The following is a 72089-nucleotide window of genomic DNA, read 5'->3' as shown; positions in this document are numbered from 1 at the left end:
CCTTCGGTTCAGCAGTCAAGGGTGACTTACAGTGTACTACTTTTGTGTGGGCTATAGTTTGCTTTAAATTATGCATGCTAAGTATGGCATTTTGGTGCCAACCACGCATCTCTGGTAGTGCACTGATGTTGTGTTTGCCACATTCCTAATTTATTGCAGTATTTAATTTTAGCATGCATTTATTGTGAGCAGCTCTGGGTAGCGCACTGACGTTTGTCACATTCCTCATTTATTGCAGTATTTTTTATTTGTGTATTTATTCTGAGTTTGTTGTGAAGTTATGATTGTTCCACTTCTTCCACTCTAGAAGGTTGCATACATTTGTAAATAACCCATGACGCCCAACAAGTCACTCTGATACACTTAGGTGTGCAAAGCTTATCTAAGAAGCCCATAGTGTTTATAATGCCTTGGGAAGTGCCTCTTGGTCATAAATTGCTGTCATGATGAGTTTCTTAAAACATTTGTTTTTGCGTTTTTCAGAAATGAATGTACTCTTCATTACCAAAAAAGATGCAGAACAAGTTAAACCTTTTAAAATGTTAATGATGTGTTGAGGCGTTATGGGGTTAAGGCTGATCTGTTAATCTTATTTTTCTTCAACCGCCGACATATGTACGTTGCCAGTTTGAATATTGTCTATGAAGTGCTCTAAACTGTACAGTGTAAATGATAATAAATGAGTAATATTGCAGAGTTTTGTATGCGTGTACATCCAAATTATACCAGCCGTAATATGCTGCATCATACAGGCAATGCAATGGCCTAATTTCTGGTCTGCGTAAAAGGTGGCTACTTATAGGACATATACAGGATGGACACTCTGAGGAGACAGAAAGTCAGCGGCTAAATCGCGACATCTGGGAGACATAAAGGACGGTTACATATGGGATACATACAGGACGGTCACAAATGGGACACATACAGGACGGACACTTGGAGGACACAGAAAGTAAGCGGCCAAATCGCGACATCTGGGAGACATACAGGTTGTGTCCTCATGCTGCCTCGGGGAACCATACAGTACACTTCCAGGACATCACCATTTTCATAAGGGGTGATAGCCAGAAGAGCGTCGCATATTGGATGCAGAACTGGGTATCCATGCTCCGGCCTGTTAAAATGTGATTGAACACCACGGCCGCACTAGAGGGAAACGCAAAGCGCGTCGTGCCGCCCCGGTAGCCCGGGCGAGCGCGTAGGCGGGGAACGCGGTGTTACAGCCAGGTTAGGCAGGCGCGCGTCGCAGAGCTATTTTTGGTTTGATTAGCGTGATGCTATGAGCGAGGCCGACGCTTTTACGACGCTTGCGTTAAGGTCGCCACCTCGCGGTGTGTTAATGATGATGATATGTGGGTTTTAATGGCGCAAGGGCCATGCGTGGCCAAAGAGCGCCATGAAAAATGATAAAAGTCTAGCAATTGTCGGTGGTTTACAATGGTATGTAAGGGATGTGAGCTATGATGGTGTTACGTGGCTGTATATGGGCCTAAAATTCCGCGCCCTAGGGCGGGTAAAACGTATAAGCATTAAAATCATGAGCGTGACGTGATGTGTGTGTAGTGAGAATGAATGTCGGGTTGTTGTAATAATGAAACTAAGGGTATATGGCACGAGCACAAATGTCTCGTCAGCGCCCTTGAGACCAAGGGCTGCGAGGCAGGTGCTTACTTTAAGTGTAACTACCGCAGCAGCAGCCTCTGTTAGGAGGCCGTGCTACGGAATGCCTGGGTAAATCACGTGAAAGTCATGCACATCTTTTAAAAACGCGAACAGTGACTGATGTTTAAAAACAGGTTCCCTACCGATGAACATTGATGGGTGAAATGGTGATTGTTGTCGGTAGGGTAATATAAAATGTTGTTTTCTAAGCGTGTCTAGATCATTACACTGGATTAGAATGTGAAGCACGCTAAGTGCTTCACCACATCGATCACACAATGGTGGGTCGCCGCCAGAGAGAAGGTGTGAGTGTGTACTGTATGTGTGTCCTGTTCTTAGCCTTGTGAGTATTACTTCTGTGTGGCGTGACTTTGACACTGGTGGCCAGTTACCAAGATGAGGCTTGATAACGTATAGTTTGTTATGTGTTTGTCTATCCCATGTGCTCTGCCAATGAGCCCTGAGCTTTCTTTTAAGGAGGGGTTTTAGGTCAAGGGCAGGAACGGAAATGAGTGCACTGGCGGCAGCATTTTCGTGGGCGGATGCAGCTAGCTGATCCGCCAATACGTTTCCTTGTATCTCTCGGTGCCCTGGCACCCAGCATACCACGACATGCTGTTTGAGTGTGTGGACCGTACACAGGAGTGAATAGAGTGACACAAGGACAGGGTTTTTATGCTTTTGAGAGATCGCAGGGCTTTTACTACACTTAGAGAATCAGTGTATATCACAGCACTTTCTAGTTTTAATTCTTTGATGTGTTTGACAGCCGCAAGTATGGCGTAGGCCTCTGCTGTGAAGATGCTTGTATTCGGGTGTAGTATGCCGGCATTGGAAAAGGATGAACCAATAGCTGCGTAAGACACAGAAGTACTGGACTTTGAGGAGTCTGTAAAGAATTCTGGACAAGTGTATTTGTGCTGTAGTTCGAGGAAGTATGTACGGATATGTGCAATAGGTGCGTGTTTTGTAACTTCCACGAAAGATATATCGCAGTCTATAAGCTGCCACTGCCATGGCGGGAGACGAGCAGCGGGGGCCATTAGACTGTGTTCGAGAAGTGGAACACCCATTTCCTCTGCCAAGCCTCTCACACGAAGTGAGTAAGGCTCTCGCACCGAAGGACGGTTGTGAAAAAAGGCAGACGTGGACAAATCATTGATTGTGGCGTGTGAGGGGTGTTCCTTGTTTGCGTTCACTTTGAGAAAATATACAAATGATAAGTAGGATCTCTGTAGATGAAGCGACCACTCGTTTGAGTCGACGTAGAGGCTTTCTACGGGGCTCGTGCGAAAAGCACCCGTAGAAAGACGAATACCTAAATGGTGGACAGGGTCCAGCATTTTCAAGGCGCTTGGGGTCGCGGACTGGTAGATTATTGCCCCGTAATCTAGGCGCGTGCGTATGAGGCTTTTATAGAGGTTCATCAGGCACTTCTTGTCACTACCCCACGTAGTGCGTGACAACACTTTGATGATATTCATAGTTTTTATACACTTGTTTTTTATGTACTTGATGTGTGATATGAATGTTAACTTCGTGTCGAAAATGAGGCCAAGGAATTTATGCTCCGTCTTTAGAGACAGACGGTGGCCACCCAGTTCAATGTCAGGATCGGGATGAAGGCCTCTCTTTCTAGAGAATAATACGCATGTGATTTTTTGTGGGTTAAGGCTGAACCCGTTCTCGTCTGCCCACTTGGTTACCTTGTTCAACCCAAGCTGTACCTGCCGCTCACACAATGCAAGGTTGCACGACTTATAACCGATCTGCACATCATCAACGTATGCGCAATAAAACATATTGCGTGGGATGCATAGATGCAGCGAATTCATTTTTACAATAAAAAGTGTGCAGCTGAGGACACCACCTTGTGGCACTCCAGTTTCTTGAACAAACGGTCGTGAAAGAATGTTTCCCACTCGGACACGGAATGTACGATCTGTAAGGTAACTCTCTATTATGTCCAACATTTTACCTCGTACACCTAAATGGGACAGGTCTCTCAGTATTCCGAACCGCCATGTTGTATCGTAGGCTTTTTCCATGTCAAGGAATACCGAGAGAAAAAATTGCCGATGGACAAATGCTTCACGAATTTGTGCTTCAATCCGTATTAAGTGGTCGGTTGTAGATCGCCCCTCTCGAAATCCGCACTGGTACGGGTCAAGTAACTTGTTTGTTTCGAGGAAATGAATTAGCCTAGAGTTTATCATTTTTTCGAAGAGTTTGCACAGGCAACTCGTTAGCGCGATAGGCCTGTAGCTAGTAACAGCGGTTGGATCCTTGCCCTGTTTCAAAACAGGGATCACTATAGCCTCTTTCCAGGAACTAGGCATCTCGCCGGAAAACCATATGACATTGTAAAGAGAGAGCAGTGTTTCTTGTGTTTCAGAAGGTAGCTGTTTCAACATTTCATATAATACCCGGTCAGAACCTGGGGCGGAATTATTACAGCAGTCTAGCGATGTCTGAAGCTCAGCTAAGGAAAAAGGTTGGTTGTAGGCTTCGTATTTTGTGCATTTGCGTTCTAATTTCTGTTTTTCTATTCTCGTGCTGTACCTCTGGAAAGCCTCGGAGTATTGCGACGAGCTGGACACGTGTTCGAAGTGTGCGCCTAGGAAGTTCGCCTGGTCTTCCAAGCTGTCGCCTTGTGTATTTACTAGAGGGAGTGAATGTGTTGGTCGTCCTGCTACCCTACTAACCCTGTTCCAGACTTTAGCCTCCTGTGTATATGAGTTGATGCCCGATAAAAACTTAACCCAGCTCTCCCTTCTTGCCTGTCGGCGCGTTCTCCTGCCTTGTGACTTTACGTTCTTACAATTTGTAAGATTTTCCGCTGTCGGCGACTCCCGAAGTAACCTCCACGCTTTGTTTTGCCTTTTTCGCGCATTTCGACATTCGGTGTTCCACCATGGGACACGTCGTTTGCCAGACAGTCCACTTGTTTGGGGGATGCATTTGGTGGCAGCGTTAATAAAAAAAGCTGTAAAGTAGTCTACGGCTGCATCTATGCTTAAATCACACATCTCCGACCAACTTAAAAGTGTAATTTTCTTAAACTGTTCCCAATCGGCCTTTTCAATCTGCCATTTAGGAATCTGTGGATGAAAGTCATTTCCTGTTGGTGCGCTTAGAACTATTGGAAAATGGTCGCTTCCGTAAGGATTCCCGATAACTTTCCAATTAAGCAGGGGAAGAAGGGATGGAGATGTAATGCTGAGGTCTATGGACGAGTAGGATTTGTTCGCTAGGCTATAATATGTTGGCTCTTTCCGATTCAATAGACACGCACCGGAAGAGAAAAGGAATTGTTCGATCAGACGACCTCGTGCATCGCAGCGAGAATCACCCCACAGACTTCTATGTGCATTAAAGTCCCCAAGGACGAGATATGGTTCTGGGAGTTCATCTATTAAAGATTGAAATTGATGTTTTTGCAGTTGGTACTGTGGGGGTATGTAAAGAGAGCAAATGGTGACGAGTTTGTTCATAAGAACCGCTCGAACAGCCACTGCCTCAAGGGACGTTTGGAGAGGTAAGTGTGTACATGCAATTCCTTGATTAACGACAACCGCTACACCACCGGATGACGCCACAGCGTCATCCCGGTCCTTCCGGAAAATAATATAACTGCGTAGAAAGTTGGTGTGTTTGGTTTTTAAGTGTGTTTCTTGTACACACAGCACTTTTGGTGAATGTTTATGTAAAAGTTCTTGGATATCGTCGAGGTTTCTGAGGAGTCCTCTGACGTTCCATTGCAGAATTTGTGCTTCCATATTGGAAGTTAAGTAGTGCTGTGTGTACGTACGGGAATTAGTTGTTGTTCAGACAGAAAGTTGGAACTTAGGTAACAGAGCCGTCGGCGGGCCCTGTTATAGGCTTTTTCGTTTTCTTAGCGCGCTCCAAGGAGCTCCGCCGCTCTTTCGGCACCAGGGGTACCGAAGTCGTGTCCATTGCCTCGTGTGAGGCACTGGACGCCCGCGTACGCGAGCTGTTGGCTTGTTTTTCCGACCTCGCCTGGCGAGGCGTGGTCGTGAGACCCGACGACCCTGGAGTAGCCGGGATCTCTGGCTGGGCAGGTGGAGCAGACTTAACTGCTGCCACCGCGGGGGCAGCCGCCACGGCCGGTGGCTCACTTTGTGTGAGCCGGGGCTGTGGCGGTGGCCGATGCGACGCTGCCCCCTGACGCGCCGCATCAGCATAAGTTGGACCGTAAAATGGCGAACACCTTCTTCGTGCTTCTTTAAATGAAATGTTTTCGCGTACTTTCAGTGAAACGATATCTTTTTCTTTTTTCCAGTTTGGACAAGAACGAGAATACGCGGCGTGGTCGCCGTCGCAGTTAACACAGTGTGGGGTTTCGTTGCAGGTGTCCGAGGCATGGCCTTGGACACCGCATTTTGCGCAGGTGGGTCGACCACGGCAGCTCTGAGAGCCATGGCCAAATCTTTGGCACTGAAAGCATCGGCGAGGGTTTGGGATGTAAGGCCTGATGGTTGTCTTTGTGTATCCAGTTTCTATGTTCTGTGGAAGTTCACTAGTGGAAAAGGTCCATATCAAATGTTTAGTTGGGATTTCCTGATTGTTTCTTCTTATTACAATTCGCTTCACATCGGTTACGTACTGGTCCTTCCAGCCTTCGAGGAGTTCACTTTCTGATAGTTCAAGCAGATCTGAGTCTGATACTACTCCGCGTGCGGAGTTCATGGATCGGTGTGGTGTAACGCTAATAGGAATGTCGCCAATAGTTCGGAGGTTCTTTAGTTTATCAAATTGTATTTTGTCATTTAGTTGGACAAGCAGGTCACCACTGGCCATTTTTGTAACTTTATAGCCAGCACCTAATGTGGCTGTCAGTGTTCTGGATACAACAAATGGGGACACGGTTCTAGCTGTTTTGTCAGTCTTGTCACAGTGCACTACGTGATAGTGAGGGAATACTTCTTTGGTTCGAGTGAGAAAGGCGAGTTCATCGGTGCGTACGCGCTTTGAAGCGGTACGATCTTGTAGCAACGGGAATGCTCTATGCATAGTAAATGAATCTGATTCGGCAGCGATGGCAGCCACCCACCACGGAGCCCAACATGGGGACGCTACAAGATTCATGGAATTGAAAGCATGCAGACGCCAGCCGTACACCGCTACTATAACCAAATGCGCATAGAACAAGGTTGCCTATTTGCACATGGTTAACCCTCGCCGCCAAGAAAAAACGGAAGTAAATGGAAGAGAGGAGAGGTCAGGAAAGATTAAAAGTGAGAGAGACAGACGAAGACGTGGGGGAGAGAGAGACAGGAAAAGGCGACTGCCGATTTCCCCTGGGTGGGTCAGTCCAGGGGTGCCGTCTACGTGAAGCCGGGGCCAAAGGGGTTTGTTGCCTCTGGCGGGGGGCCTTAAAGGTCCAAACACCCGGCGTCGGCTCAACCCCCAGGATCCCCTTTTCCCCGGACACGGCACAGCCACGCACGGCTAGGCGTGGGAGGGGTCGAAGCCCCCCATTAGCTCGGGTCCGTGGTGTCGCTACACACCAAACGCCTGCTTCCACAGACGCCCCTGCGGGGTCGCGGTGTGTTAAGGCATTGACAAAATTGCACTTCTATTGAAAACGCGCCGAATGGGACGAACGTGTAACGCGTTGCAGGTACTAACCGCGGAAGCCACAGTAATGATGAATTACTTTAATTTGCCGCTCCCAGAGGGCAACACCACCCCGCCGACCAGGAGAATGGTAGATATAAAAGGCTCGTTTGTGAAGCCTCTAGAGTCTGTGACCGTGGCGCAGTTCCCGTTTATTGGTTAATGTTTAAAAAAGCACACGGCCAAGACGTTCTAAAACGAGTTAAAAACATGTGGATACCGCCTAACGTAAAGACCTTCTTCTTCAAGCTTCATACAGGAACCTTGCCAGTGAAAACGTGGCTGGAGGATAGAGGGATTTAGGTACCATGGGGAAGCATGTGTTTCCTGTGTAATCGGCCTGAAACTGTTGAACATGTATTCATTGACTGTAATAATGCCATATTCTTTTGGGACATATTGGAGAGGACTTTAAAGGTAGAACTACCTCTTAATCCGCACGGAATTCGCTGTTTGCCCTTTGAATACTCTGTTCCGCATTTGGATGTTATCTTTTTACTGGGTCTCCATTCGGTTTGGCGCAGCATGTTAGCGTATAGACACTGTGATGTTAAAGTTCCATCTGTTCATGAGTGTTTCGTGGAAATTGTTGTCAAAGTTCGTGAGGTGTATAAGACGACTGACTGTGATGAAGATGTGATAGCTCTGTTTGATGCATTAACGCACATGAAACGGATATGATGTGCGCTTGTTAGACGATCTTGACCTGTAGTCAAGAAGGCAATAAAGAAAAAAAAAGACCGTGGCGCAGTGGATAGCGCGCCCGGCATCTGTTGTTGCGGACCGAGCGGTCGTGGGTTCGACGCCCGTTGACGGAACTTTTTTTCTTTGCCATCTAATCGCGTACATTTTTTCGACGTCATTTCCGTGACGGAAATACGTCACTGAAGTCTTGGTGGACCCCGGCATAAAACACTTTCGTGTTAATAAAGCCGTAACCGAATGGATCGAACCTCAAGTGCGTACTGCAGGCGGTCACGTTATAACACCTCTCGGCAGGTGCACCGCAAGAGTTGCGATACGGGGCTTCACTTACGTCGGTGACTTTGTCGTCCTGGCCATGTGCTCGAGGGAAGTTATACTGGGAATAGATTTCCTACAAGCTAATGGTGCCATTATCAACTTACAGAGGTCAAGCGTGTCTTTTTTGACGGAACATGCTATAAAGGTAGCAGAAGCAGACGAACTATACACCACTCCACAACGCGTCGTCGATGATGATGTGACCGTACCGCCACAGAGCAGTCTAATGGTTCTTATCAGGAATGATAAATTTTACGACTGCGAAGGTGTGGCTGATAGCAACATGGATGTTTTACTGAAAAGAGGCGTTTGTGCGGCTCGAGGAATTATTCAGTTGCGAAATGAGTGCGCAGATATCCTCCTGACAAACTTCGGGAACGAATTCCAGCACATCACGAAGGGCACAACCATAGCCTTTCTCCATGAGTTCTGTGCAGCGACAGAAATATGCAGTCTCGAAACAACGTCAATGGATGTAAAACCAACACCTGACGTCTGCGACGTAATATCTGTGAATCCGCACCTTTCAGAGATTCAACGGCGACAGTTATACGACCTCGTACGGGAACTTGGCACCTGCTTCTCGAATAGCTCAAAGGTGCGGCGAACTAGCATTGCAAAACCCAGAATCATAACGGACGAGACAACCAGGCCGATATGTCAGCATCCATATCATGTTTCCCCAAAGGAAAGGGAGGTAATCGAGAATCAGGCACGGCAGATGCTTGAAGATGATGTTATCGAGCCTTCTAACAGTCCGTGGGTGCTTGTCAAGAAAAAAGACAACACGCTGCGGTTTTGTGTCGATTATCGGAAACTGAATGCTGTGACTAAACGGGATGTATATCCCCTTCCGCGCATCGACGATGCGTTATACCGACTTAGGTGTGCCACGTTTTTCTCATTACTAGATCTGAAAAGCGGATACTGGAAAATCGAAGTTGATGAACGCGATTGCGAGAAGAATGCATTTGTTACCCCTGACGGACTCTATGAATTTAAGGCTCTCCCATTTGGTCTCTGTTGTGCACCTGCAACGTCCCAGCGCAGGATGGACGCTGTTCTTTCCGGATTGAAGTGGCAGTATTGTTTAGTGTACCTAGATGACGTGGTCATCTTCGCCGCTACATTCGAGGAGCACATCAAGCGTCTGCGGTCAGTGTTAGGCAATCCGTTCGGCAGATTTGAAAATTAAGCCAGAGAAGTGTCAATTCGGTTTCGAAGAACTTCGATTTCTCGGGCACGTCATCAGCGCCCAAGCTGTTCGCCCTGATCCCGATAAGACAGCCGCCGTCGCAAGGTTTCCGGTGCCAACAGACAAAAAGTCAGTACGGAGGTTTCTCGGTCTATGCGCTTATTATAGACGATTTGCCAGAAATTTCTCGAAGCTCGCAGAGCCCTTAACGAAACTTGCGAGAGAAGATGTGCCCTTCTAATGGCAAAACGAGCAACAAAGTGCATTCGACAAATTAAGAAAACAACTGGGAAAGCCCCCAATTCTCTCCCATTTTGACGAGACAGCTGACACACAAATACACACAGACGCCAGTAACATCGGCCTTGGATCCATTCTAATACAGCGGCAGAATGGCGAAGAAAAATTAATAGCTTACGCAAGCCGGACTCTATCGAAAGCGGAAACCAACTATTCAGCCACAGAAATAGAATGCCTTGCCGTCATCGGGGCCATCAGTAAATTTCAGCCGTACCTATATGGTAGGCCTTTCAAGGCGGTCAGCGATCACCATGCCCTTTGCTGGCTGGCGAACCTTAAGGACCCATCTGGACGATTAGCAAGGCGGAGCCTCAGATTGCAGGAATATGACACCACCGTGGTATACCGTTCTGGGAGGAAGCATACCGATGCCGACTGTTTGTCGCGGGCGCCTGCAGACACAGCACTATCAGAGGAAGAGGACTTTCCGTTTGTAGGGGTTTTCGAGACTACTCAAATAGCCGAATGTCAACGCGCAGACGAAGAATTGCTCCAGCTCATTAAACATCTGGAAGGAGCCAACGTACGAATGCCTCGTATGTTTTCTCGAAGCCTCACATCGTTCTGCCTCCGAAGAAATAGTCTTTACAAGAGAAACTTTAAGCCAACCCGTGAAAAGTTCTTGCCTGTCGTTCCTGCAACTATGCGGCAAGAAATACTGCGAGCGTGCCACGATGAGGCCACATCTGGACATTTGGGCGTGACTCGAACGCTTGCTCGAATCAGTCTGCATTAATATTGGCCCAAGCTATTAGCTTCAGCACACCACTATGTTGAGACATGCCGTGAGTGCCAAAGACGAAAAACACCAAGTATTAAACCGGCGCGCGTTCTGCAACCTATATATCCGCGGAAAGCGCCGTTCCAACAAGTTTGAATGGATCTCCTTGGACCCTTCCCACCTCTTCACTCGGCAAGAAATGGATCGTTGTGGCGACGGATTACTTAACCAGATACGCCAAAACAGACTCCTTGCAACGGGGAACGGCGGCTGAAGTGGCCAAGTTTTTGTTGACAGCATAGTCCTCCGGCATGGCGCTCCAACTGTTGTAATCACTGATAGCGGAACGACATTCACGCCGGAACTTATTAAGTGCCTGCTGAATATGACTCGCACTGCTCACAGAAATACCACCGCCTATCATCCCCAAAACAATGGCCTGAATGAACGGCTGAAGAGAACTCTAACCGACATGATGTCTATGTATGTCGATGTCGAGCACAAAAAGTGGGACGGAATTTTACCCTACGTCAACTTCGCCTATAGCACCGCCGTACAAGAGACCACCAAGGCTACCCCGTTTCAACTACAGGTTTTCCCGCTCACTTTAATCCAAGTGCCAGCTAAAATAATCCGCACGTCACAGAAATAGTGTGAGTGCCAAACCATTTAATTCATGTGCCAAACATTTAATCATAGTGCCAACATATTTAATCCAAGCGCCACCGCAAATAGGCCGCGTGCCAGTGAGTTTCATCCAAGTGCCGCCATATTTAATCCAATCGCCAACAATTTTAATTCAAATGCCAGTCAGTTTAATTCCTACACAAGAAACAGAACGTTTGCGAATGTATATAGTCTAAATCTCTGAACAAGGTAAACATGAAGGGAGAGGAATATTTGTTTTTTGCGAATACATGGTAGCGCTTATGAGTCGTTGTCGACGATGCAAAGTCGGACTCATCCGATGTACGGTCTGGAATACCACAAGGATTAGTCTTGGGTCCTCTGTTTTTTTTTACTGTTCATCAACGACATAGTGCACCACATACCAGTTAGCATTCGGTTGTTTGCAGACGACTGCATACTCTACAATGAAATCCGCAGCGAGGCAGGTCAGGCTATCCTAAATTCATCTTTATCTGTTATAGCTACATCTTCGTAAGAAGCGCAAAACCACACACAGGGACAGCTAGAAAGAAAGACACTACACAAGCGCTTGACTGCAACTAAGCTTTTATTCGGAAGCGCGACATATAAAAAGGAAAGAAAGAAGACAAACAAAACAAAAGCCCACGTGTCATATCGGTTATTACTCATCCATTATTGACCAACACACCATCCAAAAAACGAAGTTCCTTCTGCGTAAGCGCGATAGACGGTGCACTGACACAATCAATATCATCCCGTTTCATTTCTGCAGCTTCAACTATTAATCCCGTTAACATATCTCTGTTGCGATACAAAATGCAGGTGTTATCAAAGTATGGCACACAGCCACAATCCTTGCAGTGGATAGCCAGGTGTCCATCCACTCCTTTCTGCACCTTATTATCATGTTCTTTTACTCGCTCATTTATACATCTTTCAGTTTGTCCTACGTATGCGCGGCCACACGACATGGGTATCATATAGACAACAGTCTGTGCGCACTGAACATAGTCATTGTGATGGTTAATTTTACAACACTTTTTTTCTTTCTGAACAGGGCAAGTTTCACTACACAGTTTAGACAACTTCTCTGGTGCAGACATAACCACTCTTACGCCAGCCTTATTTCCAATCTTCTTAAGATTATGTGCTACGCCGTGGATATAAGGAATAACAGCACACTTTTGCTGTTGCAGAGATATATCATCACGTGGTCGATTTTGATTCTTGAGGTCCCGATAGAGTGATTCGGCGACAGCCGCAACGAGTCTAAGTGGGTAACCTGCCGCCTGCAACCGTGCAACCTGTTGCTCAAAGCTTTTCTGCATTAGGTGTAGGCAAGATTTCTTCAAAGAACTGAGAAGGCACATACGTGCCACAGACCTCTTCACTGCTTTTGTGTGTGCAGAGGAGAAAGGCAACAAAGGTTTCCCGCTCCTGGGCTCATAAAACCAACAGACATGGTTATCCAAAAACCGTAATGTCAGGTCAAGAAACTTAAGTGCGTTAGAATTTGGCATTTCGTGTGTTAGCCTTAGGGGCCGACAAGCTGTTTCAAATTCTTTAAAGACAAAATCAGCGCAACCTGGAAACATATTGGAATCACATTTCAAAAGAACCAAATAATCATCCACAAACCTGAAGATTTTCAAAACATTAGTTCCTAGTAACTTGTCATCAAGTATACGATCTAAGTGGGCCATAAAAATTTCACTAAGTACAGGCGCAATAGCAGACCCAATGCAAATTCCCTGCTTCTGAATGTAAATATTGTCGTTCCAATTAACAAACGTAGACGTTAAGTAAAGAGCTAATAAGTCCAAAAAACCTCGAACAGACATTCCACAAGCATTTTGAAAAGACACAGCACCATGTTCAAGAATACACTTCTCAACAAACTCCAGAAGCAAATTGTGGGGTAGGGAATAGCATAAATCTTTTACATCAATGGAAAACCCTTTCACCTGTACCTCGGCATTAGACACTAGAAATTCGACAATCCGCTCTGAATTCATTGTGCGAAAAGGATCATTAGGTTGCAGAACGTTCAACTTTTCTTGCAAGAAAAGCTGAACGTTCTGCAACCTCGACGAGGACGCGAACCTCGAAACTCTAGAGATACGACGCTATGGAGAGAGGCTCAAGATTTTATACCTAATTTATCGTGAACATGTCAAAATAGATAAGAAATTGCATATTAAACCGTGTAGTCGGCGCCCAACCCGTTCATCTCATTCGTTAAAGTTAACCGAATACTCGTGCCGAACCAACACGTTCAAACAATCGTTCTTCCCCCGTACAATCCATGAATGGAACGCATTGCCCGAAAATGTACTGCAGAGCCGAACTATGTCGTCGTTCATGCACGCTCTCGCTCATCTATGACCGGAAGTGTTTCCCATGGCGTCTGTTGCTTTCCAGATGGCGTGCGATATTGAAAGAAAAGCCATTACACCCCACTTTTCGTTGTCGAGCAGACTACTGTGTGAAGATGCGCTCTTTTGCACATTCTTGTCATTTTTTTTTCTTGTAGTTATTTTTATTGTCCTAAACTGCCAAAATTTCACTCTGTGATCCCTGTATATTATTACGAGTATTTTCACCTGTGTTACATTATGTGTTTTACTGCATTCTATTGTTTCCTATGTGTCACATACTGTAAAGATTGTTCACCATTGTTTTTAGTCTTATTTCACAGATTTGTTTCCTATTGTTTTCAAAGATTGCTCAACATTTTCTTTTGTACGATCCCCTCCTGCCTATGGCTTGTAAAACAAGTTGGCAGTAATAAATAAATAAATAAATAAATAAATAAATAAATAAATATAAGGTACTACGGTATTTTGCCCGAAGGATTTGGTGTCATATTTTAGAATTCAAAAAGCAGTGCGGTTTAATTATATATGTTCGGGTAGTAAGTGTATACGCTCATACAGCACGTGGCTTAAGCCCCGAGTCAGCTTATGCTTCCTCGCTGTGACAGAATTTGGGTACTCCGTTGATCGCATCTGGCGTCGTCTGCTAGCAGACGGCATTAACCGTAAAAGAGTTCGCATTCGTCTGCTCGGCCTAGTGAGAGAAATAGTGATTTACAGGCGATACTCGCCCATCCTTGAAATCAAAGAATAACCATTGAAACCTTGCATTTATTAAATGCGAAGCATTTCTTAGCGAACCTCAGGCACTTTGGCCGTTTCTTTCTATCTATCTATCTATCTATCTATCTATCTATCTATCTATCTATCTATCTATCTATCTATCTATCTATCTATCTATCTATCTATCTATCTATCCGCCTACGTCTGGGCGCTCTTCTGGTCGTCTCCATAACTTGTAATATACCAAAATTGGCATAGCAGGGGATCAGGATATGACAAACTCGATTCACTGGTCATGACATGAATAACGCAAAATACCTGTCACGTACGTCATGAAACCCTTTCTCTCAGTCACGTGTGGCACATACCCGTAAACGAGAGTTAGTGTTATGGCGGTATGTGCCACAGGTGATACAGGGTCTCAACCAACACAGTAACCGCACACAAACACATTGACAGGCAAGGAAAGTGATAATAATAACAATTGTTAGGGTTTTATGTCCCAGAAACACGATATGATTATGTGAGACGCCGTAGCGAAGGGCTCCGGAAATTTTGACCATCGAGTATTCTTTAATGTGTAGCGATATCGCACAAAAAAGGGGCATCTAGCATTTTGCCTCCATCGAAATGCGACCACCGCGGCCGGGATCGAACCCGCGTCTTTCGTGTCTGCAGCCGAGCACCTTAATCGCTACACCACCACGGCGGACGCAAGGAAAGTTAGGAAACTGAAGACAGAACACCCCTGGTAGACCACGTAGATTACGCAAAAACCGGCATCAATGCTTCCTACAATAAATCTGCTGAGAGAACCAGACCTCTCATCATTACCATTGACTTTAACATTGGTTTATCAAGACCCAACAACGCTTGCTCCTTATACTGCGTGAAAGACTGATTGGATGTGGAGAGGGCATCAAAAGACCTCGCTGTCACGTCCACGACAGGAGGCATCATAGATCATTTCATCGTAAGAGGCATCCAGGATTTCCACCAGCTGCACTATACCTCGCACTTCACTAAGACTCCTCACAGCCGCGATCACTAAGGGATCCGATTAACAGGTCCGGTCCAGCTACTGGTGCTTACTGATCACGGTGATGATGACCCTGTTCAAGAACTGTTAAGAACCCCTTCTACACATACACACAGGTTCGTGAAACGTGCGTGCTTTCTCCGTTCATAACGGACAAGTATAAGCATAACGACTGTAACTGTGACTGTAACGTACGTACGTGCAGTGCGCCTGCGCGTGCCACTCGGCTGTGTATATATCTAGGGAAACTTTCCTGAATGAAGCTTAGTTGTGAGTAACGCCTGTCCTGTGCATCTGTGTTTCTTCTTTGTCCTGCTCGGATTCGCGCTATCCAGTATTGAAGAAGATAAGCACTACATATCGGCTTACCGGGCCTGGTGCTGGTAACACCCATGTTGCTGCTGCCATTGTTACGCAACTGTAAACAACTGGTTATATAATACATATGCGACTCTTCAGCATAAGAGTGTGTTTATACCACTTTGTCATTCCGTAACGCTGCGCTCAACATGAAAAATTAGGCCACAGTCACCATCCCGCGCATGCTTCGCGTAACATCGATTCCTACGGTACGTGGGATCTGCCAAATTTCGCAGATGACTGTGACGTAATTTTTCACATTGAGCAAAACGTGTCGGAATTACGCTATAGAAATGTGGAAGTGGTATAAACACACTCTTATGCTGAAGAGTAGCACATGTGTTATATAACCAGTTGTTTACCGTTGCGCAACGATCGCAACTGGGTGTTATCGACAACAGACACGGGAAGCTGATATTGGATAGTACGGATTCGAACAGGACAAAGAAGGAGCACAGATGCATAGGACAGGCGCTAAGCGCTACTCAGCTTTCTTCAGAAACATTTCTCTTGATATATACACAGCCGAGCGGCACGTGCAGGCGCCCTGCACGTACGTTGCACTCAGTTACAATTGTTCCAGTTGCGTTTCACTTGTTAGGCTTATACCTTTTTCTTATGACGGACAACGCACGCACGTTTCACGATATCGTGTGCATGTGTGGAAGGGGCTTTTGACAGTTCTTAAACGAGGTCATCATCACCATGATCAGTGAGCACCAGCAGCTGGACAGGACTTGTTATCGAATCCGTTCGTGATCGCGGCTACGAGGGGTCTAAGTGCAGTGAAGTGCAAAGCATAGTACAGCTGGTAGAAATCATGGATGTCTTTTACAATAAAAGATCTATAATGCTTCCTTTCCGGGATCGGGCAACGAGGTATTTGATCCCCTGTCCCCATCCAAGCCGTATTTCATGCAGTGTAAGAAGTAGGCGTTGCTGGGTTTTGATCAATCAATGTACAAGTCATCGGCAATGATGAGGAGCGTGGTCCCCTCAGCAGAGTTATTTTCGGAAGCACTGACCCCGATTTTCGTGCAATCTACGTGGTCCGCAACGTGGACCACGTGGACGAGTGGATGGTAGTTGAGCGTCTGCCAGGGGTGTTCTGTGTTCAGCTTCCCCACTTTACTTACGTCTGCCGCGGTGGTGTAGCGGTTACGATGCTCGGTTGATGAGCCGAAGGTTGCGGGTTCGATCCCGGCAGCGGCGGTTGCATTTCGATGGAGGCGACATGATAAAGGCTCGTGTGCTGTACGATGTCAGTGCACGTTAAAGAACACTGGTTAAAGTTGGTTATCACTTTTTTCGCGTGTCAGTGTGTATGTTCGCGGTTACTCTGTTGGTTGATACTCTGTATCCCCTGTGGCACATACCCGCAAAACATGAACTCTGGGATTCGGTTATGTGCCACACGTGACGGACAGAAAGGGTTTCATGACGTACGTGACAGGTACTTTGCGTTATTCATGTCATGACCAGCAAATCGTGTTCCTAATACATTGATCCCCTGCTACGCCAGTGGTGGTAGAGTAGAACTTATGGAGACGACCAGGAGAGCGCCCAGATGCAGGCGGTTAGATAGATAGATAGATAGATAGATAGATAGATAGATACGTGTATAGAAACGGCCAAAGTGCCTGAGGTCCGCTAAGAAATGATTCGCATTTAATATCCTTGAACATGTAATAATAATATCTGGGGTTTAACGTACCAAAACCACGATGTGATATGAGAGCCGCGGTAGTGGAGGGCTCCGGAAATTTCGACCACCTGGGCTTCTTTAACCTGCACCTAAATCAAAGTACACGGGCCTCAAACAATTTCGCATCCATCGAAAATCCAGCCGCCGCGGCCGGGGTTCGATCCCGCGACCTTCGTGTCAGCAGTAGAGCGCCAGAAGCACTAGACCAACTACGGTATTTTGCCCGAACGTATTGATGTCATATTTTTTATTTCAAAAAAGCATCGCGGTTTAATTATATATGTCCGGGTACTTAATGTATGCGCTCATAGAGCACGAGGCTTAAGCCCCGAGTCAGTTTATGCTTCATCGCTGTGGCGGAATTTGGGTACTCCGTTGATCGCATCTGGCGTCGTCTGCTAGCACACGGCATTAACCGCAAGAGAGTTCGCAGTCGTCTGCTCGGCCTAGTGAGAGAAATAGTGATTTACAGACGATACTCATCCATCCTTGATATCAAACAATAACCATTCAAACCTTGCATTTATTTAGGCTTTTGCACATTCATTTTTGTACAAACGCATCAAAGGAGATACGCATATTCATGTAACAGACGACGCTGCGTTGCTGAAACGTGGTCGCGGTCGCTTGTAGTGCGCGTGCTTTCAGAGAGGAACATTTCCGGATGAGAAGCCAGCTTTGCTTGAAGTCATGGCTGAACGCAAGCGAGGACCACGGTTCAAAGATCCCGACAAACCTCGTCGAAAAAACAGCAGGGTGTTGGTGCTCGACTCGCTGAGGATTGTGGACGTCTACAGGCGTGGTGGCGACCTAAACCAATCGCTACGGGCATCAGCATCAAAACAGCAAGTTATATTGTCGCCAGCGAAGAGAAATGCCAAAATGCCATCACTTTGTATCGATTCCGTCGCTCTAATTGAGGATAGACTATCGGTCCTTCCCATTACATGACCAGACCTGGAGCTGCACCATATTGGGTGCCAAAACCAAAATCCAATTACGAGCTGTGAATTTCGTTCAACTACAAAATATCCATTAACATGTAATAATAATATCTGGGGTTTAACATCCCAAAACCACGATATGATTATGAGAGACGCCGTAGGGGAGGGCTCCGGAAATTTCGAGCACCTCGGGTTTTTTAAAATGCACATTAATCGATGTACACGGGCCCCAAACATTTTCGCCTTCATCGAAAATGCAAATCGAAATGCATCGAAATTCGATCCCGCGACCTTCAGGTCAGCAGTAAAGCGCTATAACCACTAGACCAACGTGGCGGGGCCCTTTAACATGTTCGTAATGAGCAGCACACAGAGGCCCTTTCTTTCGTTTCCCTTAAAATGATCCCGCCCGTACCAAACATTGCTTCTACAGACTTGTGTTTACGAAGTATAAGCGCTCCAAACACGGCTCAAGCAAACTATGGCAGCATTTCTTTCGTAAATAACGGCGGTCATTATAAATATTAGTGCTGCTTTATACTTACCAATCATTGTGTTTCATATTGTAACAACTGTATTTTAACTGCACTGCCGTTTTCACGTCCCGTATTACTGTTTCTTGTGCATGGATTAAACTTACCGGCACTTGAATTAAAGTTGTTGGCGATTGGATTAGGCATGGTGACACTTGGATTAAACTCACTGGCACGCGGTCTATTTGTGGTGGCCCTTATATTAAATATCTTGGAGCTAGGATTAAATGTTTGGCACATGGAATAAAATGTTTGGCGCTCAGATTTTTTCTGCGGCGTGCAGATTATTTTAGTTGGCACTTGGATTTAAGTGAGCGGGAAAACCTGTAGTGTACGGTCGGGAATTTGCCACAACACTGGACGCTATGTTACCGATAGACCAAGATGACTACCCCCCTGAGCTTGACGACTTTTTACAACGAGCGGAAGAAGCCAGCCAATTAGCAAGGCACCGGATACGTCGCCAACACCGGATCGACGCCGACCGCTACAACCGGGGAAGACGTGAAACGCGGCATAACGTTGGAGAGAAAGTGTGGATATGGACTCCAGTACGACGACGCAGTCTGTCCGAAAAACTCATGTGCCAATATGTTGGTCCCTATGAAGTAGTACAGCGACTCAGTGACCTGGTTTATGATGTCAAGCCTGCAGGACACGCGCATTCGCGACGACGCAATCCCACTAATCGCGTACACATTGCGCGCATGATGCCATACCACGACCGACACGAAGATTAGCCACCCAAATCGCCCACTGTACTACCATCTCGTTCCTCGAAACCCGTCCACAAAGGGAACTCTGCATACAGCTTCATCGCACGCATCGGGGCGATGCGTCTTGAGAGGGGGCATAACGCCACGGAAAACTGCCATCTGTCTGTACAACGCAGGCGTCGCAAACGGAGCGAAACGCCGACGGCACCGCTACGACAGATGAAACCAGCCCCAATGTGCCGGCCGGCCCTGCATGCGCACGAGCTTCGGCCGAGTAGCCAACGCGCGTGAAGAAGAGAAAGACGGCGTTCGAAGGAGAGGCTCGTGAGAGCTGCGGACTTTCGGTTCCTTCAGGATTTCTGTGCTTCCTTTTGGCTTTGGGCACAAGTTCGCCCCTCAATAAATAGTGTAAATACCAGATCCTTGTGGTGAGCGGTGTTACAATATTTTGTCCCGTCTGGCCTAGGATTTTAAATAATTTATTTGAGAAAACTTGCAGTAAGCTGTGAGGAGAAATGAATTATTTTTCTAATAGGAGTTGCCTCCATAAAATAACAAGCAACACCGCACACTAGCTATTGTACCTTGTTCTTTCGCGACGTGGATAAAATCATGGCAGCAAAACATGGACAGGCAAATGAGCCCCGCCTTTGTGTATCATAATGCTGCGTCTTTCTAGATATTACAAGAATAAAAGTGTGCTGCACACTCATTTCATGCATCACAAAATACTTTATAGCTTCTGAAATTTGTACGTTTGTGTTTTTTGAAAAATCTACAGTAAGAGAAGTCAAGTTGGTATTTCGTATGGATGCAGAAACCTTAATGAACTTCTTTACTTGATATCTTTTTCAGGAAGACTGAACATTTTTGGCAAAGCAGCAACAGTTCGGGCCCACCTGTTTGTCTACAAGACGGCCTCTTCTACGAACACTCCTGTGCCTTACAGTATACTATATTGATGATCTTGTACATTTCTCAGTATTTTGGATTGTCAGCACTTGGACTGCTGCACTGAGTTATGCACAGTGATGTGTCCAAACTTTCCAATAACAGTGTGCATTTGAAAATTTTCCATGGCTTGAAAACATGCTGAACGTAAACTCATTCATTTACTAAGCATGATTCTTGACTCGGAACAGTAGCGCAAATAATCACAGAGACAATAGAGCAAGACGGGACACAGCGCTAACTAACAACTCAGTGTTTATTGCAGGTGATTGCATATATATGCACATGACACCGCGCGAAAGGAAAAAACAAGGGGGCGAGGGGGGCGAAGGAACCCACAAGGCCTAGAATTTTTAAAGGATAAAGCTAGCGGCAACTTCACAGCATTTTCGTTAGACATAAAGGATCTGTATTATTCGATTCCGCAAGATAAACTCCTCGAGTGTGTGGAAACCGCCATTAATACTCATGGCATCGTAAAGTTGCAGAACGAAGCAGGTCTTGCTTCTGACAAGTGCCTAGAACTTCTTAGGTTTTATCTTTCTTCGACGTTCGCCTCTTGGGGTGACTCAAACTTTGTTCAAAGAACTGTCGTATCAATAGGCTCTTGTATTGCGCCCTATTTAGGTGATTTGTTTCCGGCCTATAAGGATCGCTTAGTGCACTCTCGGATGGTGGGACTAAGCGTAGTAAGGATATTCCGCTATGTAGACGACTGCCTGGTTTTATTAGACTCTGACTCTGGTTTGCCTGCCGACGTGACATGTGCTGTTCGCTCTGTTTTTAATGAATGCCTCAGGCCTCTTGTTTTAACATTTGAAGCACCAGTTAAATGCTCCATCAGGTTTTTAGATCTCACCCTCAATTTCGCTAATAAACAGAAATGTTGGTGTTACGAGCCGAGAGGCAAAAAACCTATCCTTCCATATTCATCTGCTCATTTTAAGCTGGTCAAGCGGGGTATTATCAAATTGTGTTTCAATAATGCCCTTCTGTAGACCTGCCCGCACTTCATTCACAAACGTTTTAGTGACCAAGTTACACGGTTGTCAGGGGCGGATTACCCGTTGCATGTGTTGACCGCTGTAGCAGGTAGCATACTGAAAAAAGCCAAGGAAGTTGACTGTAATACCGTTGACTATGTGAAGCATGAAAGAAAGAATGTTATCTTGCCCTACCTTCACAATATCAGTCACAATCTGGTGAAAATTGCAAAGTGTGTAGGTGTTGATGTTGCGCTATCTGCTCACATGCGGCAAAGAATATGTGGGCTAAACAGGCAGATGCATGAATGATGATCTGCGGGAACCTAGGTACATTGTGGGAAGTCTCGCCTTGTCAGGCCACCTCGCTGCGCATTATGCGCGTAGCGGTTGCAAGCCGCTAATCAACCATGCGCATTCTTTAGCCAGAAATTCGGACCAACTAACGCGGGAAATGATTGAAGCGGCACAGATAAAACATAGAGACGCGGTAAGTTGCCCTTTAATCTGCCTATCAGAAAAGAAAATGCTATTTTTGTCGCGTTAGCCGCTTGTGTGATATGCTTCGTTGATTGCCTTGTGTGTTCCTCCGCCCCCCTGGCCCCCTTCTTTTTCCTTTCGCGCGGTGTCATGTGAATATATATGCAATCAGCTGCAATAAACACTGAGTTGTTAGTTAGCACTTTGTCCCGTCTTGCTCTGTCGTCTGTGTGATTTCTTGCGCTACTGTTCCGAGTCATGCAATACCAAGTAGCCCTCCAGTCTGTCCTTTTAAAGCATGATTCTTGACTGTTTTACAGCCGTTATATATAGCCTGTTCAATATTTATTCAACTTCATAGCATGTTCAGTCCATCGCTCTAATGTGCCAAGCCACCACCAGCATTGATAGGCAATTTTTTAATTCAAAGCATGTTATTGCAACAACTCCAGGTAACTTTCCTGTCATGGTATTCGGATTCATATTCAATGTGGTACTTTTGCATGAGCCATATATTGAACTATTGAAGATGACGAGGAACTACTTTTCCGGTCGCATTTGATGGCACTTTCCGGCATGTAAATGCTGTAACCATTGGTCTACTACGTATGCGTAATAATACGGGCGAATAGGGTTGTGAAATAAAGACATATTCCCAAGTTTAACTTTATAAGTTTACAATATTTCTTCAAAATATGTGAATAAAGGCGGCTGTGTTTGCAAACCTTGGCAAGTGGATCCGTCATCAACACCACATGTCTTTATACAAAAAAGTGAATTGCTCAACCATGTGGAACATGTTTTCATGTCTGAGGGAAAACTAATGCAATATAAAGAAAAATGGTACACCAACATGCCTATTGCAGTCACACTTCTCAAAAATATTGCAAGCCAAAACTATATGTGGCGTTTTTTTTCGAAATGGGCTAAATCCAGAAACCGAAACTAGCTCCAATATTGCTCCATTGGCAAGTACATTCTCTCAACTTTCCTCTGAAAGAGAGATCGGAACGAAATGAGTCAAATACCAACAACTACATGTGCTCACAGATCCCGTTTCAAAACGAAATTGAGCCAGATCCATGCGCTGTATGGATCGAAATGAGTCAAATCCAGTATGCCGATAGTAGAGCGCTTCGGCGATCACGTGATTCGGCGAACGTGGAAGCCTCCGTGTGATTTCCCGCCTAGCCTGACTACTCTGCCTGTTTTCTGGGTGTTTGTGCAAGTTTTTTTTTTGTTTTGCTCTTTCGGAGCTGGATTATCGTGGATTCTGATGGAAGTGAAGAGATTGGCGAGAGATCGGTCCCGAGACGTCTACGGCATCGTGAACAGAAGCAATGTCGACGCCGACGAAGCAAGAATGTGCCACTGCCCGAATATCAATAAAGTTTCTTCAAGAATACCGCATTGAATTCCATGTCTCAATTCGAAATGAGCCAAATGCAAAGTTATCATGCTAATAATGGTGAAATCCGCTGCATATTTTTTAATTGATTGTGGCCAGAAACTTCCCCTAGCCGACATGTAAAACATATCATAGAATAGCTTTGACAGCGTTGTATTTAGTTTGCATAGCAAATTTTTGCCGTTTTCTCAAATTCTCTTTGGATGGATTTGACCCATTTCGAAAAAAAACGCCTCATTTTATGGTCAAAGTAAAGTCTCACGCTAATGTGTACTAAACAGCTTGTCACTAAGTTGCGCGGTCTGCCGCCACATTTCAGCTGTTTCATGCTATGCTTTCTCTTCAAATATGCAAGCCTCGAAAAGCACATGTCGTAGTAAAAGCTTTACAGCGATCTCATAGAGAAGGGAGAGCATTAGTCAGCTCCGCCGCAACGCAAAACTGTTATGCAGTGAAACGTACAAAAACTCTGAAGGGGCCGTTGTCAATGAACATATTGTTCCTTCAAAAAAATTGGCCGCGTATCTGCGTGCTTCGCTGCAAATGTTGTGTAAAGACGATAGAAGAGGCGCTGTGTGAGATATCGACGCCATCTGGCAATACGTCGGGAAACATGAGTGCTGTGTTGCGTGCTGGTAGTCCCGGCGCAGCAGCAGGCGAAGACCGGCGGTGACCAACGCGACCGGCGGGGACGCCAGCCAGTCCGAAAACGCGGTTTGGCGCGAAGTGCTGAAGCAGAGAAATGTCCGCACTCAACGAGTACTCTCCACACACTCTTTTATTTACACGTCGCCTGGGTAAAACAGGAACGCCAGAGCGGCGCCCACAACCGGCAGCCTGAAGGCCGCCCACAACGCTGCTTTTTCATTTTTTAAATATTTTTTTTCACCTTCTTGGCCTTCTCAAAACTAAAGTTTTTCAACACCAACCCATGGCATTAGTACAGTGCAATACAGAACCGAAACCGAAACACAACAATGAGCTCGTGCGAAGGGCAAGGAGGAAGGCAAATTTCAGCGCAGTCGCATTTTCAGCTTTGTTGAAACAGCACTCACTAGACGACGACGAAGTAAAAGAAGGCACAGGACAGTCAGCGCCTGTCCTGTGCCTTCTTTTACTTCGTCGTCGTCTAGTGAGCGCTGTTTCAACAAAGATGAACGCATACCAACTCGCTCAAGCTTCCATTCTTATGCATTTTCAGCGCAGCTTAAGAAACTAGGGTCCTTAAAATTACGTATGTATGCATTTTCTATTAAAGGAACACGCCACCTAATACTTACCTAGTGATGTTGCACCTCAGATATGCATGATATTTACTTTTTGATCGACAACGTTCACAAGTATGAGCAGCCGTACCAGTTCAAGACGGCTGGCCCTTGGGCAAGTGGTTCAACTTTGGCCGAGTGGCTGAATCGAGGGACGTGCCGACAAACAGAAAGACAGACAGAAAGACAGACCAAAATTTCTGCGTTTAAGTTCCCCAAGAAAGACTATCGTCTTTAAAAGGCGTATTTTAGGGGCAAAGCTCCTAAAGCCGTGGATGTGTCCCTCCTAGCTCGTACATGACCGCCTATGCCGCGCGTATGTGCCAGTGGTGATGACAACGAAGCAGCGCGAGTGTTCTTGACCCAGCACAGGGACGAACAAGACGTTGCAGTTCTTTCTCTGATCGACAAAGCGTGTTTGTTTGTCGTGCTTCGTGTCCTCGTCGATCCCACGTCGTTACACTGGGTGGAAGTGCGGGGTAAGCTTCATGCTTGCCACTCCATCGCGGAGCCGACAATCGAGCCCGGAATCGCCACCACGCGTCGAAACACCGGTCCACCGATTTAGTCGCCGTCTGTTAGTCGCCGTCATAACCGCGTACCTCGCACCCAACCTGTCTGTCGGGGACGTCAAGTCGTTTATAGACGCTGCGTTACGTGACTACGACAAGTACAAGAACCGCCCGTTTGTTCTGGTTGGGGACTTCAACGTGGACCTCATTGCCAATGACTGGATCGTGCAGCACATGCTTTCCAAATACGCACTCAGATGTATCCATATGCAACCTACCACGATCCGAGGGAGGTGCATAGACTTAGTGTTTGCAAACTTCCCACTGCAGCCAGTACAAGAACCTCTCTCGCTTCATTTCACGGACCATAAAGCCGTCGTAATGAAGGGACCTCGCAATCCAGCCGCCATGACAACGACGAAATGAAAAGAACAAACGAAGAATCGAAACAGCAAACGAACAAGAACAAAATAAAAGTTGATTTTGTATAATATACGCACAGTCTCACGTCTTTCTAATGATGTAATGGGCTAACTTTCACGGGAGAGTTACGGTTTACTGATGATATCCCCCTCTCGAGCTTCACCCACTTATCATCATTCATTCCGTGGATATGGCGTGATTTTTTGTGTTTTGTTCGATGATGTGCATCGCGGACCCCGGAAATGGCTTCCCTTACCCACCCTTGAGAACCACTGTATGCTACAGATAATGCTTGTGTTCTACCAGATGGGTTGAACCGATGATTCTTGCAAAACATCGTGCAAATAAGCGACAGTCAGTAAACGGAAACAGATCAGGAGTGATCGAACATGGATTGAGTGAGTGAATAAACTTTATTAAAAGTCCGGGCGAGGCGGGGGGAAGAGGGGATTAACCCCTGTCCCGTCCCACTCTCCGTCGATGATGGCGTCAGGTGACGGCTTGAAGCCCTTGGACACGGTGGTTGATAATTTATCAATGGTCGCATAATTTGTATAATAGATTTGGACATCAACTACAGGTACACGAGGCAGTAGGAGTGCACACGGCACCCACTTTTTAAAGTTTTTATTTAGCTACTGCACTCACGTTCGTGCTACGTGTAATCCTGAATCACGAAAAAGTTTTTATTTATTTATTTATTTTCAATACTGCCAGTCTCACTTGGAGACCAAGGCATGTGGGCATACAGATAACAACGTGAGCATGAACGTATTACACATATTGCAGAGTACAATTGCGTTTCATACATAGAAATGTTGTTATCTCTAATACAGCATTAATATTTACAACTCAACAGTGAAACTTAATCAGACAACAAAAGAACACATTGCATAAACAAAAACTTTTTTTTCGTGGTTAGGGCTTATTTTCTATCGCGTAACAAAAGGTTGACGGTGATTCAATGCTTGCTATTGTTGGGTCAAGGCGGTTCCACTCCCTAACTGCAGTAGGAAAAAATGAGTATTTAAATGTGTTGGAGTTGCAAAAGTATTCATCTAACGTTTTATCGTGTTTATTACGTGATATCCGGGACCTAGAGAAGTTGATGTAATTTGAAGAATTTATGTTGAAGTGGTTGTGCAGAAGGTTATGCATAAATTTTAAACGAGCTTGTTTTGCCCTAACTGTCAGTGTGTCTACACCGGATGATGCCAGAAGTTCAGTGGGCGAGTCAGCACGTTTGTATTTGTTACGAATAAACCGTATCGCTTTCCTTTGAACTTTTTCTAGTTGATTTATGTTAGTGATATTGCGAGGGAACCAAACAGTGTTAGCGTATTCTAGTACTGGCCGCACAAAGGTTGTATAGCTGAGGAGTTTGATATGGGTGGGAGCAGACTTCAGGGACCTTTTAAGAAAGAACAACTTACGGGTGGCTTTTGAGGAGATGTTGGCAATGTGTATGTTCCACCTGAGGTCGGATGTACGAGTCAGTCCGAGGTATTTGTGTTGATGAACTTTAGCTAGTCTAGTGTCACTAAGTGAGTAAGTAGATTCTGATGGGTTCTTCTTTCTTGTCACCGTCATTGACACAGATTTGCTAGTGTTGATACACATTTGCCATTGTTCACACCAGGTATTTATCACGTTAAGTTGTCTGTTTAGGGTGAGGTGGTCTTCGTAACACACTATTTCTTTATAGATAATGCAGTCATCCGCGAAAAGTTTTATGTTGCATTCAGTGTTAGTGACGATGTCACTAATATAAATTAAAAACAGTAAGGGCCCTAAGACCGTGCCCTGTGGTACACCAGATGAGATGGGAATAATATCGGATGACGCTTCATCGAGATAAAGAAAGTGCGAACGCTGGGATAAAAAATCGCCGATCCAAGCTGAAATGTTTCCAGCGCCAATTATTGCCTCTAGTTTTGCAATTAACTTGTTGTGACACACGCGATCAAACGCGTCAATTGTCAATCGTCCGTGTCAATCGTCCGTGCGAGGTCATGAACAAATTCAGTTAATTGCGTTACTGTTGACATCCCGCGTCTAAAACCGTGCTGGCTAGGTGATAGTATGCGATTTTCTTCCAGATATACTGTCAGGTGTTTTAAAATTAAATACTCTAGGATCTTCATGATGTACTGGTAAGTGAAATGGGTCCGTAGGTTGAAGGAGAGATTGTGTCGCCTGATTTATGAATTGGTATCACCTCTGCGTGCCTCCAGTCGTTGTGTTAGTGAAGTTGTGTCCTGCCGTGACAAAAATATCCTACCAATTAAAATGAAATCTTATTTTCTGAAGAACATCTGTTTCACTGAGGCATGCAATAATGCCATTTTTTTTTCAATAGGTACGGCACCTATACAAGCATGCGCAATAAATGCACATGCTTGTATAGGTGCAAACTAAAATGCCCTTGAGTAAAACTTCTTTTGGGCCTAGTTGGTTCATAATCCTAGAGGTACATTTACAGCGCAAACGTAAAGACGCACCACAAAGAAAGAAACGACACACACAAGTGCCGAACGGCGCTTGTGTGTGTCGTTTTTTAACACGAAAGTGTTTTATGCCGGGGTCCACCAAGTACTTCCGTCACGGATATGACGTTGATAAAATGGACGCCAACGGGTGAGAAAGAAAAAAACCAAGAAAAAGATACCCCGCTGGGAATCGAACCCACGCCGTTGCGGCCGCGACGGCAAGCGCCCGACGCCCTACCGTCTAAGCTAACTCGGAAGATGCTAGACACGGCGCGAACGCGCCTTATATCTTTCACACATTCTTTTTCGCGGCGGGCGGAGCGGGGCGGTGCCGCTCTCTGTGAGATGTGAAAAGAAGTATATGCTTCACGATCGAAACTTACTAGCGCTTACTCCGAGATTGCACGCGATATAGGAGGTCATGGTTAAAGCGTCTCGATACCAGAGAGGTAGACTGGCCGCGCTAGCGTCGCCGAGGCACCCTTGACGCAGTTACGTTCTTTGCCTTTGGCTTCGTGTTAGCGTGCGTCGGCTCATCGGAGTAGTGCAGCTTCCACGTGTACCAACGGGATTTCTCCGCCGCCGTTGACTGCTTCAATTGCGAGAGCACCGACTAACAAAACTGCTGCAATATGCTTCGCAGAAGGGACGCGATTTCGACGGGCGAATGTCGTGCCTTGGTGGAGCGAGAGCAGCGCCTGCGAGACAGAGGCCAGCGGGACGCACGCGTTTGCGGCTCAGGCTACGAACCTCTACCTCCCGTGTTGCTGAAGCGCAGTGTGTGTTATGTATGCGTGAGCACAGGCGTCCGCTACCCATTACTAGAAAGCGCACACCATGCCGTTTCTCTCCTTAATTGACGACGCTTTGAAAAAGTGCATGCCGGGTACCAGTGTTGATTATGAGCTTGTTGATATCATCCGTACGCGGGATTCACGATTCGCTGTGTCCAAATCTATGTTCACACCGTCAGCTACCACAACGGTTTAATCATGATCATGGGCGTTAGTCGTCGCGATAGAGACATGCTGTCAATACGGGTGCATCCACGTCAAACGGTGCTATAGCTGCCAAACACGAATAGACATTGTACAAGCTCTCATATATCACTACACAATAGGCACTACTTCTGTGAAGACACGTTTCACTTTCGTGTTATACCGATTCCTATGACGGAGGGATCAGCCACGTTTTTTCTTTGTTGTACGTCTTTACGCTTGCGCTATAAATGTACCTCTAGGAAAATGCCCTTGGAACTCTGACATCGACGCATGTAACAAAAATATGCGACAGATGATGGTCTTCCAACAGCTGAGAAGCTGAGAGCTTCAGGAGGAGTGCCAACTACACGCGGACCTTCGCTATACAGAATTGCAACAGTATTATCTTTTCTATTTTAAAGGAGACATGTCACTCTGCGAATTAGTGGACATCGTGCTTAACCTTGGTGGATGCATTCGACATTCATTTTAACGGCGGCGTGATACAGAAGAGTAGAGGTTATTTGGTAAAAGGATTGCTAGTGTTCGAGTATAAAAGCAAATAAATAATGACTTTGACTAATTCAGAAGCACTGTATGTCGTGCCTCAGCGCGCGTAAGTGCTCATTGCGCAAATATTCGTCTAACTGCTCAGAGGTGCCGCTGGCCCTGCGTGCAGCTCGCAACAGTACCTACACACGCAATAAATGCACATGCTTGTATAGCTGGAAACTAAAATTCCCTTGGAACTCTGACATCGACGTATGAACAAAAATTTGCGACAGGTGATGGTCTTTGAACAACTGAGAACGCACTGAAGACACTTGCAGCTCGCGGCAAAATTAACCAAAACTACTCAAAAGCACACGCTCGTAGAATACACATACGTGAGTTTCGCTACGTAAAGGTAGTTGTCATGCTGGTATCAGCAACTGTTTGGTTGAGTGAGACATACACGATGTATGGTGAACACACACACACAAAAGCACACGTTTATCATTTCCCTTGCGGCGGAACAAACGATGAACGAAAGTCGGTGCTGAGGGTGCTAACAGTGGCCTTCGTGAGTTTGTGGCGCCGCGCTAGCTATTTACTAACCTAATGCACGCACAAACACACGCCGATGATGCAAGAAAGGAAGTAGCAAGCTCCATCCTCTCGTTGCAAACCACTTTGTAAATATATAAGGCTGTGAAAAGTCAACGAGGAATGCGGTGGCTCTGTGGCGTAGTGGTTAGAGTGTCTGCTTTCGGTGCTTATGGTCATGAGTTCGATTCCTGTGTCGTGTGCGATTTGTATGTTTTGTCATATGTGCGTGTTTAGATTGATGTCAATTTTCTAATTATCCGTAGATATAAGTATTACAGAAATTATTCTGTGACACGCTGTTCGAGTGCCAAAAATTCTGTTTTCGCAGCCGCTTTAGAGCCGCCTATTGACATGACGCCACGCGTAAGAGCTGCAGGCCGTACCTAGCCAGGAAAAATATGAACTAAAATCCTGCAAAAGCCACGACAATGCTCTTGTGTTGCTTTCTCTGGGAGCCGCCTACGGAGTCGCCTAATGAATTGACTAGCAGCGGCCGTAATTTGAACAGATTTCCTGCCTGGAGGCGTGGATTCTAGCGTGTATTTGACTAACAGTGTGGCGAAACGCTCACTAACATCACACCTGCGTTCACAACTATCCCTAAGATAGCGGGAAGGTTCTACTTTAATGTACGCGTTTTGGTTGTGAGCGCTCTACGTGTTTTGGTTGCGTGGATGTGTGCGCGTATGAATGTGCCATTTTCTGTGCTCGATTAATTTTATTTCAAAGCTGTTTCAACGTGATAGCTTTACTCCCTCGGAGGAGTGCTTTCACTCTATCGCAGACGGAGTACTGTACTCCATGAGGAGGCGTTGGTCCACTCTCTGTCTAGAAGGAGTTGTTTCACTCCGGAAAATGGAGTGCCCAGCGGGAGAAGCCAAAGCTCTCGCAAAGGGCGTCGGGGCACTCCCTTTGTTCTAAGAGTGCAGGATAAAAAGCCACGTCGCGTCGTTTACTATCACAGCGACGTTTTCGTTCTTCTTGAGTAGCTTCCGTGTTTAGACGAGCAATTTCACGGCAATGCGCGACTCGAGCTACAGACGCGTCTGATAGGGCTGTACTGGACGGAACAAGGGCAAAAAAGAATTCAGTGTCGAATACGCAGGAGGCAGGCCGTCCGTACACAAGGAAGAAAGGACTGTAGCCAGTATATCATTGTGTAGCACTATTGTAGGCTAAGGTGACGAATGACAAAATGTTGTCCCAGTTCTTGTAGTCAGGGCGTAAGCAAATAGAAATCATGTGAGGGAGCGTTCGGTGGAAGCGCTCAGTAAGGCCGTTCGTCTGCGGGTTGTATGGGGACGTGGTTTTATGCATCGTATCACACACCCGCAGGACTTCGTTGAGGATCTTGGTATTTAAGGCTTTGCCATGATAACTCAAAAAACGCGAGGAGCTCCGTGGCGCAAGACGACGGAGTGCAAGAAAAAGTCGGCGATTTCTGTAGTTGTACCAAATCGAAGAGCCGCAGTCTCGGCGTATCTTGTAAAATGGTCGACTGCAGTGACGATCCGACGGTGACCGGAAGGCGTCAACAGCGAGGGACCATACAAGTCAATTCCGACAAATTGAAAAGGCATGGTTGGACAGATAACTCGTTAATGCATCAAACTGGGCTAGTTGGTATTGATTGTATGCTTCCATATTGCTAGCGAACACACACAAAGGGACGACATAGAAAGAGACGGGAGAACCGCTAGACTTCAACTGATTTTTTTTATCGACATGAAGGGAACAATACATTTGTTTGCGCACACGCAGGTGCCACGTCACAGAAAAAGTTTATCCACCGAAGGAAAAAGAAAAGAAATTCTCCGCCGCCTATCGATACCGCCAGTTCGCACGTGGTTTCTTCTTACACAGATAGTCCAGTTCTCTTTTCGACAACGCGATGGACGGAGTGCTGACACATGTGTCACCCGCCTTGTGAATTTCTACAGCCTCTACTATTTCCCTCTTTCTCTGTTCCCCGCCAACCTACATCACAGAAGTGGCGTCATATGCTGCGGTACAACCCTTGCACTTCTTGCAGTGCATCGCCAATAAACCAACCCCTGCAAGCGATCGAACAGCCGTGAGATGCTCCCTGAGCCTTTCATTGACGCATCGGCCCGTCTGGCCAATATACACCTTGCCACAAGCAAGTGGAAGTGTGTAGACGACTCCTGTCTTACAAGCTGTGAACTATTATTGGTATTTCTTAGCACACCGCGGCTTCTCAGGTTCCGTCACAGCGTACATTCACGGCGTTTCCCACCGGCTCAAAAAAGTGGCGCAAAATTGCGGTCTTGGTGTCCTGTGCACGGCTCCTCACAAGCTGTCTCGGCTCTGTTCCGCTGTGACGGAACCTGAGAAGCCGCGGTGTGCTAAGAAACACCAATAAAGTCGGCGGGAAGGCGCGGCCAGTGGTACTTTTCCTGCTCCGGTGCGAGCGTGAGGGAAAGTCCGAGGTGTCCAGCTGTCGGGTCGTCGTGCAGGGCATGCAGAATTTCTGGTCGCAGTCCCGAAGGTACAACGATAAGGTAGCTGGCTCGGGCCGGGGAGAAGTTCTTCTTTACAAGGACGTTGTCTTTCAAGGAAAATGATGCCAATCCGCGCCTGAATACTTTTGGGACAAAGATGATCCTGCCCTCCAGGTATTCCACTAGACCCTTGACTTCCGGGTCGGCTCGCTGTCGTTCGGCGCAGTCGTCGGCACTTATGGCTCCCAAGAAGCTGTCATCATCCTGGTCGTCGGGTGGTGGTGGGTCGACGGGGACACGATACAAGCAGTCGGCGTCGGAGTGTTTCCTTCCGGACTTATACTCGACGGTAATGTCAAATTCTTGAAGTGTTGGGCTCCACCGTGCAGGCGACCTGAACGGTCCTTCAAGTTAGCTAGCCAACACAAGGCGTGATGGTCGCTCACAACTTTGAAGGGCCTGCCGTAGAGGTTGGGGCGAAACTTTGACGTAGCCCGGATGATGGCGAGGCACTCCTTTTCTGTTGTGGAATAGTTGGCCTCTGCCTTAGACAGCGACCGGCTAGCGTAATTATAACCCTTTTCAGACCATCCGTCCGCTGCACAAGGACGGCGCCGAGTCCTACGCTGCGTGCATCGGTGTGAATCTCCGTATCGGCGTATTTGTCGAAATGCGAAAGTATCGGAGGCGTCTCCAGGCGTCGTTTCAGTTCATAAAATGCTTCGACTTGAGCTGTTTGCCAGCTTAATTCGACGTCGGTCTTCGTGAGCTGCGTTAGTGGCTCGGCTCTCCGTGCAAAGTCTTTGACAAAGCGTCTGTAACAGGCGCACAAGCCGAGAAATCGGCGCACGGCCTTCTTGTCGATGGGTGGCGGGAAAGCGGCAACGGCAGCTGTGTTCTGCGGGCCTTGGAGCACTCCAGTCTTTCTGATCACGTGACGCAAAAACAAGAGCTCCTGGTACGCGAAGCGGCACTTTTCTGGTTTCAGGGTGAGCCCCGAGTTCTTGATTGCTTGAAGTATTGAAGTCTCTTGAGGTGTTCTTCGAAGTTCGAGGAAAACACAACGACGCCATCCAAGTAAACAAGGCAAGTCTGCCACTTCAAGCAAGCTAATACAGCATCCATGACTCGTTGGAAAGTCGCAGGTGCCGAGCAAAGACCACAGGGCATGACCTTGAACTCGAACAGGCCGTCCGGTGTTATGAGCGCAGTCTTTTCTCTGTCTCTCTCGTCGACTTCGTTTTGCGATTAGCCGGTCTTGAGGTTCATCGAAGAAAAGTACTTCGCGTTGTGGAGTCGATCTAGGGCATCGTCTATACGTGGGAGAGGGTACACGTCATTTTTCGTAATTTTGTTCAGGCGACGATAATCGACGCAGAAACGTAGGGTCCCATCCTTGTTCTTCACTAACATCCTGGGTGACACTCATGGACTCTTTCAAGGCTGGATGATGTCTTCGCGTAGCATTTCGTCGAATTGTTTCTTTACGTTCTCGCGTCGAAACTCCGTACGGGCTCTGACGAAGAGGCCTGGTACTTTGTTGTGTTATGATGCGATATCATGCGACAGGTGTCTGCCGAAGTCTGGATGACGATGAAAAGCAGTCCTTGTATTGCAAAGGCAGGGTTTTCAGCTGGTTTTGCTTGACCTTCGGAACGCTCGGGTTGAAGTCGAAATCTGGTTCGGGACCTCGATTCGTCGAAGCAGGTTCGGCAGCATTGAAGAGGGCGAAAGCATTGCTGGCGGCTACACATTCGTCGATGAAGGCGACAGTCGTACCAATGTTGAGGTGCCTATATTCGTGGGTGAAGTTTGTCAGCACTACCTTTGCTTTACCGTCACGCATTTCGGCTATACCTCTTGCGACACAAATTTGGCGGTTTAGGAGTAGGTGCTGATCGCCCTCGATGACGCCTTCAATGTTCGCAGGTTTTGCGGTGCGGACGGAAATAATGACGCTGGAGCGCGGCGGAATGGTCACCTGCTCTTCTATCACATTCAATACATGGTTCCCTGGCGTCGCGTGGGGCGGGAGCGCTTTGTCTGAGGTTAGTGTTATCGACTGAGACCTCAGGTCGATAACGGCGCCGTGGTCACTTAGGTAATCCATTCCAAGTAGCACATCCCTGGAGCAGTTCTGAAGGATTACAAAGCTCGCAGGATAAGTCCAGTTATTGATGGAGACTCTCGCCGTGCAGACACCAATCGGCGTTATCAGGTGGCCTCCAGCTGTCCGGATTTCGGGTCACTCCAAGCGGTCTTTACTTCCTTCAGCTTTGTGGCGAATGGCCCACTGACGACGGAATAGTCGGCCCCAGTCTCGACGAGAGCGGTGACGTTGTGGCCGTCGATGAGAACGTCGAGGTCGCTAGTTCGTCGTCTTGCGTTGCGGTTGGGTCGCGGCGTCGGGTCACGGCTGCGTCGGTTTGTTCCGCTGCTTTCATGTTGCGTTGCCGGGTCTTCTCCGGTCCGCGAGGTTGCGTCGACAGGGCTTCGTCTGCTTCGCGTCGTGTTCTGCAGATCTCGTCGCGTTGTCGCCTTCGGCGGCCGCGGAAGATCTTCGGCATTTCGTCGTACAGCAACCACACCTCCATCGGTTGCTGCTCTTAGTTTCACGGATACGGGCTAGGCGACCGGCCCCGATTTGGGCCAGTGTACTGCCGGCGGTGCGGTGGCATGTAGCGGCCCGGCGAAGGCGAGCGGGAAGGTCGTCGTTCTTGCCACTGTGTTCCGGTGAGGTAGTCGTCGATGTCGCGAGGCCGTTCGCCTGGCTGCGGGCGCGGCGCGTTGACGGCGCATCCTCGTAGCCCCATCTGTCGGTACTGACAGCGGTGGTACGTGTGGCCGGCCTCCCCGCAGTGATAGCAGAGCGGGCGGTTGTCAGGGGCGCGCCAAACGTCGGTATTCCTCGGCGTGTATCGCTGGCCGGCTGGCGGGCGGTATGACGTCGGTGGCGGCGGCGGTGGTGCCTGGAGGCGGAACTGCTGGGGCGGCGCGGCGTCTTGACGTGGGCGAGGAGGGGGGCGTTGCGTTGGGCTGCAGCAGCATACCTCATTCCTTGCAGCTGCGGCGGTGCCGGCTGAGGAACACCCCGTGACTGTTGGATCTCCTCGCGTACAATGTCAGCAATCGACGTCACTTAGGGCGGTGCCAAAGTTGCGAGCTTTCGCAGCTCCTCTCGCACGATGGCTCGGGTCGTTTCCCGCAGGTCGTCGGAGTAGAGTGGTTGAACGTCTGCGTACGTTGGCGTCGAGCGGAGATTGCATTGTCGGGTGCGCATCTCCAGCGTCTTTTCAATCGTCGTTGCTTCGGAGATGAATTCCTTGACCGTACTCAGTGGATTCCGCATCAGACCCGCGAACATCTCCTGCTTTACTCCTCGCATGAGGAAGCGCACTTTCTTGTCTTCCGGCGTTTTGGAGTCGGCGTGGCGGAAGAGTCTGGTCATCTCTTCTGTGAAGAGCACCACCTTTGCGTTTGGTAGCTGCGAACGGGTTTCAAGCAGCGCTTCGGCCCTCCCCTTGCAGATGACGCTCGTGAATGTTGCGAGGAGCCTGGTGCGAAATGTGTCCCACGTTGTCAGGGTTAGCTCTTTGTTCTCGAACCATGTGCGAGCGGCGTCTTGCAAGGCGATGTACACATGTCGAAGTTTGTCTTCGCTGGTCCACGCATTGAAAGCGGTGACTCGGTCGTACGCTTCGAGCCAGCTTTCCGGGTCTTCAAGTGCTGAACCGCGGAAGGTCGGCGGCTCCTTGGGTTGCCGGAACAGGATAGGCGCAGACGGCACAGGCGCTCTCATCGTCGCTGCGGTCGAGGTCGGGGTCTTGGTCCGCCGGGTCTTTTCAAGTAAAGGCCCGTACTCTGGCAGTAGACCTTGTTGTCTTCGGCTTTCTCACTGCTCAGGGTTGCCGTCGATGACATCCTCGTGACTTGGGCTGGGTTCACGGCTTGATGTCCAGTACATGAAAGAAGCAGCACCTCCACCAGATGTCACGTGGTCGTGACGTCGAGGAAGGCCGCAGGCGAGGTGTCTATGATGAAACTCTTCATTTGGCCGAACTTGTGGCAGAGAAACGGAAAGTTAATTTACAGCAATACACACTGTATGCACTGATAGCGGGGAACAGAGCATCGACCGTCGATCAACTGACAAGCGGTGAAGCGCGTCGGCATTTATAAACGTGCCGTCGAATATTGCAGCGTTATCGCTGGCTGTCGCGCAAACTCTAGAATAAGCTCGAGTGCTCGCGTCTTGCGCTGAGCGTTGCTGACAGTCTTTGTAGGCGAAAACCGAATACAGCAAAAGTGATAATAAGAAACGCACGTGGCAATATATATATTGTAGCGAAACCTTGGAACATAGTAATGGGTTGCTCTCTCCAGCGCCTTCTAGTGGGTCGTCCTCTTTGGCTTCTGAAAGGACGCCACTCGCGCAAAGATTTCGTGCCTTGCCGTGGCGGTCGCCATTACGCATTGTCGTTGAGTCCCGTCTATTAAACTCCTTAACAATTTGGTGGAGAGTGCTGTGCTCCCACTCAATGCCCATGGAGCTTCGATCCCATACCCTGCCATCTACCATGCCTCAAGACGCCGCCCTGCAAACGCCTCCTCCCGCAACGACCACTTGTCCCGGTATCCCCTGTATACGCGATCCACCTATGTTCACTGGCGCCGATAGCACCGACGTTGAGGACTGGCTCGCAATTTACGAGCGCGTCAGCATACCCTATAAATGGGACGAAGAAGGCAAGTTGAGCAACTTCGTATTCTACCTCGCGGGAGTAGCAAGCTTGTGGTACAATAACCACTCGTCCGACTCTGCGACTTCGTCCGATTTCAAGACCGCCGTCTCAGCGTTTCTGGCCGCCCAGCAGTTTGTAAGCTGCAAGCAGAACAGCACTTACGCGAACGAGCTCAGCAGGCCGGTGAATCTTCCACAAGTTATATCGAAGACGTCCTCGACTTGTGTAAGAAAGCCAATGGAACCATGTCTGAGTCTGACAAGATGGAGAACGTAATGAAAGGCACTGACGACGATGCCTTCACCATGCTGCTCGCCAAAAACCCTGGCACAGTGGCCGAGGTCATAACGCTGTGCCAGAGCTACGAGGAGCTCCGCCGGCAGTGTTCGATAACCCGTCGCTTCCCTTCACGCGACGCAGAGTGTAAGGTCGCGCTCGGCGTGACATCCCCCGCCCCCTTCCTCCTTGGTAACGTCTTCCCGAGAAACGGAGCCGGCTCGACGTGGCACCCCCTTCCTTGCCTGCCTGACGGATTCCCGAGAAACGGCGCCTCAGCTGACCCTGCCTCCCCTGCTCCTTCCACGAAACTGCCTGTCCGGTGTCGACGAGGGCCACGGGCAACGAGGACGGGGATATAAAAGGAGCGCCCGGGAAAAGGCGCGGGGTCTTTTTTTTCTACGAGGAGAGCTGGCCGGTTAGACACCGGCACGACCGCTTTAGGCCCCACTGCGGGTCATACTTTTTTTGCTGTCTTTTTGAATTGTAAACAGTTGTGTACATAAAGTTGTATTGATAAAACGTCCAGCGGGTGAAGGCGTCTTCCTCCGGAGTAAAGTCACGAAGACGGCGGCGATCATCCTCGCGAAGCAACGATCCCCGCTTTGCTTCGCCACCAAGAACCTCGTCCGAACCGTATACCGAGTTCGGACGAAAATTTACTGGCGCAGTCGCACAGGATCACCGCTCCCTGAACGACCACTGGACGAGCCCTTGGGACAAGGCGACCCAAGGACGGCCCAACGAAGTAGCTGCAAGCTCTGGAGCAGCAGCAGCGGCGAGCAACTAGCCTCACCTGCAGCGCATCGTGAGCGCCGGGAGCAGCCGGCCCCGCCAGGACCACGCCGAGAGGCTTTCCGGCTGACATCCAAGCACCGATCACCGACGCGATGCCGGCCAGCTATCCAGCCAGGACGACAGACGCCAGCGCCGAGAGCACCGGTGATTCAAATCCGACACAGCGGCGGACACTACCGACAACAAAGTGCCAGGGTGAGCCTTTCCTGCCACATTCCTGATGAGCTCTGTGTTGTTTGGGCTGGCCTTCTTATATGCTCACTAGGTACGGGCATTTAAACCCCGACAAGCGCCGCGAAAGCATGCTGGGGAATGAGAGCGGGAACGGTGGGGGTGACCAAAGCCATGACACGCCCGCCCCTTCCATTTCCGAGAAGGAAATGGAGTACAGACTCAAGCTCGCCGAAGAAGAACGGCGGTCGCTCGAGAATAAATTGCAGATCGCTCAACTTCAAAGAGATAGCCCGCCGCGAACGCAAGACGCCGGGGGCGATTCGACGTCCCGGAGCGATCAAATGAAGCTCCTCGGGCACTATGCACAAATGATGTCAGGGGCATTCCCAAAATTTCCTGCCGACGGGGAAGTACCCGTCTGGTTCGAGTCAGCAGAGAGCTCGTTGGAGGCGTACGGCGTGCCGAGGGAATTCTGGGGTCGAATCATTTTCCCACTAGTCGCCGAGCGCGTGCCGTACCTATCCACGCGGCTTACACCCGAGCAACATCGGGATTTTGATACTTTGAAAGGCGTCGTGTTAGACGAGCTAAAACTGTCAGCGGCCGAGTATCAGAGGCGCTTTGTCACAGCCGCTAAGCGGCGCGGGGAAACATGGAAAACCTTCGTAACTAGAATAGAGAGTTATCTAAATTTCTATGTAGAAGCCCGAGGCGCCTCCACTTTCAAACGACTTGTCGAACTTTTGGTCGCGGACCAGATAAAGGCAGGATTGACCGAAGAAGCGGTTAGGTACGTGAAATTGCGCGAAGGCGAGGACTGGCTCAAGGCAGGAGAGCTAGCGCGTCTGCTGCAGAATTTCGAGGAAGCTACCGGGGATGGGAGCGCGTGGAGAAAAACTAGCGTCGTTAACAAAGGAGAGTTGACGGGCGAAAAGTTCGAGAGGCAGAGCAAGCAAAAGTTCGCCGAAAAAGGGAGACCCAGGCACGAACGTACACGAAGGGGAGGCCTTTCACGGTAGGCAAGAACCAGTCGCGCTCGCGCGGGTGCCCCAGCTGCGGTAGCTAGCGGCATCCCGGAGACCGCTGTCCGTTCGCGGGCGAGGACACCGGCAATGCCGAGGACGATAAGCGTTCAGAGAAAATAACAGCGCGCGTCTCAATCGGCGGTGGTGAACCGGGGCTTTCAACACTCCAGGCGGTGCAGCTGAACTGCGAGGAGAGACGGCTAGACGCGATTGTCGACACAGGCGCTGACATCACATTTCTGCGAGAAAGTAGTACACCGGAGCACCTCGTCAAACCCCACGGTACCGTAGATTTAGTATCAGCCTTCGGCGAGAAGGTAGAAGCGAAGCTCGCCGTCGTCCCTCTCGCGATACAGGGGTGGGGTTCCCCGATCCAGGACATCGACACTGCGACGCCGGTAATGTGTGCGCTCACGAACAGATCGGCCCACACGGACTTCTTGATATCTGCCGACGCATGGGAACAGCTGCGCGCCTCACACGCGGAGAACAGAGAGGTACACGTGGCTGCGGTGAGTACACGATCACGAGAAAACGCCGACGATCAAACGAACGCCTGCCCACCCGCTGCAGTTAGTACCGATCTGTCGACGGTCGACGAGTCAGCGCAGGAAAGGGTGACCGTTGATCAGGGTGAGGAGAGCACTCACGAGATAGAGAACTCGGAGCAAAGCGGCGACGCACAAAAACTGCGCAAGGAGCAGCGCGGCGATGATGCACTGAGTAACGCCTGGCGAAATGCGAAAGCCGGGAAAGCGGGCATGTGCGTCGTTGATGGCTTTCTGTATCACAAGGATAAAGTTCTTGGCCAAAGTATGTTGCAGTTAGTGCTTCCGCAGACGCGCCGCGGTGCTGTTTTAGCGCTCGCTCACGAGTCATACTGGGGCGGTCACCTGGGCTTTCGTAAAACAAAGGCGCGAATTAAGTGCAGCTTTTTCTGGCCTGGCATGGAGCAAGATATCCGCGACCACTGCGATCGTTGCCACAGCCGCCAGGTCAGGTCTGACAGGCGTATAACCGACCGCATACCGATCCTTCCGCTGACACGGCCCAAGCTGCCATTTCAAAAGGTCAATGTCGACATAATCGGTCCGATCGACCCACCATCGGCTAGGGGGCACCGCTACGCTTTGTGCATTATAGACCTGTGCACGCGTTGGCCGGAGGTGGTTTGTCTGAAGTCTTTGTCGGCTAAAGCAACATGCGAAGCGCTTCTTTCCGTGTTTAGCCGAACAGGTGTACCCGAGGTTCTATGTTCCGACTGTGGTACAAACTTCACCGCTGCGCTGACGAGCGAGTTTCTGGAGCGCCTGGGCTGTTCTCCTCGCTTTTCGACGCCGGACCACCCCGAGAGTAACGGCTCCGTTGAGAGGTGGAACCGAGTTTTTAAGAACATGCTTTTTCATATGATAAGGCAGGATGGGAGAAACTGGGACAAATTCGTCCCTTTCTTATTGTGGGCATACCGGGAAGTCCCCCACGATACCACGGGCGTGTCGCCATTTCGCATGCTATACGGGCGCGACCCGGTCGGGGCACTCGCTATTCTGAAAACTAGCTGGACAGGAGAGAGACAAATTCCGTCGAAACTGGCAGATGCGCCTGCGGACTACATAAAAGAGTTAAAAACACAGCTCGAACCGGCGGCCGACGCCGCAGGGCTTACGACAGGCAAGCAGCAGGCATCATACGCGTCGCAATACAACAAACACGCCGCGGTAAAAAGCTTTCGCGAGGGCGACACGGTCCTAGTTTTCGACGACAACCGACCGGGGAAAATGTACCCCAAATGGTTGGGGCCGCTTATCGTTGAGGAAAAGCACCGCGAACACTCATACTATGTGCAGACGAAAGAGGGTCGCCGGATGCTAGTGCATGCAAACCGGTTACGACCATACGCGTGTAGGGTGGCGTCGCTAAGCGTTATCTTTCACGACGACAACGACTTCGGAGAAGTAGAATACACGCCTCGAGCGGCTAACAGTGAAGACTTCTTCCTTAGTCAAGGAAAGACTGAGCATTTGGACGCCCACACAGCCGAACGCGTGTGCGCGGTATTCAGGGCCCACCAGGCATTGTTTGTTGGCGAACCAGGTTTAGCTAAGGTAGGGCAGCACAGCATAAAAGTTACCGACGGCGCCAAGCTCAAGTGTAGTCGCCCTTACAGGGTGCCAGAAGCGCTCAAAAATGAAGTTAGCCGACAGATAGCCGAGCTGCTGGAACTGGGCCTCATATACCGCTGCTAGAGTCCTTGCGCGCACCCGATTGTTTGCGTCCCCAAGAAGGATGGGTCGATGCGTCGATGCATAGACTACCGCGCACTAAATGCGGTATCGGAATCGGATGCCTTCCCGATGGCGAGCCCACAGGAGCTTATCATGCGCGTGGGGTCGGCACATTACATTACCCTCATCGACCTTAGGCGGGGCTACTGACAGGTGCCGCTCGCCCGGGATTCTCAGCTAGCCACGGCGTTCGTCTCCCACCTGGGCCAGTTTGCAGGGCGAGTGATGCCTTTTGGTTTGAAAAATGTGGCAGCTACATTCCAGAGGATTATGAACCAGGTACTCGCAGGTCGGGAGAGTTTCGCGTGCGCATACCTCGATGACATCGCCGTCTTTAGTCAGACACTAGAGGAGCATATCGAACACTTCCACGAAATATTCTCCACGCTTGAGGCAGCGAGCCTGCGAGCGAATTTGGACAAGTGTCAGATCGCAATGCCCTCGATACGCTACCTAGGACACGTAGTAGGATCCGGTAAGCATGGCCCGGATCCCGAGAAAAATCGAAGCCATAAAGGGACTGAAAGCTCCCATCACAAAGAAAGAGCTGCGGAGCGCACTAGGCCTCTGCGGATACTACCGCAGCTACGTCCCTAGTTATGCCGAGGTAGCCCGGCCGCTGACACAGCTCACTAGCAAGAGTGTGCCCTCGAAGATACCTTGGTCCGAAGAAGCCGACGAGGCTTTCGAATGCCTAAAGCGGGCCCTGTGCGTGGCCACGTCCCTCGCCACGCCGAACCACCAAAAGCCCTACGTGCTCTGCACCGATGCATCAACTACAGCTGCAGGCGCATGCTTGGCGCAAATTCAAGAGGACGGCTCCGAGATGCCGATTGCCTTCGCAAGTCATCGGTTCACACCGACGCAGACGCGGTGGGCTACAATTGAGCGCGAAGCATTTGCGGTAATTTGGGCCTTAAGAAAATTTGAGGTATGGGTTTTTGGGGCAAAGGTAACCGTCATCACTGACCACAACCCGCTCTCATACCTCACGTGCAGCATGCCCCAGGGGGCAAAGCTCACGCGCTGGGCCTTAGCGCTTCAGCGCTATGACGTGTTAATACAGCATCGCAAGGGCAGCGCTCACGCCAACGCTGACGCGCTGTCCCGATTACCTAATCAGTGTTGGGGTGAGGGGCCAGCCCGAGCAACAATTGAGACCTAGGGTCTGGTGGCGGGGAGGGTTCCCCACCCTTTCGTGCGGATGGTGTGTTTGGGTGAACGAACTGTGCGGACATATGTGCTGACCCTCGGCAATCTGAGCGTACCCTTGTGAAATGCACGTTTCCCGAGTTAGGTGGCCTTTGGCGCGAACCTTTTTTTTATCATTTAATTCGTTACATCCTCTCACCGATGAACGAATCTTGGGTGAAAGGTGTAATGTCGCGCTCGGCGTGACATCCCCCTTCCTCCTTAGTAACGTCTTCCCGAGAAACGCAGCCGGCTCGACGTGGCACCCCCTTCCTCGCCTGCCTGACGGATTCCCGAGAAACGGCGCCTCAGCTGACCCTGCCTCCCCTGCTCCTTCCACGAAACTGCCTGTTCGGTGTCGACGAGGGCCACGGGCAACGAGGACGGGGATATAAAAGGAGAGCCCGGGAAAAGGCGCGGGGTCTTTTTTTTCTACGAGGAGAGCTGGCCGGTTAGACACCGGCACGACCGCTTTAGGCCCCACTGCGGGTCATACTTTTTTTGCTGTCTTTTTGAATTGTAAACAGTTGTGTACATAAAGTTGTATTGGTAAAACGTCCAGCGGGTGAAGGCGTCTTCCTCCGGAGTAAAGTCACGAAGACGGCGGCGATCATCCTCGCGAAGCAACGATCCCCGCTTTGCTTCGCCACCAAGAACCTCGTCCGAACCGTATACCGAGTTCGGACGAAAATTTACTCAGAGCTTGCTGGCTTGGCGGCAATATCTGACCAGGCCGCGTTGCTAACAGAAGTCAAGTAATCGTGCGCGAGGAAATTGCACGCCAGTTCTCTCTCCTGCCCTTTGCCCCCCGCCGCACGTTCAACAGTCGTCGACCCCCCTTCTTCCTCCCCTCTGCCGATCGATTGAGCAGGGAATTGCAGAGGTCATGTTTGAGTACCACCCGCAACCTCCGACTCCTCCAGCTCCTACGCCCCAAAGTTACGCTCAATTTGCAAGGCGAACGATTGGGCGAGTTGATGATTCATGATCGAGCACGCACGCAATGTACGCAATGGCAATGAAGGTTTTTTGGCTCAGCACGTCAGTAAGTGTGGCTGCCATGCGCAGTTCAAAAGCACGGGCGTAATGTACAGGCACAAAGACGATCACACCCGTATGATCGTCGAAGCTGAAAAAATGGCACGGGAACCAGAAAACTGCGTAAGCAAACCGTCGTTAGCTCTTCTAGATAAAGAGCTACGGTATCTGGCAAGTGGCGCACATGGACCATGAATCTGCTTTTATCAAACGTCTGCTTTTATCTTCTTGTCGTCCGTGTTTACTACCGCGCAGTATACATACGTCGCTCAAGTTGTCGCCAGGACGCCCCAAGTAATTCCTGCGGCTGCCCCAATGAATTACGCCGAAGCTGCTGGTAGACCTCCGTTCTTTGAAGCGCGTGTGCCGGCTACATATGCTGACGCCATCCCTCGGCCCCGACTGCAGCCCACCATGCAGTCATTTCAGCAGCCGCCCCGTCAATAGCGTCCTGCGACATGGGCGGGACCTACCCCGTCGAACCGATGGCGCACACCCGACAACCGGCCCCTCTGCTCTGCTTGCCGTTACGCCGGTCACGTGGTACGCTATTGCCAACGCGTGTAGCCGCCTCGAGTCGCGTCCCCTGTCACCAGCCAGTCAAGCCGTGCATTCTACGACCCACCTCCACCTATGTCACCGACGTCACGCCCACCTCCATCTACTCGCTGCTCTCCGTCTCCACGACGTCGCTTACTGTCACCCATGCGGCCACGTGCGGGCGTTGTGTGTTTCCTTGCTTTGTTTTGTGCTCTTTCGCGGCTAAAAGATGTCACTAAGCAAGTACCAACTAGGCCAACAAACAGTCTTGTTAAAACCTCACGTCGGTCCAGCGTTTCCAGCTTTGGTGCTTGTTGGATGAGTTTCATCATTCCTTCGATGTCGGGCAAACTTCCCTCGGCAGCACGTCCACTGTTACGCATCGCATCGGCACTGGCGCCCAAGCACCACTGCGGCAACGCCCATATCGCGTGTCTCCCAAAGAACGTCAGGTATTTAATCAGCAAGTGGACGATATGCTTCGACGCGATGTAGTTCGGCCCTCCAACAGCCCATGGGCGTCTCCAGTTCTCGTTGCGAAGAAGGACGGTTTTGTGCGGTTCTGTGTGGACTACCGACGATTCAACAAGATCACCCACAAGGATGTTTATCCACTGCCGCGAATCGACGGCGCGATTGACAGCCTCCAAGGAGCAGAAATCTTTTCATCTCTCGATTTGCGCTCGGGGTACTGGCAAGTACCCATGGCTGATGACGCTCGACCGAAGAAAGCCTTTGTCACGCCCGACGGCCTGTACGAGTTCAACGTCATGCCGTTTTGTCTGTGCAATGCGCCCGCGACCTTCGAGCGCATGATGGACACCGTTCTGCGCAACTTGAAATGGCACACGTGCCTGTGTTACCTGGACGACGTTGTCGTCTTCGCTCCAGACTTCTCCACGCATCTCCAACGTGTGTGCGGCATGTTTTGACACGTTTGAGCAACGCCGTCCTCCAACTGAATCTGAAGAAGTGCCGATTTGCGGCACGGCAGCTGACAATCCTCGGCTACGCCGTGTCCAAGAACGGAATCCTTCCCGATCCGGCCAAGCTTGGGGCCGTGGCCGAATTTCCCAAACGTACGTCCGTCAAAGAACTGCACAGTTTTGTAGGACTGTGTTCATACTTCCGACGCTTCATACGAAACTTTGCCAACATCATATCGCCGCTTTTAGGAAGTAAGGCACCCCTAAATTCGTGGTCATCCGAGTGTGACGACGCGTTCGCAAAGCTCCGTGGTTTATTGACGTCTCCTCCCATACTACGCCACTACGACCCTACGGCCCCAACGGAGGTACACACGGACGCCAGCGGTGTAGGCCTGGGCGCTGTCCTTGCGCAGCGCAAACCAGGCTTCCCCGAATATTTCGTGGCATACGCAAGCCGTACGCTTACTAGAGCCGAGACCAATTACACCGCCACGGAAAACGAGTGGCTGGCGATCATCTGGACCCTTACAAAGTTTCGACCTTATTTCTATGGTCGCCCATTTGATGTCGTCACCGACCATCATGCACTATGCTGGCTGCGTCATTGAAAGATCCCTCAGGCCGTCTCGCCCACTGGGCACTTCGCCTGCAAGACTACGACATCCGCATGCTGTACCGTAACGGACGCCAGCATGCTGACGCCGACGCGCTTTCGCGCTCCCCCTTGCCTGACGAGAATGCCCCCTGCTCATTATCTTACATTGCTGTTTCCTCCATCGACGTTCACACCATCGCTACCGAACAGTGCGAGGATAAATGGATCGCCTCGCTGATCGACCTGTTCACTGATCCGTCGGCAACACCATCCACTCGCGCGTAGCGTCGTGAAGCCCACCATTTGGCCATTTGTGGCGACCTACTGCACGGCCCAATTACAACCCCGATGGCCGCCAGTGGCTACTAGTGATACCCCGCATTCTGCCTTCTGAAATATTCGAGTCCTTCCACTCTGATCCGCAATGCGCGCACTCTGGGGTATCCAAAACTTACCACCGCATTCGACAACGATACTTCTGGCGAGGGATGTATCGCTACGTGCAGACGTTCGTTCTCTCCTGCCTCGATTGCCAACGCCGAAAGCATTCAACGCACGTGTCGCCAGCCGGTCTACAACCATTACCTTGCCCTAACCGTCCGTTTGGGCGCGTGGGCATCGATTTGTATGGACCACTTCCTCTGACGCCGGCTGGCAACCGCTGAGGGGCGATCGGAGATCTGTTCGTTCCGCGTTCGTTCTGCGGTGCCTACGTCACAGAAGTGAGAGGAGGCGCAGCTCTCCCGCCTAGAACCGCCGAGAGGAAGAGAACAGCCAATCGTGAAGCGGACAGCTTTCCGGAAGTAGACGCGCATCCTGTGACGTCGGCACAGGGACCGTGAAGCGTTTCTCGCCTTTTAATAAATATAATTACTTTACAGAAAATTATTGTTTTTGCTTCTCAAGCTCAAACACTCTTTCAAACAGCAACAGCTTTCAGTGATGATATTTAATAATGTTAGTTTTTTTTGACGTCGTCGCTAGATGGTGTCGCGCACGCGAAAAAAATCGAAAAAAAAAAGAGAAAAGTAGCGGCTGACGTAGTTTCAAAATGTCGTCCGATCGCAACGTCTGCGTTGGTTCTCGGGTGTCGGATCGTCAAAAGGAGCTTCTGCTGGCTTTTGTGAAAGAGCACCCACAGATCGCGAGTCTGTCGTGCCCGCTGGAGCCGTCGTTCACGAGGGAGGACCGGGACGACATGTGGCAGGAGCTAGTAGCGCTTTTGAACGAAGAAGTCCCTGCGCGTAACACCAGGGCCCAGTGGCAGGCCCGATGGAGGAATGAGCGCTACTATTCGCAGCAGGGTCTTGCCAAACTCCGAGGGCAGCAGAGGTGAGTGCGAGCACAATTGTATTGTGGTCGGTCATCTTACACGTCCCGCTTGTGCTTTACAGCAGCACCCGAGGCGGCCAGATTTCGGATTACCGCGGCCGCGTCGTGCTTGACAGGGACGAGTGTGCGAGGCCCATAGTTCGGGTGGTCTGAATCGGTAAGCACTGGCTTAGAATATTGCCACGCCCACTTCTTGTCTTGTTTTGATGTATTCGGGTTTGACCGGCAGGGACGGTTATCAACGCTCGACGCTGTCCGCGAAGCATTGTTCGAGAAGCTTCACGTCTATAGTAGATCGTTCTGTTAAGATTGCGCCCCGCACGCGAATGTTCCAGCTTTGTCTAGAGATAACGCCGCCACCAGCGATATTGCTGGAAAGTTCGATACCGCCTGTATAAAAGCCGACGCGATTGACCGCTTGTCAGTTGATCGACGGACGACGCCCTGTTCGCCGCTATCATTGTACAGCGTGTATTGCTGTAGCTCTAGTTCCCATTTTCCGGCCACAAGTTCGGCCAAATAAACAGTTTCATCCTGCAAACGCCGACTGCTGTCTTCGTCGACGTCACGACCACGTGACATCTGGTGGAGGTGCTGCTTCTTCCATGATCCGGACGCCCCCGCGAAGCGCTGACCCAAGTCCAAGCCGCGAGGAGGACGACAGCAAAGAATACCCGGATCGTCGAACAAGCCGCAGGCAGAAGGGACTGCAGCCAGAGCACGGGCTCCTTCCCGAACAAACCAGGCAGCCCAAGGTCCCAACACCCACCGCAGCGACGATGACCGACCCCGTGCAGCCTGCGCCGATCCTACTCCGGCAGCCCAAGGAGCCGCCAACCTTCCGCGGGTCGTCATTCGAAGACCCGGACACCTGGCTCGAGACTTTCGAAAGGGTCTCAACATTCAACAACTGGGACTCCGAGGACAAGCTGCGTCACGTTTACTTTTACCTCGAAGACGCAGCAAGGACCTGGTTCGAGAATCGGGAGTCTGCTCTTCGAACTTGGGACGCCTTTCGCAGCGCTTTTCTGCAGACGTTTGCAAGCGTCGTCAGAAAAGAAAGGGCCGCAGCCTTGCTAGAGACGCGGGTCCAACTTCCAAATGAAAGTGTTGCCATCTTTGGAGAGGAAATGACCAGACTGTTCCGCCACGCTGACCCAGCCATGCCCGAGGACAAGAAAGTCAGGTTGCTCATGCGAGGGGTAAAGCAAGAGCTCTTCGCTGGGCTGATGCGGAACCCACTCTCGACAGTCCAAGAATTCATCTCAGAGGCGACGACGATTGAGAAGACCCTGGAAATGCGCAACCGCCAGTACAATCGCCGATCGATTCAAGACAGCCCAGCTGTTCATGCCGTCGGCTCCGACGACCTGCGTGAAGCGATCCGAGCGATCGTGCGGGAAGAACTGCGCAAGCTTTTACCCTTACCACAGCCTGAAGTTGCCTCGATCGCTGATATCGTCCGAGAGGAAATACAGCAGTCTCTGGGCACCCCCGAGTCAGCGCAGCCACAGCCGCAAGCAGTGAGCTATGCCGCTGCAGCCCGACGCAACGCCCCCCCTCCTCGCCCACGTCAAGACGCCGCGCCACCGCAGCAGTTCCGCCGCCAGGCGCCACCGCCGCCGCCACCGACGTCATACCGCCCGCCAGCCGGCCAGCGATACACGCCGAGAAAGACCGACGTTTGGCGCACCCCCGACCACCGCCCACTCTGCTACCATTGCGGGGAAGCTGGCCACACTTACCGCCGCTGCCAGTACCGACAGATGGGACTGCGTGGGTTCGCCATCGACGCGCCGCGTCCACAGCGAGGGGAAAGACCACACGACATCGCCGACTACCTCGCGGGAACGCAATGGACGCCCCGACAACCTTCCCGTTCGCCGTCGCCAGGCCGCTACGTCTCCCCCCAACGCCGACCATACACTGGCCCAACGCGAGGCCGGTCACCCAGCCCGTATCCGGAAAACTAAGGGCAGCAACCGATGGAGGTGCGGTTGCTGTACGACGAAATACCGAAGATCCTCCGCCGCCGACGACAACGCCGCAACGACATCTAAAGAACACGCCGCAAGCCGAACGAAGCCCTGACGTCGAAACTTCACGGCCCGAAGAAGACCTGACGACACAACGACGAAGCAGCGGGACAAACCGACGTAGCCGTGATCCGACGCCGCGACCAAATCGAAACGGTAGGCGACGAACGAGTGACCTCGACGTTCTCATCGACGGCCACAACGTCACCGCTCTCGTCGATACTGGAGCCGACTATTCTGTCATCAGTGGACCGTTCGCGACGAAGCTGAAGAAAGTCAAGACCGCCTGGGAAGGCCCCGAAATCCGCACAGCGGGAGGTCACCTAGTAACGCCGGCAGGAATCTGTACAGCGAGGGTCTCCATCAACAACCGGATTTATCCCGCAAGCTTCGTAGTCCTTCAGCATTGCTCCCGAGATGTCATCCTTGGTATGGACTTCTTAGGCCTTCATGGTGCAGTCATCGACCTCAGATCGAAGTCGATAACACTATCTACAGAAAAGGCATTACCGCGGTACACGCCGCCAGGGAAGCATGCCTTGAATGTGCTGGAAGACCAAGTCACCATTCCCCCTCGCTCCAGCGTCATCATTTCCGTCGGCTCTCAGAAAGTAGCAGACCTGGAAGGCGTCATTGAAGGCGACCAGCACCAGTTGATTAACCGCGAGATTTGCGCCGCAAGAGGAATAGCAGAGTTGCGGGGAGGCAAAGCAACAGTGATGCTCACAAATTTTAGCAACGAGTATAAGCACGTAAACAAAGGCACGACAGTCGCCTACATGGAAGAAATCACGGCTACGTCGATGGCTTTCGCCATCGCCGATTCTTCCGAGCCAACACCGACGAACCAAGCTCCTCAACCAGTTTTCGACGTTAATCCTAGCCTTCCGAAGCATAAACAGGAACAGCTCAAAACCCTGCTCTTGAAATACAGGGACTGCTTTTCGTCATCGTCAAGAATCCGCCAAACCCCAGTCGCAAAACATCGCATCATAACAGAGGAAAATGTCAGGCCACTCCGGCAGAGCCCGTACAGAGTTTCAACGCGAGAACGCGAATCCATAAAGAAACAAGTCGACGAAATGCTACGCGACGACATCATCCAGCCGTCGAAGAGTCCATGGGCGTCACCCGTGGTGTTAGTGAAGAAGAAAGACGGAACCCTACGCTTCTGCGTCGATTATCGCCGCCTGAACAAAATCACGAAGAAGGACGTCTACCCTCTCCCACGGATAGACGACACCCTGGATCGACTCTACAACGCGAGGTACTTTTCGTCGATGGACCTCAAGACCGGCTATTGGCAAATTGAAGTCGACGAGAGAGACCGAGAGAAGACTGCCTTTATAACACCAGACGGCCTCTTCGAGTTCAAGGTTATGCCCTTTGGTCTTTGCTCGGCACCTGCGACGTTCCAGCGCGTTATGGACACCGTGCTGGCTGGATTGAAGTGGCAGACTTGCCTTGTGTACTTGGACGACGTCATTGTGTTTGCCTCAAGCTTCGACGAACACCTCCGGCGCCTTGACACTGTACTACAAGCAATCAAGACTTCTGGCCTCACCTTGAAGCCTGAAAAGTGCCGCTTTGCATACGAGGAGCTGCTGTTTTTGGGTCACGTGATCAGCAAGGGTGGTGTTCGCCCAGACCCGCGGAAAACAGCTGCCATCGCTGCCTTCCCGCCCCCCACCGACACGAAAGCCGTGCGCCGTTTTCTCGGCTTGTGCGCCTACTACAGGCGCTTTGTCAAAGAATTTTCACGAATCGCCGAACCGCTAACTCACCTCACGAAGACCGACGTGCCATTTAAGTGGGAAACGGCGCAAATCGAAGCATTTGAAGAACTGAAACGACGCCTTCAGATGCCTCCGATACTAGCACATTTCGACGAATACGCCGATACGGAAATCCACACCGACGCAAGCAGCGTAGGACTCGGCGCCGTCCTTGTGCAGAAGACTGGCGGGCAGGAAAGGGTCATCAGTTATGCTAGCCGGTCGCTATCAAAGGCAGAAACGAACTATTCCACAACAGAAAAGGAGTGCCTAGCGATCATCTGGGCTGCATCCAAGTTTCGCCCCTACCTCTACGGCAGGCCCTTCAAAGTTGTGAGCGACCACCACGCATTGTGTTGGCTAGCTAATTTGAAGGACCCTTCAGGTCGCCTCGCACGGTGGAGCCTACGACTTCAAGAATTCGACATTACCGTCGTTTACAAGTCCGGAAGGAAACACTCCGACGCTGACTGCCTGTCTCGCGCCCCCGTCGACCCACCGCCGCAGGACGACAAGGAGGACGACTCTTTCTTGGGAATCATAAGTGCCGACGACTTCGCGGAACGACAGCGAACGGATCCAGAACTCAGAGGCCTTGTGGAATACCTCGAGGGCAGGACCACCGTTGTTCCGAAGGTATTCACGCGGGGACTGGCGTCATTTTTCTTGCGCAACGGTGTTCTCCTAAAGAAGAACTTCTCACCGCTTCGAGCCGATTGCCTTCTCGTGGTACCCTCGACATTGCGGCCAGAGGTCCTCCAGGCTCTGCACGACGACCCGACGGCTGGACACCTGGGTGTTTCTCGCACGCTAGCAAGAATACAGGAGAAGTACTACTGGCCGCGCCTTTCCGCCGACGTCACTCGTTACGTGAAGACCTGCCGGGACTGTCAGCGACGCAAGACACCACCCACTAGGCCAGCCGGACTTCTGCAGCCTATCGAGCCACCTCGACGGCCGTTCCAGCAAATCGGGATGGACTTACTGGGGCCGTTCCCGACGTCCAATACCGGAAACAAATGGATCGTCGTAGCTACAGACTACCTCACCCGCTACGCCGAGACGAGGGCCCTGCCTAGAGGCAGTGCCGCCGAGGTAGCGAAGTTCTTCGTTGAGAACATCGTCCTGCGTCATGGCGCCCCAGAAGTTCTCATCACCGACAGAGGTACGGCGTTTACTGCTGACCTAACTCAGGCCATACTGAGATACAGCCAAACAAGCCACCGCCGGACCACAGCGAACCACCCACAGACAAATGGCCTGACCGAGCGGCTAAACAAGACCATCGCCGACATGTTGGCCATGTATGTCGACGTCGAACACAAGACGTGGGATGCCATCCTTCCGTATGTGACCTTCGCATACAACACGGCCGTCCAAGAAACGACGCAGATGACGCCGTACAAGTTGGTCTACGCAAGGAGCCCGGCGACGACGCTCGACGCCATGCTACCCAACGTCACCGACGAAGAAAACCTCGATGCCGCCGCTTACTTACAACGTGCCGAAGAAGCTCGACAGCTCGCCCGCCTGCGCATCAAGACCCAGCAGCACACCGACAGCCGTCGCTACAACCTTCCACGACGCTTCGCGGAATACCAGCCCGGCGACCGTGTTTGGGTGTGGACGCCGATACGCCGACGTGGGCTTAGCGAAAAACTCCTTCGGCGATACTTCGGGCCATACAAGGTTCTTCGACGCCTCGGCGCTCTCGACTACGAGGTGATCCCGGACGGCATTACGAACTCCCAGCGACGCCGCGCACGACCTGAAGTCGTCCATGTCGTGCGCCTTAAGCCGTTTTTTGCGCGTTAGCGAACCTGGGGACTCTATTTTTCTTCCTTTGTTATTGTAATTTATTTTTGTATGCACTTGGTTTTTTTCTCTCTTCTATGTTCTTTCACAAGCATCGTGGTTTCCTTGTTGTGCTGCAGATGACGAGACGAGGACGGTAGGTCGATACAGGGACACAGGACAGGTGGTGCACAAACTTACAACTGGTTTATTCACATCTTGCGAAGTGTCAAATATAGGTTAACAATCAGATGGGAAAGGGTGAAGGAAGGGAAACTGCGAATAAGGTGGGCAAAAAGTAGATATAGATAATGCAGGCATATGACATGTGCCATCTTGAGCTCAGACAAATTTTTTTTTCGCAGATCAGCGTACGCCACTTTCTAGAAATTTTATTTCTGCTTGCGTTAAATGTAACGATGGTGTGCTGATGCATTCCTCTTTTGCAGTTAAGATGAACAGGGCTTCTTTTATCTCCCTAGTGTCTTTATCACCACCACGTGCTAGCAGCGTGGTGTCGCGGAACTTCGGCGTGCAGGAACATCGTTTGCAATGCGCCGCGAGGTGACCTGCTCCTTGTAACTGCTGGCAAGCGTATCTGTGTTCCAGGAGGCGTTCATTGATGCAGCGTCCTGTCTGTCCTATATATTTCTTGCCGCAGGTTAAGGGAATACTGTATACAGCCTTAACGGCACATTGCACGAAGGGTTCTCGGTGGTTTATTGAGCACTGTTTCTTTGATTGGCTATTGTTTACTGCTTTGCAGAGCCCCTTAAGCTTATGAGGCGCCGAAAACAGGACATTGACTCCATATCTTTGCCCTACTTTCTTGAAACGGTGCGATATGCCGTGCGCATACGGAATTACTGCCGCTTTGCTAAAGTCAACTTTCCCCCTTTCTTTTTCTTCGACTGCACGTGGGTTTTTGGTCTCTTTCAAAAGCTTTTCGCTGATTGCTACAAGCATGCTTTGGGGATAGCCACTGTCTTTTAATCTCTTCAACTGGTTGTTAAGGCTATGCCCTAGAAGATGGTGGCAAGACTTTCTGAGCGCTTGCCGAATGCATGACAATGCTATGCCTCTTTTGATGAGTTTTGAATGGTTAGACTGGAAGCTTAGGATTTCTTTCTTTCCTCTGGTGTTATAATGCCAGCACGTGTGCTGCGTTTCCAACCGTATTTCTATATCGAGGAACTGCAGTCTAGATTGTTCTGGGGTTTCGCAAGTGAAATCAAGACCTGAATGTGCGGTTTGGAACGCTTTGACAATATCTTCGGTGTTACGTACTACGCCTGGTTTGAGACATACTAAGAAATCGTCTACGTATCTGAAACAGGCTGATATGTCAAGTTCGTTCATTCTTTGGGCTAATTTACGATCGCCTTCCGCCAGGAACAGGTCGGACAATACCGGAGCAATACAGGAGCCAATTGAAATGCCTTCTCTCTGCATGTAAAAATTACCATCATATTCAATGATTTGTGACCGTAGGTAAATCCTTAACAAGTCTAGAAAGACGTCTGCGCCACAGCCACACTGATTCTGAAACTTCACACATCCAAACAAGTTAATCGCAGATTCAACAGCACCTAACACGGCGCTTTGCGGAATGTTGAAAAATAAGTCTTTGGCATCAATGGAAAAACAATTTACAGTAGGGCAGTCTCTAAGGTACTCCACTACAGCGTCGGAGTTCCGGATCCTGAAAGGGTCTTCAATAGGTAGACTCCCCAGGTGAATCTGCAGGTAATTCGCAACATTCCTTTGCCACGTCTCCTTATCTTCTATAATAACCCGAAATGGGTGTCCCTCTTTATGCGTCTTGACAGAGAAGAAGGGCTTGAGGCATAATTCCTTGCTTTGACGTACCGCTTTTTCTAGCTTTTCAAGTTGCGCCCCGGAGCATAGATGCACTGCTTCTTTCTTCAATTGTTTCGGCTTAATTTCATTCTTCGCTGCCTTGACAAAATTCTTTTCTATCGCACGGGTAGCTAAGTCCTTGTACGTTGGGTCGTCTATGACCACGAACGCTCCTGTCTTGTCAGAAAGCAGAAGCTTTAGACTTTGGCTTTTCAAAAACTTGGCCGCATCTGCAGATTCTAACTCTCTAGGCTGTCGGCATAATTTGTTGTAGCTCGTGCCCTTTAAAATTTCCATGACGCAAGCAGACTTTTCTTCGTCGGGTGCGCGTCTAGCAACTGCTCTTGCCATGCTGAGAAACCTGAAAGGGTCAACCCGCGGTGGGGCAGCAAACTTCGGAGGACTAGAAAGAAAGAGGACGAAGCAGGACTGGTTAACCTATCCGGGAAGGCTATACCGGATGAAATTTCCAGCATTTTGAAAAAAGGCCCGAAGTTTGCTGCCCCACCGCGGGTTGACCCTTTCAGGTTTCTCAGCATGGCAAGAGCAGTTGCTAGACGCGCACCCGACGAAGAAAAGTCTGCTTGCGTCATGGAAATTTTAAAGGGCACGAGCTACAACAAATTATGCCGACAGCCTAGAGAGTTAGAATCTGCAGATGCGGCCAAGTTTTTGAAAAGCCAAAGTCTAAAGCTTCTGCTTTCTGACAAGACAGGAGCGTTCGTGGTCATAGACGACCCAACGTACAAGGACTTAGCTACCCGTGCGATAGAAAAGAATTTTGTCAAGGCAGCGAAGAATGAAATTAAGCCGAAACAATTGAAGAAAGAAGCAGTGCATCTATGCTCCGGGGCGCAACTTGAAAAGCTAGAAAAAGCGGTACGTCAAAGCAAGGAATTATGCCTCAAGCCCTTCTTCTCTGTCAAGACGCATAAAGAGGGACACCCATTTCGGGTTATTATAGAAGATAAGGAGACGTGGCAAAGGAATGTTGCGAATTACCTGCAGATTCACCTGGGGAGTCTACCTATTGAAGACCCTTTCAGGATCCGGAACTCCGACGCTGTAGTGGAGTACCTTAGAGACTGCCCTACTGTAAATTGTTTTTCCATTGATGCCAAAGACTTATTTTTCAACATTCCGCAAAGCGCCGTGTTAGGTGCTGTTGAATCTGCGATTAACTTGTTTGGATGTGTGAAGTTTCAGAATCAGTGTGGCTGTGGCGCAGACGTCTTTCTAGACTTGTTAAGGATTTACCTACGGTCACAAATCATTGAATATGATGGTAATTTTTACATGCAGAGAGAAGGCATTTCAATTGGCTCCTGTATTGCTCCGGTATTGTCCGACCTGTTCCTGGCGGAAGGCGATCGTAAATTAGCCCAAAGAATGAACGAACTTGACATATCAGCCTGTTTCAGATACGTAGACGATTTCTTAGTATGTCTCAAACCAGGCGTAGTACGTAACACCGAAGATATTGTCAAAGCGTTCCAAACCGCACATTCAGGTCTTGATTTCACTTGCGAAACCCCAGAACAATCTAGACTGCAGTTCCTCGATATAGAAATACGGTTGGAAACGCAGCACACGTGCTGGCATTATAACACCAGAGGAAAGAAAGAAATCCTAAGCTTCCAGTCTAACCATTCAAAACTCATCAAAAGAGGCATAGCATTGTCATGCATTCGGCAAGCGCTCAGAAAGTCTTGCCACCATCTTCTAGGGCATAGCCTTAACAACCAGTTGAAGAGATTAAAAGACAGTGGCTATCCCCAAAGCATGCTTGTAGCAATCAGCGAAAAGCTTTTGAAAGAGACCAAAAACCCACGTGCAGTCGAAGAAAAAGAAAGGGGGAAAGTTGACTTTAGCAAAGCGGCAGTAATTCCGTATGCGCACGGCATATCGCACCGTTTCAAGAAAGTAGGGCAAAGATATGGAGTCAATGTCCTGTTTTCGGCGCCTCATAAGCTTAAGGGGCTCTGCAAAGCAGTAAACAATAGCCAATCAAAGAAACAGTGCTCAATAAACCACCGAGAACCCTTCGTGCAATGTGCCGTTAAGGCTGTATACAGTATTCCCTTAACCTGCGGCAAGAAATATATAGGACAGACAGGACGCTGCATCAATGAACGCCTCCTGGAACACAGATACGCTTGCCAGCAGTTACAAGGAGCAGGTCACCTCGCGGCGCATTGCAAACGATGTTCCTGCACGCCGAAGTTCCGCGACACCACGCTGCTAGCACGTGGTGGTGATAAAGACACTAGGGAGATAAAAGAAGCCCTGTTCATCTTAACTGCAAAAGAGGAATGCATCAGCACACCATCGTTACATTTAACGCAAGCAGAAATAAAATTTCTAGAAAGTGGCGTACGCTGATCTGCGAAAAAAAATTTGTCTGAGCTCAAGATGGCACATGTCATATGCCTGCATTATCTATATCTACTTTTTGCCCACCTTATTCGCAGTTTCCCTTCCTTCACCCTTTCCCATCTGATTGTTAACCTATATTTGACACTTCGCAAGATGTGAATAAACCAGTTGTAAGTTTGTGCACCACCTGTCCTGTGTCCCTGTATCGACCTACCGTCCTCGTCTCGTCATCTGCAGCACAACAAGGAAACCATGAACGACCACCAACTAGCCCAATTCATCGCTCTTCTAAACACAAGCATCGGGACGATGCTTTTTCAGAGGGGGGCAATGCCACGCCCACTTCTTGTCTTGTTTTGATGTATTCGGGTTTGACCGGCAGGGACGGTTATCAACGCTCGACGCTGTCCGCGAAGCATTGTTCGAGAAGCTTCACGTCTATAGTAGATCGTTCTGTTAAGATTGCGCCCCGCACGCGAATGTTCCAGCTTTGTCTAGAGATAACGCCGCCACCAGCGATATTGCTGGAAAGTTCGATACCGCCTGTATAAAAGCCGACGCGATTGACCGCTTGTCAGTTGATCGACGGACGACGCCCTGTTCGCCGCTATCATTGTACAGCGTGTATTGCTGTAGCTCTAGTTCCCATTTTCCGGCCACAAGTTCGGCCAAATAAACAGTTTCATCCTGCAAACGCCGACTGCTGTCTTCGTCGACGTCACGACCACGTGACAATATCATTGTTACTTGTATGCTGCGAACAAGTGGGCTCGTTTGCTTCGAGCCATTACGCGCTGTTACTTTTACTTTTTCAAACAATATCGAGTGGATCACCCGGCCGCCGCGTTAGCTGAGGTGCTAACACGTTGCGCCGCCCAGAACAGAATGCGAAACAGCCACATTTGCGGTGATGACGAAAGAACAGCCGGGAACTATATTTCGAAGGTCACTAGAGCACCCTACGTGTTCCAACCCATTTCTCAGACCCTCGAGTCGAGTGAGGTGCGTAGCCAGTAGGCTTGCCTCCCTCCACCCCTCTCTTCGAAGTCTGTGTGTCATAGCATGCCGCTGTTGAAACATTCTAAAAAAACATTGCTATTGTCCACTTCCACTCCATACTTCTTATTGCACTCAGTGTGTCAATCAAGAAACTTCTTACTATAACAGGTGAGCCCTGCTCCAGCTGCTACTGGTGTGGCTGAAGAGGATGTGGCCGAGGATCTTTCCCGTGCCCCAACTCGTAAGTTTCGCTGATGTTTTTGATTAACTGTTGATGGTGTTACATGCTCACAGGTGATGCTCATGCGTGCAGGCATATGTTTGTGAAGAGATGACATCTGTGGGCATAAAGACAAAAGGCTGCACAAAAAAAAATTGGCAAACGGTTGCAGGAGCTAGTTGTATGCATAACTGTCAGATGGAATAAACAGGTGTCCTGCCTTGCAGATGTAGCAAAAAGGTAGCATTGCAAAAATGTTCAACATCTTGAAATGTTTCTCTATTTTGTCAATTGCTTCAAAAGTGAAACTGAAAATGTGCTATTGCTAAATATACTGTTCAAAAAGCAAGCTCGTTATATAACTTTTTCACATAGCCATCATACACAAATGCACATGTTTGCACCTGTGTTACACCTGCTTGCTGTATGTTTTGCATACTGCAGCAGCTAGGGTTTCGGAAGGAGATTGTGTCAGTCATCGCGTAAAGCCGGGCAAACGATTGTGTAGCCCTGAAAAGGGCTGTTTGGTTGCTTCTCATGCAGAGGTGGTTAGAGGCCTGAGATGCATTTGATGAGATGAGCGAAAATGAATTCCGGCACCGCTTTGGTCTGTCCAAACGAAGTGCGTTGGTTGTGCGGTGAACCAAGCACCATTCATGGATGCCGTTGGGTCAGTGGATTTTCAACAGAGAGGAAATTGTTGCACACACTGAAACTCTTCACGAACAGAAGCTTCCAGCGAAGAGTCGGTAGCAGGAAATTTATAGATGATAATGGCAACACATTTCTTGGTTTCCAGCTCATGCCGCAGCTGCGAGATGGGGCAACCGGCAGGCCGAGGCGCTGGAGTTACTAGCTGCAAACACCAGGCGGCAGGGCCAGGCATCATTGGAAAGCTGCGCCAGGTTCAACTTCTTGGTGACGCGGTCCACAAATTGCAAGGCGTTGGTACCCTCGCCCGGGCCCTCATTGCAGCGGAAGGCACCTGCACAGTGATTTGTAAAGACTAGTTGTACATATATGTAGATTTATTTTTGTTCACATCACGAGCTATGATACGCTGGTTTGCTTCAATGGTGCCCTGCAATTTTCTTTCAGTTAATTTTCTTTTTCTGCATATCAGAAGCACTGATGTGCTGTTTCATTGTACATAGTAAAGTGTAGATCAATGGTAAATCGTGTCCTGCGATGTCATTTCTTTTTAATCTCATCGTGCGAGGTGATGCATTCAGCAGTTTTGTAGTACATGTGCATAGCACAGTGTGGTTTCATTTATAAATCATTTATAATTCATTTATAAATCTCATTATACAAAGTCATGCATTGAGCAATTTTGTAGTATATGCACATAGTGCACTGTAGTGTATCCTTGTGTTTATAGTGTATACGTGTAGAATATTGTGGCACACTGTACGTTTTCTATCGATTTTTACACATCCTAGAAAAAAAGAAAAGCGTTTGTGAAAGGTCTAGGTTGCACAACAATTTTGAAATATTGCAAGACCAAAAAATAGTTGACGAATACGTGTTCTGTTGCTTAGAAGTGTTTAGATAACAGGATTGGGTACAAACAGAAATCAATAATAGAGGAAGACATATCAGCAACCAACAACTTGCATTTTTTAGCGAGTTCAATTAATACCGGTTCGACTGTGCCTTGTTTTCATGTAATACAATGACTTTCGTGCTGCGAGATGCGTGTGTTGTTGCAGATGAGCAGCAGGCACTTTGTAATAACTCCATTTGTATATTATAAAAGGAAGCTACTTTTATATTCTTTTCCTTGGCAATAAATTTAAAGGATATTTATTTATTTTGCTTTTTATGTGCATTGCTCGTGATACTTGTAATAAAATTTCAATTCTGACACCACCCTTGTTGTTCACTTCATTTACAAGCACGATTCTTGTTGCACTAAAGCTACCGCATCTTGCTGTCCTGATTCAAACAGCCTTTTCCGGTTACCACTTCGGCTGTGAATGGCACCATGTGCCATTCACAGTTGAGCTCTCACTTGTGCTTAGTGTGAAGCGCCATATTTTACAACCTGGTCGAAGCATTTCATCAGCATGGCGTTGTGTGACAAGGGGGCATAGGTCGGCAAAATCACTCATGAGTCGACTCACTCAGATTCAGATCGAGCTGTGAGTCCAAGTGAGTAATACATTGGTGAGTTTGAGTCCGGGTGAAAACATTTTAGTGAGCCTGAGTCCGAGTGAATCCGCTTGAGGAAAATTTTGGTGAGTCTGAGTTTGAGTGAGCCCCAAGAGCAAAATATATTTCACGAGTGAGTCAGGGTGAGCTTCACATTTTTTGCCAACCTATTAAAGGGGGTTATTCATTGATAGGAGAACGCTGTTTCGTTGATATGTGTAGCAAACATTTGAAGTGTAGTAAAAAAAACACAGTGACAAACACAATGAACAAAGACAAACACGCACCACGCAATGCTGCCGAGGTCGTTGCAGGCGGCGGTGTACTCTGCGCAGGTGCTCAAGCATGCACGCCCTGTAGTTCTCGAAACAGGTTCACTACACGGTTGCGCTGCTGCTGGCTCCCGTTGTGGTGGTGGTGGTAGCTCAGCTGCTGCTGGCAGCAGTCAGCATCGTCGGTGTCGTCATCGTTTCCTTCGAGAACAGGCTCATGTGCCGCCAACGCAATGTCGTGCAGAGCTGCACAAGCAGCAATGATGCTTGAGCAGCTGTGCACAAGCTTACAGCGATGCACCACTCCACAACATTGCGCATGGCGGTGTGGGCCTTGTTGTAGTGGTTATCAGGGGCGCCACGAGCTGGTCGTCCGGGCACTGGTGTCGGGAACCACGGTTCTAATGTATAGCTGGAGTCTCCTGCACGAGGTCGGCATGACAGCTGTAGTGATAACGTCTTGAATGTGGCAAGCATTGACAGCACTTACCAAGCAAGCCGAAGTTTTGCTTCCAGGTGCTGACGGAGAGGGCTCCCCCGCCATACCGACTAGTCATGACATGACCCCAGGAAACATGGACTGACATCCAGAGGTCGGCATCACATGTCTGCAGAATTCAATTCAGTCAAAATTGTACCCATAAATGACCTTGGGTACAATGTTGGGTATTATGTTAATGTAAATACATCTGTCTTCACTATTACTGACTGTTGAAACATAGCTATGGACAAATCATCGACAGGGTAGGACTTGTGCCATAAGTTCTAACACGAGGACAATGCAGTGTCAAAGGGTAGTCTGCATGTTTACTGCTTGGAACAACCCATCTTTCAGCCACCAAAGCCTTTTAACCAAATTACTGCTGTATGTTTAAGGCAATGTATCGCAAAATATCTACAACACGAAAAACTTCGACTGAAAAAAGGGTTATGAAACAATGCGTATTTAATGTACATGCTAGGGCGCGTTCCGAGGGACCGAAATAAAGTTTATTCATCCATCCATGTATTCATCCATGTAACGTCCATCACGACAATGAACAATAAGGACATACTACGGCACATTCTGGGAGCGCTAATCTCAACAAATACAAATCGAGAATGAAGTTCGGGTACACATGGCGAACGAGCAACGGTAATATTATGCACTGTGCAGGCCGCTGAACCAAAGTGTACTCCGGGTCACATGATTTCATCGCTTATCCTAAGCGAAGTGCCCTGAAACGAACCAATTCCCGTTCTGGATAGATCGAAAATACCGCTCCCACTTATACTCAGTCGCAACAGCCTCAGTAAAGCGGAAAGTTTAAGCGATATAAATGAAACAATTCGCTACGCATACAATGCATGAATAATACTCACGATCGTGGTGTTGAATGCGTAGAGTCCCTTCCCCGACATGTAATGCGTCGTGTCCGCGGAGCTCAGGCCATGGGGCTTCGGGATTGCGATGAGCGTACCATCCACGCACCCGACCACAACGGGAATCTGCCCGAGCCGCGCGAACGCCGCCTTTGTTCGCTCTTCGCGTCTGTGGTCTCCGGAAAAGGCCACCCACCGTTTTTGCCCGCGAACGACAGTAATGGCGTGTTCCTGACGGACGACTGCGACAGGCCGCTGAATTCCTCGCAGCCGACAGCTCGCTGGAAGCATCCGATCGCAAAAATCTCAGCGCGCACAACGCCTTCCGCTCTGTTTAAATCCCACTGGTTCGTTGGCACCCGATGACGGCGCCGAGATCGTCGCACATCCAAGGTACAGTACGTTTCGAGAAACGAAAGCGACGCCGGAATTCACAATCGCTCATCTCTTCAAACGCATTTCGCACCTCCTACCATTCTGCATCTGCTTCGAGAAACGCCAACGTAGCAAGGAAGCACCGTTGCAAGCGCCATTTTCTCAAAATCAGCTGTTGCGGCAGCCGCAACCGCCGCATCACTCGAAATACATGCCGTGCGACGCCATTGTTCGCTCGAGAGAACGCGAGCGAACGGGCTCGCTCTCCGTTCACTTTTAGCAGACGACATGCTCGTTATGACGCGGCATGACGTCACCAAAAAAGAAAACATCAAGAAAAAAAAAAGAAATGGCCACGCCCCTTAGAATGGCGTGAGTTGTCCGGCTTCAGCCAATCAGCGCGCTTGTTCTCCCCCAGGAGAACGAACAAGCGGAACGAACAGATCTCCGATCGCCCCTCTGGACCATCGTCGCTGTTGACCATCTAACGCGATACGCCGATACCGCCGCCCTCCAAGCGGCTACAGCGCGCGATGTTACCTCCTTCCTGCTACACCGATTCATGCTGCGTCACGGTCCAACCCAGGAGCTTCTCAGCGATCGAGGCCGTGTCTTACTGTCGGAAGTCATCGAAGCCATTCTCAAAGAGTACCATGCTGTTCACCGTAAAACTACTGCTTACCACCCGCAGACGAATGGCCTAACCTAACGCTTTAACCGCACGCTCGGCGACATGCTCTCTTGTACGTCGACACCGATCACACAAATTGGGATGCCATTCTGCCCTTCGTCACCTACACCTATAACACCGCCCCTCAGAGCACTACTGGTTTTTCACCCTTGTTCTTACTGTACGGAAGGCACCCGTCGCACACCATCGAAGCGATACTTCCATACAAGCCGGATCCATCGGAGTGTGCGCCTATTTCTGCCACAGCTAGACTTGCTGAGGAGTGTCGCGAGCTTGCCAAGACCTTTACTACGCATGAACAAGAGCGGCAGAAGAGCAGTCGCGGTGGCACCACCACTTCTGCGCCCACGTTCCTCCCTGGAGCACTCGTATGGCTCTCCGTCCCTACCACTGCAAGTGGGCTCTCGTCAAAACTGCTGCCGAAATACGAAGGCCCCTACCGTGTCGTCGAGCGCACATCCCCGGTCAACTAACTGATTGAACCCATCGAACCATCTTCAGACATGCGCCGTCGAGGGCGCGACATGGTCAACGTGGAGCGCCTCAAGGTCTACTATGACCCGCTCATAGTGACCACCTGTTAGGTCGTCGGGCGGCTCCCTTTTCGTACCCGGCGTAATTGTAGTGAAGCCTTGGAACATAGTAGTGGCTTGCTCTCTCCAGCGCCTTCTAGTGGGTCGTCCTCTTTGGATTCTGAAAGGACGCCGATCGCGCAGTGAGTTCGTGCCTTGCTGTGACTGTCGCCATTGCGCATTGTCGTTGAGTGCCGTCTATTAAACACCGTAACAATATATATATATATATATATATATATATATATATATATATATATATATATATATATATATATATATATATATATATATATATATATATATATGAGCGTGCTGCAATCCTGTATACGGTGTCTTCTTCATGCCATGCTCTATGATTACTCCGTCCGTGACTATATAATGCTATAGAGAGGCTTTTATTTCCAACAACCAGTGACAGGCAACCATGTAAAACGCAGCAGACATAACCTCAGAGAATTTCGCCGCTCTACGCCCTGAGTTTCAAAATACACAGGGATAATAAAAACAGTATAATGCTTTTTACGTGGCATACACCGAGACAAACATATTTAAGCAGGTGATACACGTAAGTAGTATATATAGTCAACACAATAAATAAGTCAACTAATAAAATACAGGAAAGGTGGGCATAACCCCTAATAATTATAGGCTTGTGGTAATGCTGTACTTTCAAGCAGTACGTTCGTAGTCATCTAATTACATTTATTTAAAATCAAAAGCTTCTTCCCCATTATTTGTGTTTAGTAGGGGGCAACGAAGAGTGTAGCATTTAATTGCTTTCTACAATTAATAACTATGTTTTTTACTTGCTTGTCTTCAGGTTTGCGTGTGTTAATAATATTTTGTCTCGTATGCTTTGAGTGCAGCTAGTGTATCTATCACGTCGCTGTTATTACTTTTATCATTAACTAGTCTAGACTTGTATTTTGCGCATGAATTGTCATTGTGAATCGAAGTAACTTGAATGGTAGCACGCTTGTTATAAAAAGGTAACTATAAATATGAGGCTCCGTGTATTACTAGAAACAAATTAAAGCGCTTTTTCAACGGCGCCAGCCTAATATTTTGGTTGTCAGTACATATAATGAAGTTAAGACGCATTACTATAAGGACAGAAGAGAATTTACAGTGCCACACGCTAAGGTCAATAGAGCTTGAAATAACAGAGAGCTGAGCTAGTTGGTGAGTATTCATGAAACAGGGCGTGCAACGGCGTTTGTGGTGTCTTGACTTCTCTCTTGTGTCCGCGTTCGCACGTCCTGTCTCAATAGAGCTCAAGCGGTGTGTCTGAGCTTGTTACACACAGGAACTTACCCTAATGCAAACTTTATAAGCAAGATATATCCAGAAAGAGAGTTACAAATAAATTGCGAGAAGTGTAATGGCATAATTACTCTGGATCATATGCTTTGGCAGTGTCTTGTGGCTTTCAAAAATTCCGGCCCAAGCTCGGAATTCGTTGAAGTTTACCCGCCCGAGCCCAGCCCGGTGACTTAAAAGCGAAACCGGGCCCAGCCCGGACCCGAGCAAAAAATTTCGCCTACCCGGCCCGGCCCGGCCGGAACGCTGATCCGGCCCGACAGGGGCCCCGAGCCATTAATCTAGGTGGTGCTGCCCGCAGGTGGAATTGATAGCAGGGCGTTTTAAGTACGAAATGTCTAAGTTTCGATGGCGCATGCTGCGCTAACAAGTACGCTTTTATCTAAGGTAATTCCTTGTGCAAAAGGCTGTCTGCCACCGTGAGTCGGTGGCTACTGTGCTTGGCTGCTGACCCGGAGGTCGCGGGTACGATCCCGGCCGCGCCGGGAGGCAAAATGGCAGAGGGCCGTGTGCTGCGCGATGTCAGTGCACGTTAAAGAACACCAGAAGGTCAAAATTTCTGGAGCCCTCCACTACGCCGTCTCTCGTAATCATATTGCCACACGCGCTCCTTTCTTTCTATGTTTTGCGTTACAGCCCCCTTACACGTGTTACTACTGCCTTGCGAAAGCCGCGCCAGAATGTCTGGGAACGTTGCAGATTTTCGTAGATCATTTTGCTCAGATTGCTCACATGACGCGAAGAGTCTAGATTATTCCAGAGCTTGCGCGACCACCAGTGATAAGACTGGAAAGTTCGATGCGTGATCTATAAAAGACGGCGCGTCCCAGCCATGAGCAGTTTTTCGACGGCCGACGCTCTGTTCGCCGCTATCAGTGTACAGCGTGTATTGCTGTAGTTTGACCTTCATTTCCCGGCCACACGTTCGGCCAAATAAACACTTTGATGTTGAACCCACCAGCTGCTGCATTCGTCTACGTCAAGACCACGTGACAATATCGTGGTTTTGGGACGTAAAACAACATATATTATTATTATTATTATTATTATTATTATTATTATTATTATTATTATTATTATTATTATTATTATTATTATTATTATTATTATTGTACAAGAGAGTCTCACTGTGGTAAGAGTTGACCAATAAACTGGGTACGATGAACGGTGATGGAGCAGTGGTACACGGTGCATGTTTTTTCTACATATACAACGGGAATCATTGTATTTGTAAAACACACATGCAAGTACAGTGGCAATCATACAATATCAGCAGATATTCTAGCAATAAAAGTAATTTCCACATACTGGAATAATAGCAGCGCAAACTAACGGGACGCAGAAGGGGAACGCAAACAAGCGCAGAAGGGGAACACATAGTGCGCTTGATTGTGTTCCCCTTCTGTGTCCGGTTAGTTTGCGCTGCTATTATTCCAGAATGAACCTATACCAACGAGCCCGCCTTTCAACCCTTCTGCAATAGATTTGCAGCATAAGTTCAATTTCAACAGGAAGCGCAATAAGAACAGAGGAGAGACAGAACAAAACGCTCTCATCACTTTTATTTTTACTGCTCTCTCTATTGAAATTTAAAGTATGCTTTATCAAACCCAATCGTGCGCACTTCTGGATATGTAGCACCTGTTTTTAGTGTAGTAGAACGTTGCCCCGGCAAGCGAAACAGAGAAAAAAAGGCATATTTATTACTTTTGTTATGAATACGCTAACCTAGATAAAACTTATGACTGACACCATGCACCAGGTGTGCTTTTCGAAATACGTATAAATAGCTAAAAGGAAGAAAACAAAACTGTTTGTTATAGCATTGTTTCCTTATATCACACCACTGCTAGTGTACGCAGGCTGTAGGGCTGAAAAATTTGTCTCCTTTATTTATTGTTTGCTTCTTGTTTGTTTTTACTTCCATTTTATTACTCACACCCCTCTGTTATGCCTTTGGCCTTGGCGGTATCAATAAATAAAAAGAAATGAAATACGTTTTTGTGCCAGTTTACAGTTCATTTCTGCACGTGTTATTGTGCGAAATCAAATTATCCAGAGATTCTGCTGTAAGCACGTCATGCTCTACTGCATCAGATATCTTGCCGTGCTACAAAACTGCTTGCGCGAACCGCAGGGGCGCTCGAAATCAGTCTTGCGAATTGTGAAGGCGTCGGCAGTCGTAGTTCTTAGACTTCCGCCACTGGACCAAATTTCGGAAGTCTCTGCGGACTTCTGCAGAATGAACATAGCTTTCCAGCTCATCGCTTCATTTCTTTTGTTCGCGAACGTCGTAATAATAACAATATTAATATCTGGGATTTAACGTCCCAAAACCACCATATGATTATAAGGGACGCCGTAGTGGAGGGTTCCGGAAATTTCGACCACCTGGGGTTCATTAACGTGCACATAAATCTAAGTAGACGGGCCTCAAAAATTTTCGCCTCCATCGAAAATGCAGCCGCCGCGACCGGGATTCCATCCCGCGACTTTCGGGTCAGCAGTCGAGCGCCATAACCACTAGACCACCGTGGCGGGGCTCCCGAACGTCGTGCCGAACGACGTCCCGAACGTTGTGCCACTCTTCAACATAAACGCTAAAACTCCTCTTTGAACGATTCTCCTTGCAGGATTCAGAAGTGTATGTCATGTACTGTTTGTACTATGTTCTTTTTTTTTCATATTACAATGGTGAATGCCTTACTAACGATGTTGTACCGATTGTAGGTGGCGATTGGACTACTCGGGTAGGACTGTCAGCAGGTGGACGAAGAGATTTCGATATGTTTTCAGGGTTCGTTCTAGTTTGGTAATAAATGCGCCAATAACCTTCTCGACGGCTACTCATTGTATGCATATGGTTCTAGGTAAAGGGACATCCCCAGTTACGGAATTCGTAACTGTCTTTTTTTTTTGAGGTAGATATATTGTCAAGTGAATATCCTTTGCCCCGCACCTTGTTGAAAGGACCTATGCTTTTCCTGCACATTCCAACACATGTTGAGGCAGCGTCATGTAGCTCTCGCACAATATAGCGGAACACGACGAAAGCTCAGACGGTAACAATGTGGGCACACAAAGTCGCGTTACATGACCAGTGGGAGCCAAGACGGAGCCACGGAAAAAGAACATGTCTTTATAGTGATTCGATGTAACGAGACTTCGCGCTGTTGTGCCAGAGCACCTGACCGAACGGGGAGGCGAATAAACACCTGCACTTCGTTGGAAGTCCACGGCATCGCGGTCAGCGTCTACCCTGCGACCAAGCAAAGGGCCCGCACCTGCCACCTGGAAGCGGGGACTTAGCCCTGCATGCATTGTCTGAAATCCAGTCGTTTCAGCCAGCCCCGTCGATTGACGCCAGTCGTTTCAGCCAGCCACTTCGATTGACGCCTGTCGTTTCAGCCAGCCACGTCGATTGACGCCTGTCGTTTCAGCCAGCCACGTCGATTGACGCCTGTCGTTTCAGCCAGCCACGTCGATTGACGCCAGTCGTTTCAGCCAGCCACGTCGATTGACGCCTGTCGTTTCAGCCAGCCACGTCGATTGACGCCTGTCGTTTCAGCCAGCCACGTCGATTGACGCCAGTCGTTTCAGCCAGCCACGTCGATTGACGCCAGTCGTTTCAGCCAGCCACGTCGATTGACGCCTGTCGTTTCAGCCAGCCACGTCGATTGACGCCTGTCGTTTCAGCCAGCCCCGTCGATTGACGCCAGTCGTTTCAGCCAGCCACGTCGATTGACGCCAGTCGTTTCAGCCAGCCACGTCGATTGACGCCTGTCGTTTCAGCCAGCCACGTCGATTGACGCCTGTCGTTTCAGCCAGCCACGTCGATTGACGCCAGTCGTTTCAGCCAGCCACGTCGATTGACGCCTGTCGTTTCAGCCAGCCCCGTCGATTGACGCCAGTCGTTTCAGCCAGCCACGTCGATTGACGCCTGTCGTTTCAGCCAGCCACGTCGATTGACGCCTGTCGTTTCAGCCAGCCACGTCGATTGACGCCTGTCGTTTCAGCCAGCCCCGTCGATTGACGCCAGTCGTTTCAGCCAGCCACGTCGATTGACGCCAGTCGTTTCAGCCAGCCACGTCGATTGACGCCTGTCGTTTCAGCCAGCCCCGTCGATTGACGCCAGTCGTTTCAGCCAGCCACGTCGATTGACGCCAGTCGTTTCAGCCAGCCACGTCGATTGACGCCAGTCGTTTCAGCCAGCCACGTCGATTGACGCCTGTCGTTTCAGCCAGCCACGTCGATTGACGCCTGTCGTTTCAGCCAGCCACGTCGATTGACGCCAGTCGTTTCAGCCAGCCACGTCGATTGACGCCTGTCGTTTCAGCCAGCCCCGTCGATTGACGCCAGTCGTTTCAGCCAGCCACGTCGATTGACGCCAGTCGTTTCAGCCAGCCACGTCGATTGACGCCTGTCGTTTCAGCCAGCCACGTCGATTGACGCCTGTCGTTTCAGCCAGCCCCGTCGATTGACGCCAGTCGTTTCAGCCAGCCACGTCGATTGACGCCAGTCGTTTCAGCCAGCCACGTCGATTGACGCCTGTCGTTTCAGCCAGCCACGTCGATTGACGCCTGTCGTTTCAGCCAGCCCCGTCGATTGACGCCAGTCGTTTCAGCCAGCCCCGTCGATTGACGCCAGTCGTTTCAGCCAGCCACGTCGATTGACGCCTGTCGTTTCAGCCAGCCACGTCGATTGACGCCTGTCGTTTCAGCCAGCCACGTCGATTGACGCCTGTCGTTTCAGCCAGCCCCGTCGATTGACGCCAGTCGTTTCAGCCAGCCACGTCGATTGACGCCTGTCGTTTCAGCCAGCCCCATCGATTGACGCCAGTCGTTCTTCGAAGCTACCCAGCTACGGAAAGCAGCATTCCTGAGGACGATGGAAAGGCTGCTCCACACCTGGGACCAAAGAGCCACCCTGTCAACAATGGACTGGTCCCCTATTTAAGACCAGCCTGGTCCGTTGTTAGAGAGACGCCCCAGCCGACGTGGTCGAGCTGGCAGGCTCTGTACTGCGATATCTTGCTATGACCTGCTATACCTGCTATAAACGTTGTTAAGTTTTGTAAACGTTTTGCCTCTTTGATCTGCCCACAGCGATAGTCCGACATCTCCGGCATCATCGGCTCGCCAGCCTCCCGGCTTTCCTCGACACGAAACCCCCATTCATAACAGTGGTGGCAGCGGTGGGATACCACGACCCCGTATCTCGAGCTGCGCACCCGAGGGCCTATACCCACTTCTTAACAGTGGTTGGCAGCGCTGGGATACGCTCCCTCATCTCATCGTTCGACACGCTGGGATACGCTACCCTCATCTCATCGTTGGACAAGGTGGGATACGCTACCTTCATCTCATGGTTCGACACGCTGGGATACGCTACCTCATCTCATCGTTGGACCAGGTGGGATACGCTACCTCAACGTTTGGCTGCACGGGGATATGCTACTCTGATCTCAACGGTTGGAAAGTTGGATCAGATCCCTGCAGGCCCGAGGCTCGAGGACGACCACGACACCGATCGACGGCAGCCACGAGTTCGACCGGAGTCAGCTACTTTGGTTGGGTGAGTGCCCAACGTTTACTGGTAATTTCGCCAGACCTCTCTAGCATAGGCAGATGTTAGAAGAGAGTTTTGTGTTTTTTGGTTGATTCATTTTGCTCACTTTGAACCACGATTTTAGTTTTAAAGTAAGAGTAAATTTTGAAGAAAGGCATCACGAGGGACGAGATCGCGATGGAGAAGTACCGAGTGCAGGATCTCCTTGAAATTTGTGAGGATTTGGGCATTTCCGCCGGGTCCGCAAAAACAAAGCAAGCGATTCTCGCGGTGATGCGGGCGGAGAATGTGACGATGGAGGAGGCCGACGAGACTTGGGAGGATATTTGCGAGAAAAAGCGAAAGGCGGAGGAACGCGAGATGCGCGAAAGGCTGGAGGCCGAGGCCCGTCGTAAGGCGATAGAGGACGCCGAGGCCCGTCGTAAGGCGCTTGAGGACGCCGAGGCCCGTCTTAAGGCGCTTGAGGACGCCGAGGTCCGTCGCGAAGCGCTAGAAGCTGAAGCCCGTCGCAAGGCGCTAGAGGCCGAAGCCCGTCGCGAAGCGCTAGAGGCCGAAGCCCGCCGCGAAGCGCTATAGGCCGAAGCCCGCCGCGAAGCCCTAGAGGCCGAAGCCCATCGCGAAGCGCTAGAGGCCGAAGCCCATCGCGAAGCGCTAGAGGCCGAAGCCCGTCGCGAAGCGCTAGAGGCCGAGGCCTGTCGCAAGGCACTAGAGATTGAGGCCCATCGCGCGGCGCTACAGGCCGAGGCGCGCCGCGAAGACCACGAGGTCGAGAAACATCGCGACGTGCTAGAGGCTGAAGCTCCTCGCGAGGCACAGGACGCCGATGTGCGTCATAATGATCCGAAGGCCGACTTCGAAGGCCAGAGAAAAGGGGCTACCCACGACAGGGATAGATCACCCAAAACTGAGGAGGCTTCTCTAGGTGAGTGTATTAGCATTAAAGGCATCGGGACTACCGTTGGGTCAGATGCACAGACACCTAGCCGCAGCCCCGAGAATCAGTTAGTTGAGCCGTCTCAAGCCTCGGCAAAGAAAATAGAATGCAGCGTACTTGCGAGTACGATGGCCAATGCTGCGAGCATTGCCAGCCGTTCGGGCAGAAAGAGGCGTCGGCGAAAACGTAGAGTGAACTCGAAAGTGGCAAGTGGCCACAAGCGA

General features: G+C 49.5%; 1 protein-coding gene and 1 long non-coding RNA gene across 2 annotated transcripts; both read left to right on the top strand.

Moving 5' to 3' along the window:
* Positions 1-27754: 27754 nt before the first annotated feature.
* Positions 27755-41890, top strand: LOC125756476 (uncharacterized). Its single transcript, XM_049411316.1, has 4 exons — positions 27755-27762; positions 38319-38640; positions 39815-40644; positions 41551-41890. The coding sequence occupies exons 1-4, from the start codon at positions 27755-27757 to the stop codon at positions 41888-41890; spliced, it is 1500 nt and encodes a 499-aa protein (XP_049267273.1).
* Positions 41891-47275: 5385 nt separating this feature from the next.
* Positions 47276-58592, top strand: LOC125756473 (uncharacterized). Its single transcript, XR_007414531.1, has 3 exons — positions 47276-47554; positions 47617-47711; positions 58563-58592. It is a non-coding gene; the product is annotated as an uncharacterized LOC125756473 (long non-coding RNA).
* The last annotated feature ends 13497 nt before the right edge of the window (positions 58593-72089 follow it).

Source organism: Rhipicephalus sanguineus, unplaced genomic scaffold (genome assembly GCF_013339695.2).
Source record: "Rhipicephalus sanguineus isolate Rsan-2018 unplaced genomic scaffold, BIME_Rsan_1.4 Seq10031, whole genome shotgun sequence".
NCBI lineage: Eukaryota > Metazoa > Arthropoda > Arachnida > Ixodida > Ixodidae > Rhipicephalus > Rhipicephalus sanguineus.
The sequence above is the reverse complement of the archived record's forward strand: the minus strand, read 5'-3'. Positions and strand labels throughout refer to the sequence as shown.

Coding starts and splice junctions, on each gene's coding strand:
- LOC125756476 (XM_049411316.1), top strand. Junction 38,641..39,814: donor ACCGACAACAAAGTGCCAGG/GTGAGCCTTTCC, acceptor TCAACACTCCAG/GCGGTGCAGCTGAACTGCGA. Junction 40,645..41,550: donor TGCCACAGCCGCCAGGTCAG/GTCTGACAGGCG, acceptor ATACGCGTGTAG/GGTGGCGTCGCTAAGCGTTA.